At 38.8% G+C, this 72,089-nt stretch overlaps 1 pseudogene; it reads left to right on the forward strand.

Annotated features, from left to right (window-relative positions):
- Positions 1-604: 604 nt before the first annotated feature.
- LOC134483080 (zinc finger protein 729-like) lies at positions 605-44,518 on the forward strand (annotated as a pseudogene).
- Positions 44,519-72,089: the final 27,571 nt, after the last annotated feature.

The raw sequence follows: 72,089 nt of genomic DNA on the forward strand, positions 1-72,089 counted from the left end.
CAACAACATCTTGGCCTCTTAGAAGAGGACATAAACTCCAAAAGTACTATCTCTTTTCAGACTGGTGAGATAGGCACTGACTGACTTGCTTTTCTCAGCCTCAGGAAACTCTAATGCATACCCAGCATGAAAAATACCTTCAGCTGTGGACACCTCACAGATTCTGGCAATTATTGAAAAGAGATGCCTCCACTTGATTTTGAATAACCATCTGAGATAAATATGACGGAAAGAAAAGGTGACCATCAACTTCAGCTGACGGCTCTGCTCAGCCTGCATTTACAACTCTGATCTGGCCGAATTAGGTTTATAGCAGGTCACTGCAGCCGCATTTCCAAGTCAGTAGAGAATACACCATTTTCTAGAAAAACAGCACCTAAATTCAGATCAAGATAATCTTTTGTTTTATTTCTGCCTATAGAAATCATTTTTCCCATCTCTTCTCTGAGACGAGTCACAGTGTGTGGTTAGTTTTGATTCCTGCTTTCTGCTCTTCAGTTTTACAAGGAACAGGAGGACCTGCTCTCTCTAAGTACAGAGTGACTTTGTGGAATGTGAAATGTGAACTTCTGTGAGATATTCCCTTCTGAAGGAGAAAGGAAAGATGGCTTCTTGTCAGGTAAATGTATGCAGGATTATGGGAAAGGTTGAGTATTCTTACAGAATCTTCATTGCCAAAACTTCCAAACTTTCCTATGCTGACTCACATTTAGAGCACTATTTTTTCATATGACTCTCAGAATTAAGTTTTCAAAACTTATGTCAATAGTGTGCTAAAGACAGGTTTTTACTTATTGCAGACTACTTATTTTTCAATATATATATGGAAATGTATTCTGAAAATCTTGTGAAGCTTCTGCTAACAAAGCTGAATGTACATGATGGCAAAGGGGAATGTATAATTCTACAGAGTCGCTTGTGTCATTATTTACCTGAGATAAAGGCTCATGTTTCATGAATGTTGCATCTCAGTCCCAAGGCAGTAATTCTCTGCTTTCCTACTGCTGCAACCTTTTATTAGGGTTCCTCAAGTCATGGTGATCCCAACTATAATTTTATTTTTATTGCTACTTCATAATTGCAATTTTTCTAGTGTATGAGGCAGAACGTAAATACCTCTGTTTTCTGGTACCATAGGCAACTACCATTAGATATACTAGAGGGTCATGCAGTTTCATTTCCAAAGGGGTCACCACCCACAGGTTGAGAACTGATAGCATATTGAATCTTTGCAAAGATTCTTTGCACAGCATTCTTTCATTCAGAGCACAATTTATCAAAAATGTATACTAGTTATTTATACCAGACCAAGTTCCATAATTAATGAATCTTTCCTTGGGTGAAATATAGAACTTGGGTAATGGATACAATGGGATACTGTTAATTTTAATTTCAGGGTCTATTGACTTTTATGGATGTGGCTAAAGAGTTCTCTAGGGAGGAGTGGGAATGTCTGGATTCTGCTCAGCGGACTTTGTACAGAGATGTCATGTTGGAGAATTATAACAACCTGGTTTCTGCAGGTGAGAAATATTTTTTTCGTAATTTCTACTTAAGGGATTTGTAAAACTCTACTTAGTGTTTTGGTCTGACTTACATTAATCATTAGGTGTCTTAAATTGTTACAGATTGATTAGTATCTTCTTTACAGTTAACATGTTAAGTACCTTTATCTTGGTTTTACATTTTATATAAGGATTCTTCATTCTTATATGTCCTTAGAATAAGCATTTAGTAACATTTATATTTGAATGCACTGTGACTCACACATTCACTTTTTTTTCTTTGATTGGATAGGTCTTTATTTACATTTCAAATGTTATACCATTCTTGGTATCCCCTATCCCAACTCCCGTCCTCCTGATTCTATGTGGGTGTACCTCTACCCAACCAAGCTATTCCTCCTCCCTGCCATGGCATTCCCCTACACTGGGTCATTGAGACTTCACAGGACCAAAGGCCTCTCTTCTCATTGATGCCTGACAAGTCCATCCTCTGTTACATATGTGCTGGAGACATAGATCTATCCCTTTATACTCTTGAGATGGTGGTCTAGTCCCTGGGAACTCTGGGGTATCTGGTTGGTTGATATTGTTGTTCTTCCTATGGGATTTTAAACTCCTTCAGCTCCTTCAGTCCTTTATCCACCCACACCATTGGGGACCCCATTCTTAGTGCAATGGTTAGATATGACTAATCATCTCTGTATTTGTAAGGCTTGGGCAGAGCCTCTCAGGTGACAGTTATATCAGGCTCCTGTCAGCATGTAGTTCTTGGCATCAGCAATAGTGTCTGGTTTTGGTGACTGTATATGGGATACATCCCCAGGTGGGGCAGTCTCTAGATGGCCTTTCCTTCAGTCTCTAATCCACATTTTGTTTCCATATTTCTTCCTATGGGTATTTTGTTCCCCATTCTTGACAGGCTTGAAGCATCCACACTTAGGTCTTCCTTCATCTTGAGCTTCATGTGGTCTGTAATTTGTATTTTGGGTATTCCCAGCCTGTCGGCTAATATCCACGAATCAGTGAGTATATACCATGTGACTTTTTTTGTGATTGTGTTACTTCAATCATGATCATATTTTCTAGTTCCATTCATTGCTTATGAATTACACGAAGTCATTGTTTTTAATAGTTGAGTAGTACTCCATTGTGTAAATGTACCACATTTTATGTATCCAGTCGTCTGTCAAAGGACATCCGCATTGTTTCCAATTTCTGGGTATAATACATAAGGCCACTATGAACATAGTCGTGTATGTGTTCTTGTTATATGTTGGAGCATAGTTTGGGTATATGGCAAGGTGCCTCATAACTGGGTACTCATTAGTACTATGCATCTTAGTAAAGCTACAATCTGTTGGTTGCAGCTTTGTCCTATTGACAGTGTCCTTTGCCTTTCAGAAGCTATGCACTTTTATTTGGTCACATTTGTCAATTCTTGATCTTAGAGCATAGGCCATTGGTATTCTGTTCAGAAAACTTTCCCCTGTTCCCCTGTGATTAAGGCTTCTTACCACTTTGTTTTCTGTTAGTTGCAGTGTATCTGGTTTTATGAGAGGTCCTTAAGTCACTTGGATTTGAGCCTTGTACAAGGCAGTAAGAATGGAATGATTTGCATTCTGTTCCATGCTGACCTCCTGTTGAACCAGCACCATTTGTTGAGAACAGTGTATTTTTTCCATTTGCTGGTTTTTGCTCCTGTGATCAAGTGACAATAGGTATGTGGGTTCATTTCTGGGTCTACTGATCTATTCTGTTCCTCAACTAGTCTGTCTCTCTACCAATACCATGTTGGTTTGTTCATTGTTTGTTTGTTTGTTTGATCACAATTGCCCTGGAATATAGCTGGAGGTCAGGTATGGTGGTTTTTCTCAGAAGTTTGTTGTTGTTGTTGTTGTTGTTGTTGTTAAAATATTTTTTGCTATCCTGGCTTTTTGTTTATTCCAAATGAATTTGCAAATTGCTCTTTATAAGTCTATGAAGAATTGAGTTGGGATTTTGAGGCGATTGCATTTATTCTTTATATTGCTTTTGACAAAATGGCCATTTTAATATATCCATCTTGGCAATCCATGAGCAAAGGAGATCTTTCTATCTTCTGAGATCTTCTTCCATTTCTTTCCTCAGAGAAGTGAAATTCTTGTCATACAGATCATTCACTTGCTTGGTTAAAGTCACACCAAGTTATTTCATATTATTTGTAACTATTGTAAAGGGTGTTGTTTCACTAATTTCGTTCTCAGCCTTTTTATCTTTTGAGTAGAGACAGCCTATTGTTTTCTTTCCATTATTTTGTTAATCCAACCCCTTTGATGTCTTTGTTCATCAGGTTTAACTGTTCTCTGGTGGAACCCTTGGGCCACTTAATTTTACTAAAATATCATCTGCAAATAGTGATATTTTGATTTCTTCCTTTCCAATTTGTATCCCTTTGACCTATTTTTGTTCTTTAGGGCTTCAAGTACTATCCTGAATAGATCGGGAGAGAGTGGGCAGTCTTGTCTATTCCCTGAATTTAGTGGGATTGCTTCAAATTTCTGTACTTTTATTTTGATGGGCGCTAAGGGTTTGTTGTATATTGCTTTTACTATGTTTAGTTGTGGGCGTTGAATTCCTGATCTTCCAAGACTTTTATCATGAAGGGATGTTGAGACCTTTAAATGCTTTCTCAGCATCTATAGATGATTATATTTTTTCTTTGAGATTGTTTCTACAGTAGATTAGGTTCATGGATATTTGTGTATTGAACCATCCTTGTATCCCTGTGATGAGTCCTACTTGATATTTTTAATAAGGGTTATCTGCCTCTGTGGTCTACCTTCTTGATTTCTTTGTATATATTAGATATTAGCCCTCTCTCTTATGTGGGATCGGTAAAGAACTTTTTTCTTTTTTCTTTTTTGTTTTTCCATCTTTATTATATTGGATATTTCTTATTTACATTTTTTTTATTCACTTGAGTATTTCTTATTTACATTTGAGTGTTATTCCCTTTCCCGGTTTCTGGGCCAACATCCTCCAACCCCTCCCACTCCCCTTCTTTATGGGCGTTCCCCTCCCCATCCTCCCCCATTGCCGCCCTCCCCAAACCAATCACTTTCACTGCGGGTTCAGTCTTAGCAGGACCCAGGGCTTCCCCTTACACTGGTGATCTTACTAGCATATTCAATGCTACCTATGAGGTCAGAGTCCAGGGTCAGTCCATGAATAGTCTTTAGGTAGTGGCTTAGTCCCTGGGAGCTCTGGTTGCTTGGCATTGTTGTTCATATGGGGTCTCAAGCCCCTTAAAGCTCTTCCAGTTCTTTCTCTGATTCCTTCAATGGGGGTCCCGTTCTCAGTTCAGTTGTTTGCTGCTGGCATTCGCCTCTGTATTTGCTCTCTCAGGAGAGATCTACATCCAGTTCCTGTAAGCCATCACTTCTTTGCTTCATCCATCTTATCTAGTTTGGTGGCTGTATATGTATTGGCCACATGTGGTGCACACTCTGAATGGGTGTTACTTCGGTCTCTGTTTTAATGTTTGCTCTCTATTCCCTTCCAAGGGTATTCTTGTTCCCCTTTTAAAGAAGGAGTGAAGCATTCACATTTTGATCATTTGTCTTGAGTTTCATGTGTTCTAGGCATATAGAGTAATTCAAGGATTTGGGCTAATAGCCACTTATCAATGAGTACATACCATTGTGTTTTTCTGTGATTGGGTTACCTCACTCAGGATGATATTTTCCAGTTCCAACCATTTGCCTACAAATTTCATAAAGTCATTGTTTTTGATAGCTGAGTAATATTCCATTGTGTAGATGTACCACATTTTCTGTATCCATTCCTCTGCTGAAGGGCATCTGGGTTCTTTCCAGCTTCTGGCTATTATAAATAAGGCTGCGATGAACATAGTGGAGCACATGTCTTTTTTATATGTTGGGGCATCTTTTGGGTATATGCCCAAGAGAGGTATAGCTGGATCCTCAGGCAGTTCAATGTACAATTTTCTGAGGAACCTCCAGACTGATTTCCAGAATGGTTGTACCAGTCTGCAATCCCACCAACAATGGAGGAGTGTTCCTCTTTCTCCACATCCTGGCCAGCATTTGCTGTCACCTGAGTTTTTGATCTTAGCCATTCTCACTGGTGTGAGGTGAAATCTCAGTGGTTTTTTTTTTTTTGATTTGCATTTCCCTTATGACTAAAGATGTTGAACATTTCTTTAGGTGTTTCTCAGCCATTTGGCATTCCTCAGGTGTGAATTCTTTTTTTTAGCTCTGAAACCCATTTTTTAATAGGGTTATTTGTCTCCCTGCATTCTAACTTCTTGAGTTCTTTGTATATTTTGGATATAGGGCCTCTATCTGTTGTAGGATTGGTAAAGATCTTTTCCCAATCTGTTGGTTGTCGTTTTGTCCTAACCACAGTGTCCTTTCCTTACAGAAGCTTTGCCGTTTTATGAGATCCCATTTGTCGATTCTTGATTTTAGAACAGAAGCCATTGGTGTTTTGTGTAGGAAATTTTTTGCAGTGCCCATGTGTTTGAGGTGCTGCCCTAGTTTTTCTTCTATTAGTTTGAGTGTATCTGGTTTGATGTGGAGGTCCTTGATCCACTTGGACTTAAGCTTTGTACAGGGTGATAAGCATGGATCGATCTGCATTCTCCTACATGTCAACCTCCAGTTGAACCAGCACCATTTACTGAATATGCTATCTTTTTTCCATTGGATTGTTTAGGCTCCTTGGTCAAAAATCAAGTACCCATAGGTGTGTGGGTTCATTTCTGGGTTTTCAATTCTCCTCCATTTGTCTATGTGGGTAAAGACCTTTTTTCAATCTGTTGATTACTGATTTGTCCTAAAGGGAGTGTCCTTTGCCTTATACAAGCTTTGCAGTTTTATGAGGTCCCATTTGTTGATTTTTGATCTTAGAGCATAAGCCATTGGTGCTCTGTTCAGGAAATCTTCCCCAGTGCCCATGCAATCCAGGCTTTTCTTCATTTTTTTCTACGAGTTTTAGCATATCTGGTTTCAAGTTGAAGTCCTTGATTGACTTACACTTAAGTTTTATGCACGGCCATTAAGAATGCATCGATTTGTATTCCGCTGCATGCTGACCTCCATTTGAACTAGGACCATTTGTTGAAAATGCTATCCTTTTGCGCTGGATAATTTAGCTCCTTTGACGAAGATCAAGTGACCATAGGAGTGTGGGTTAAAATCTTGGTCTTCAATTCTGTCCCAGTGATCTATCTGCCTGTCTCTGTTTGAATACCATACAGTTTTTATCACCATTTCTCTGTAATATTGCTTGAGGTAAGGGATGGTGAGTCCCCCAGAAGTTCTTTTATTGTTGAGGATAGTTTTTGCTCTCCTGGGTTTTTTGTTATTTTAGATGAATTTACAAATTGCTCTTTCTAACTCTCTGAAGAATTGAATTGGGATTTTGATGGCGATTGCATTGAATCTGTAGGTTGCTTTTGGCAAAATGGCCATTTTTACTACATCTATCTGGCCAATCCACGAGTATGGGAGCTCTTTCCATCTGCTGGTATCTTCAATTTCTTTCTTCAGAGATTTCAAGTACTTGTCATACAGATCTTTAACTTGCTTGGTTAGAGTCACACTGAGGTATTTTATGTTATTTGTAACTTTTGTGAAGGGAATCATTCCCCAAATTTCTTTTTCAGGCTGTTTATCTTTTCAGGAAAGGAAGGCTACTGATTTGTTTTTAGGTAATTTTATACCCAGTCATTTTGCTGAAGTCATTTTATTAGGCTTAGTAGTTCTCTGGTGGATCTTTTGGGATCACTTAAGTGCACTATCATGTCATCTGCAAACCGTGACATTTTGATTTTTTTCCCTCCCAACTTGTATCCCTTTAACCTCATTTTGCTGTCTGATTGCTCTGTCTAGGATTCAAGTACTATATTCAACAGGTAGGGAGAGAGTGGGCAGCCCAGTCTAGTCCCTGATTTCAGTGTGATTGCTTCAAGTTTCTTGCCACTTAGTTTGATGTTAGCTACTTGTTTCCATATATTGCTTTTAATACGTTTAGATATGGACCTTGAATTCTTGATCTTTCCAGGGATTTTATCATGAAGGGGTGTTAAATTTCTGTCAAATGCATTCTCAGCATCTAATGAAATGATCATGTGATTCTTATCTTTGAGTTTGTTTATATAGTGGATTACACTGATGGATTTTTGTATATTAAACATTCCTGCATCCCTGGGATGAATCCTACTTGATCATGATGGATGATCATATTGATGTGTTCTTGGATTCGGTTTGCAAAAATTTTAATGAGTATTTTTGCATCAATATTAATAAATGAAATTGGTCTGAAGTTCTCTTTTTTGTTGGGGCTTTGGTTTTAGAGTAACAGTAATTCTAGCTTCATGGAAGGAATTTGGTAGTGTTCTGTCTGTTTTTATTTTGTGGAATAGTTTGGACAGTATTCATATGTGGTCTTCTATGAAGGTCTGATAGAATTCTGCACTGAACCCGTCTGGACCTGGACTCTTTTTGGTTGAGAGACCTTTAATGACTGCTTCTATTTCTGTAGGAGTTATGGGGTTGTTTAAATGGTTTATCTGTTCCTGATTTAACTTTGGTACCTGGTATCTGTCTAGGAAATTGTCCATTTCCTCCATATTTTCAAGTTTTATTGAATATAGGCTTTTGTAATAGGATCTGATGATTTTTTAAAAATTTCTTCAGATTCTGTTGTTATTTCTGATTTTGTTAATTTGGATACATTCTCTGTAACCTCTGGTTAATCTGGCTAAGGGTTTATCTATCTTGTTTATTTTATCAAAGAACCAGCTCTTGCTTTTTTTGATTCTTTGTATAGTCCTTTTTGTTTCTACTTGGTTGATTTCATCCCTCAGTTTGATTTTTTTCCTGCCTTCTACTCCTCTTGGGTTTATTTATTTCTTTTTGTTCTAGATCTTGTAGGTGTGCTGCCAAGCTGCTGATATATATTCTCTCCTGTTTCTTTTTGTAGGCACTCAGAGCTATGAATTTTCCTCTTAGTACTGCTTTCATTGTGTCCTATAAGTTTGGGAATGTTGTATCTTCATTTTCATTAAGTTCTAAGAAGTTTTTAATTTCTTCATTTGTTTCTTCCTTGACCAAGTTGTCATTGAGTAGAGCATTGTTAAACTTCCATGTATATGTGGGCTTTCTGTCATTATTGTTGTTATTAAAGACCAGTCTTAGTTCGTGGTGATCTGATAGGATGCACAGGATTATTTCTATGTTCCTGTATCTGTTGAGGCCTGTTTTTTGACCAATTATATCGTCAATTTTGGAGAAGGTTCCATGAGGTACTGAGAAGAAGGTATATCCTTTTGATTTAGGATGGAATGTTCTATAAATATCTGTTAAAACCATTTGTTTCATAACTATTGTTAGTTTCTCTATGTCTCTGAATTTTTTTTCTGTTTTTATGATTTGTCCATTATGAGAATGGGGTGTTGAAATCTCCTAATATTATCGTCTGAGAGGCAATGTGTTTTTTGAGCTTTACTAAGGTTTCTTTTATAAATGTAGGTACTCTTGCAATCAGAGCATAGATATTTAGGAATGAGAGTTCATCTTGGTGGATTTTTCCTTTAATGGATATGAAGTGTCCTTCCTTATCTTTTTTATGACTTTTGGTTGAACGTCAATTGTATTTGATATTAGAATGGCAACTACAGCTTGTTTCTCTGGGCCTTTTGCTTGGAAAATTATTTTCCAGCCATTTACTCTGAGAATAGTGTCTGTCTTTCTCTCTGAGGTGTATTTCTTGCATGCAGAAAAATGATGGGTCTCCATGTCCTCATCAGCATTTGTTTTCACTTGTGTTTTTGATCTTAGCCATTCTGACTGGTGTGAGGTGGAATCTCAGGGTTGTTTTGATTTGCATTTTCCTGATGAGTAAGTATGTTGACCATTTCTTTAGTTACTTCTCAGCCATTCTATATTCCTCAGGTAAGAATTCATTGTTTAGCTCTGTACTCCAGTTTTCTATAGAGTTATTTGTCTCTCTAGAGTCTAAGTTCTTGCATCTCTAACAGATGGAGGATTGGGAAAGATCTTTTCCCAATCTGTTCCTTGCCATTTTCATCTAATGATAGTGTTTGTTACCTTATGAAAGCTTTGCAGTTTTCTTAGGTTCTATTTGTCAATTCTTTTTTTTTTTCAGCTGTGTTTTTTCTTCATTTTTTCTTGGATATTTTTTTATTTACATTTCAAATGTCATTCCTTTTCCTGGTTTCCAGGACGTAAGCCCCCTACCCCATCCCTCTCCCCATCTTCTATAAGATTGTTCCCCTTCCAATCCACCACCTCTTATTGACCCGTTGACATTTCCATAAGTTGGGGATATAACCTTGAAAAGACCAAGGGATTATTCTTCCATTGTTGCCCAACAAGGCCTTTCTCTGCTACATATTTAGTTGGAGCCATTGGTCATTCCATGTATATAGTCCTTAGGTAGTAATTTACTCCCTGGTTGGCATTCCTTTCTTGTGGTGTGGCAGTCCCCTTTAGCTCTTTCAATCCCTTCTCTAATTCCTCCTACATGTGTCCTGTTCACAGTTCAGTGGTTTGCTGCTACCTTTCATGTCTGTATTTGACATGATCTAGCTGTGTCTCTCAGGAGACATTCATATTTGGTTCCTGTCAGCATGCTTTTCTTAGCTTCATCAATTTTTCCTAGTCTTGGTGACTGTACATATATGGGGCATATGTGTGGCAGACTTTGAATGGCTATTCCTTCACTCGTTGTTCCAAACTTTGCCCCCACTTCCCCTTTATGAATATTTTTGTTCCCCCTTTTAAGAAGGAGTGAAGCATCTGCACTTTGGACATCCTTCTTCATGAGCTTAATGTGGTCTGGGTATTGTACCTTGGGTGATTAGAGCATTTGGGCTAATACCCACTTATAAGTGAGTGCATACCTTGTGTGTTTTTCTGGAATTTGGTTACTTCACTCAGGATGATATTTTCTAGTTCATTCCATTTGCCTATGAATTTCATGAAGTCATTGTTTTTGATAGGTGATTAGTACTCCAATGTGTAGATATATGACATTTTCTGTGTCCATTCCTCTGTTGAAGGGCATCTGTTTTATTTCCAGCTTCTGGCTCTTATAAATAAGGCTACTATGAACATAGTGGAGCATGTGTCTTTGTTATATGTTGGTGCATCTTATGGGTTTATGCCCACAGAGGTATAGCTGGGTCTTCAGGTATTGCAATATGAAATTTTCTGAGGAACCTCCAGACTGATTTCCAGAGTCGTTGTACCAGTTTGCAATCCCACCAACAATGGAGGAGTGTTCCTATTTCTCCACATCCTCACCAACATCTGTTGTCATCTGAGTTTTTAATCTTAGCCATTTTCACTGGTGTGAGTTGGAATTTCACATTTTTGGTTTGTTTGTTTTTATTTGTTTGTTTGTTTGCATTTCTTTAGGTATTTCTCAGCCATTGGATATTCCTTAGCTGAGAATTCTTTTGTTAGATCCTTACCCCATTTCTTAATACTGTTATTTGCCTCTCTAGAGTCTATTTTTTGATATTAGCACTCCCTCTGATGTAGGTTTTCTTTTCCCAATTTGTTGGTTGCTCTTTTGTACTAATGACAATGTCCTTTGCCTTTCAGAAGCTTTGCAGTTTTATTAGGTCTCATTTGTCAATTATTGATCTTAGAGCATAAGTCATTTGTGTTTTTTTCATGAAATTTTCCAAAGTGTCCACGTGATCGTGAATCTTCCCTACTTTTTCTTCTATTAGTTTAAGTGTATCTGGTTTGATTTGGAGGTACTTGTCTACTTGGACATAAGTTCTGTACAGAGTGATAAGAATGGTCAAATTGTGTTTTTCTTCATGCTGACCTCCAGCTGAACCAGAACCATTTTTTGAAAATGCTATCTTTTTCCATTGGAGTGTTTTACCTCCTTTGTCCAAGATCAAATGACCATAGGTGTGTGGATTCATTTCTGGGTCTTAATTCTATTCCACTGATCTACTTGCCTGTCTTTGTACCAATACCATATAATTTTTTAATACTATTGCTCTATAATACTGCTTGAGGTCAGAGATGGTGATTCCCCCAGAAGTTCTTTTATTGTTGAGTATATTTTTCGCTACCCTGGGTTTTTGTTTTCCAAAGTAATTTGCAAATAGCTATTTCTAACTGTATGAGGAAATCACGTGGAATTTTGACAGGGATTGCATTGAATCTGTAGATTGCTTTTGTCAAATTGCCATTTTTATGGAATTTTTGTGTTTCCTCCTTAAGGGTTTCTATTTTTGTACTTCTGTTATATTTCTTTAAGGGAATTATTTATGTCCTTATTAAAGTCCTCCATCATCACCATAAATTTGGTTTTAAATCCAAATCTTGATTTACCAGCATATTTGTATATCCAGTATTTGCTTTTTTGGGAGAACTGGGCTCTGATGATGCCAAGTATTCTTGGTTTCTAATGCTTATGTTCCCGTGCTTGCCTCTCACCAACAGGTTGTTTTTGGGTTGGCTTGTCTTCCTGACTGTAAAAGTGGCTTGTCCTTCCAGTAGGCCTCTGTGACAGCACTCCTGTTGACCTGTTTTCTTTCAGCTGGATCTCATAGGGTCCTGCCCCTGACTCTTGCTATATCCCTGTGCCTAGGCGATGTCCCCTAGGGTCAGGAATGAGGGCAGAATGTTTTTGTCGACTATGGATTCTCAGGAGTGTCTGTACTTCTGAGGGTCCAGCTCTCTCCTCCACAGGATTTCTACCCCTGTTTTTGAATTAAGGAAATACTTAAAGAAAATGAGGAGCAGGACAACCCTATAGGAAGTGTGAAAGTCTCAACTAACCTGGACCCATGAGATCTGTCTGATACTGAGCCACCAACCGGCCAACATTCACCAGTGGATATGAGGCTCCCAACACTTTATAGTAGAGCACTGCAGGGCCTGACTTCAGCCATAGAAGATATATCTAATCCTCAAGAAACTTGAGGCCTCAAGGAATGGGGTGATCTGGTAGAGTGGTTGTTGTGTGGATTGGGATATCTTCTTGGTGTTGGGAGTGTCTCAACTGGTATTTGATGTGCAACAGTTATAGGGTGGAACTTGATGTGGTATATTTTGTTCTGTAAAAAAATAAAGAATAAATAAAAAGTCATATAAAGAAAAATACCTTGTTGATGTATTTGCCATTGAGTTATTATTGATGAAGTTCACTTATATAAAATATATCATAGATTTCATGAAATATCTCCTAATGTACATTATATCTATGATATTTGTTTCTTTGGACAAAATTTGTGCAGTTTGGTGTTGCATGTTTCTGCCATGATGATATATATATATATATATATATATATATATATGATTTTCAACCATTTGCAAAGTGTCTTATAATGACATATTCTCGTTAATTTCAGGTCTGTGTTGTGAGTCTACAAAGAAGCTATTCTCAAAGGTATTTACACAGGATTATTTTCTCAAGAAAATAATACAAAGATTTGCATCTAATGACGTTTCAGATCTACATAGAGAGAAATTCTGGGAATGTAGATATGACAATGAAGAACATGAAATAGGTGATTATGGAAATGATTTCTTTGCAAAAGTCATCTGTTTCATTCCTCAAGCAGCTCAGGAATCTCCAGATTCTCTTCCTGAGAGAAGTCAGTCCTCAAATCTTAAGGGTCACTATAGAATTTCTACTCAAGAGACAACTTTCAAGTGTAATGAATGTGGAAAAATCTTTAAATCTTTACACAATTCCTAAGACTTAAAGCTCATCACAGAATCCATACCAGAGACAAACCTTACAAATATAACGAATGGGAGGAATCCTTAACAGGTCTCTCAAATCTTCATATTCATCACAGATTTCACACTGGAGACAAACCTTACAAATGTAATAAGTGTGGGAAATCTTTTACATGCTCCTCAAGTCTTAAAATTCACCACAGAATCCATATAGGAGAAAAACCTTACAGATGTAATGAATGTGGGAAATCTTTTACACAGTCTTCAGGGCTTAAAATTCACCACAGAATACATACTGGAGACAAACCTTACAAATGTAATAAATGTGGGAAATCTTTTACAGAGTCTTCAAGTCTTAAAATTCACCACAGAATCCATACGGGAGAAAAACCTTACAAATGTAATGAATGTGGGAAATCTTTTACACAGTCTTCAGCTCTTAAAGTTCACCATAGAATCCATACTGGAAACAAACCTTACAAATGTAATGGATGTGGAAAATCTTTTACAAACTCCTTAAGTCTTCAAAATCACCACAGAATCCATACAGGAGAAAAACCTTACAAATGTAATGAATGTGGGAAATCTTTTACATGGTCTTCAGGTCTTAAAATTCACCACAGAATACATACTGGAGACAAACCTTACAAATGTAATGAATGTGGGAAATCTTTTACAGAGTCTTCAAGCCTTAAAATTCACCACAGAATCCATACAGGAGAAAAACCTTACAAATGTAATGAATGTGGCAAATCTTTTATCAAGTACTCAAAACTCAGAACTCACCACAGAACCCATACTGGAGACAAACCATACAAATGTAATGAATGTGGGAAATCTTTTACACAGTCTTCAAATCTTAAAACTCACCACAGAATCCATGCTGGAGAAAAACCTTACAAATGTAATGAATGTGGCAAATCTTTTATCAAATACTCAAAACTCAGATCTCACCACAGAACCCATACTGGAGACAAACCTTACAAATGTAATGAATGTGGGAAATCTTTTACACAGTCTTCAAGTCTTAAAATTCACCACAGAATCCGTACAGGAGAAAAACCTTACAAATGTAATGAATGTGGCAAATCTTTTACACAGTCTTCAAATCTTAAAACTCACCACAGAATCCATGCTGGAGACAAACCATACAAATGTAATGAATGTGGCAAATCTTTTACAAACTCTTCAGGTCTTAAAGTTCACCACAGAATCCATACTGGAAACAAACCTTACAAATGAAATGGATGTGGGAAATCCTTTCCACATCCTTCAAATCTTAAAACTCACCACAAAATCCATGGGGGAGACAAACCTTATAAATGTAATGAATGTGGGAAATCTTTTACACGTTCTTCAGCTCTTAAAGTTCACCATATAATCCATACTCGAAACAAATCTTACAAATGTAATGGATGTGGAAAATCTTTTACAAACTCCTTAAGTCTTCAAATTCACTACTCAATCCATACAGGAGAAAAACCTTGCAAGTGTAATGAATGTGGGGAATATTTTACAGACTACTGAAGTCATAAAAGTCACAACAGGTTACATACTGGAGAAAAAACATTTAAATGAAATCACTGTAGAATATCATTTGCCAAATCCTCAAATCTTTTAAGTTCAGTATAGAATCTAGAGAAGAGATAATCTTCACTAATGAAAAAAGTTGGCAAGTCTTTTCCTGGTTCTCAACTCTTCAAATTCATCAAAGAATCCATCCTGGAAAGCAGCCTTATAAGTATAATGAATGTGAGAAATACTTTTCCTGTTCCTCACCTCTTCAAGGTTCCCACAGAATCCGTTAAGTAGAAAAACCATTACTAATGTAATGGATGTAAATATTTGTTCAAAGGAATCATATCTTCAAATACCATGCATACTGGTGAGAAACCTTACAAATGTAAACAGTATGGCTAATCATTTAGAACAAGTTCAAACCTTGAATCAACTTTCTCCATGCATAAGACTAACTTAATAGGTAATTACTTTATGCATATTTATATAGAAATATTTATTTAAAAATATTATTGAAACCTAAAGCATTATAAATAATTCCCATAGGGTAGGCATATACTTGATAGTAGTTGGAAATATTTTATTCAGAAATGACCCTTTCAACATTTTAAGTTGTTTTATTAGCTATAAACTATGAAAAACTTCACCCAGCATTAATCTGACACCATTGATTAGTGATAGTATAGATTTCATTTTCAAACTCATTAAATAACAGTATTTTAAAATTTAAGCATTTAAGCCAAAATAATATTAATAACTATTCTTATACAAACTTGTTGTTTAAAGTTCTATATAGTTTAGTTTGGTAGAATATTTGGATTTGTGATATATATTCTCTGTAGGTTTTATTGTGGTGTTTGTCTTTAAGCTTTTATAGAGTAATTTTTAATCTGAAACTAATCCCTTCTTTGTCACAATTATTAATAAATATATTACAAGTTTTTCATTACTACTACCTTAGTGTGATTAGTATCTATTTTGTGCAAGGATGAAGTCATTCATATATTCCATTTCCTGATTGATGATGCCAAGAGAAACCTGTCCCAAAAGCATAAATTTGATTGCTTTAGACAAATTCCAGATAGTAATTATGAAGCATATATATGGTGATCCAAGGACACCATAAGGCTATCTGAGTTTGTGTGCCTGTGTGTGTATGTGTTTGTGTGTGTATGTGTGTGAGTATGCATGTATGTATAAGTTTTAGGCATAAATTCACTGACATTTCAAAGAACCTAGTCTCTGTTCTAGTGAAAAATCCTATGTGGACCCATTTGTGGAGGAGAGGGTTGAAGCTTTAACATAACAACTTCTCCATTGGCCAAAATATTCATATTCATGCAGTGTGCTTTATATTGTATATCATACAACTCTTGCTCATAGAAGTTTTGTCCTAAGAATTACTCCCATAAAGAAACTTTATCTACAAAGATGAAGAAAGTACTTAGTCACACACACACACACACACACACACACACACACACACACACACACACTCACTCACACTAACCTTGAGTCTCTTCTGGTTTGTTGATATAAACTGGCTTCCTTGTTAATCTGCTAATCTGTGTGTAATGATCCTGCTGAGCTTCCTGGGTGCAGTGTGTCAACACTGCAGATCAATCACTAGAACACTAGTAGGTCCTATCTTTGAAACAGGTCTTTGTTTGTTTTTTTCTGTTTTAAATATTGCCTCGACACAGCATCAGTTCCATTGGTAGAGATATTCTGCCATTGACACGTTTAGGACAACAATTTTTTGTTTAAAGAAGTATTTTCAGTCTTTCAAATGAAATTCATTCATACTTTCTTATTAAGGTGGAAAATTATAGTTCATTAAACAAAAATTATTACATCAGCAAGTCTTTACAGATAACATCTTATGGACATAAATTCACAGAAAGAACCTTTTCTAAATAAACCCAATTCTTAGAATTGTTTTCTTTAATATATTCATAAACTAAGCTATGACATTGGTACAAGTCTTAAAATTCAGAAATGATTATTTTCCTGGAAGCCCAGAAAATATTGTTTCTTCAGTTCTTTTTTTTTCTCCGTCTTTATTAACTTGGGTATTTCTTATTTACATTTCGATTGTTATTCCCTTTCCCGGGTTTCCAGGCCAACATCCCCCTAACCCCTCCTCCTCCCCTTCTATATGGGTGTTCCCCTCCACATCCTTCCCACATTACCGCCATCTCCCCAACAATCAGGTTCACTGGGAGTTCAGTCTTGGCAGGACCAAGGGCTTCCCCTTCCACTGGTGCTCTTACTAGGCTATTCATTGCTACCTATGAGGTTGGAGCCCAGGGTCAGTCCATGTATAGTCTTTTGGTAGTGGCTTAGTCCCTGGAAGCTCTGGTTGGTTGGCATTGTTGTTCATATGAGTTCCCAAGTTCCTTCAAGCTCTTTCAGTCCTTTCTCTGATTCCTTCAACGGGGGTCCCATTCTCAGTTCAGTGGGTTACTGCTGGCATTCGCCTATGTATTTGCTGTATTCTGGCTGTGTCTCTCAGGAGAGATCTACATCCAGTTCCTGTCAGCCTGCACTTCTTTCCTTCATCCATCTTATCTCGTTTGGTGGCTGTATATGTATAGGCCACATGTGGGCAGGCTCTGAGTGGGTGTTCCTTCTGCCTCTGTTCTGCACTTTGCCTCCCAAGGGTATTCTTGTTCCCCTTTTAAAGAAGGAGGGAAGCATTTGAATTTTGGTCATCCTTCTTGAGTTTCATGTGTTCTGTGCATCTAGGGTAATTCGAGCCTTTGGGCTAATATCCACTTATCAGTGAGTGCATACCATGTATGTTTTTCGGTGATTGAGTTACTTCACTCAGGATGATATTTTCCAGTTCCAACCATTTGCCTATGAACTTCATAAAGTCATTGTTTTTGAAACCTGAGTAGTACTCCATTGTGTAGATGTACCACAATTTCTGTATCCATTCCTCTGTTGAAGGGCATCTGGGTTCTTTCCATCTTCTGGCTATTATAAATAAGGCTGCTAAGAACATAGAGGAGCATGTGGGTTTGTTATATGTTGGGGCATCTTTTGGCTATATGTCCAAGGTGTAGCTGGGTCCTCAGTTACTTCATGTCCAATTTCTGAGGAGCCTCCAGACTGATTTCCAGAATGGTTGTACCAGTCTGCAATCCCACCAACAATGGAAGAGTGTTCCTCTCTTTCCACATCCTCACCAGCATTTGCGGTCAACAGAGTTTTTGATCTTAGCCATTCTCCCTAGTGTGAGGTGAAATCTCAGGGTTTTTTTTTGATTTGCATTTCCCTTATGACTAAAGATATTGAACATTTCTTTAGGTGTTTCTCAGCCATTTGGCATTCCTCAGCTGTGAATTCTTTGTTTAGCTCCATACCCCATTTTTGATAGGGTTATTTGTCTCCCTGCAGTCTAACTTCTTGAGTTCTTTATATTTTGGATATAAGCCCCCTATCAGTTGGAGGATTGGTAAAGATCTTTTCCCAATCTGTTGGTTGCCGTTTTGTTCTAACAACGATGTCCTTTGCCTTACAGAAGCTTTGCAGTTTTTTGAGATCCCATTTGTCAATTCTTGATCTTAGAGCATAAGCCATTGGTGTTTTGTTCAGGAAATTATCTCCAGTGCCCATGTGTTTGAGATGCTGCCCTAGTTTTCCTTCTATTAATTTGAGTGTATCTGGTTTGATGTGGAGGTCCTTGATCCACTTGGACTTAACCTTTTACAGGGTGATAAGCATGGATCGATTTGCATTCTTCTACATGTTGACCTCCAGTTGAACCAGCACCATTTGCTGAAAATGCTATCTTTTTTCCATTGGATGGTTTTGACTCCTTTGTCAAAAATCAAGTGACCATAGGTGTGTTTATCAGTTGTTTAACATAAGTTGTTTATCAGCTTTAGTAGTTGTCTGGTGGAACTTTTGGGATCACTTAAATTTACTATCATATCATGAGCAAATACTGATATTTTGACTTCTTCTTTTCCAATCTGTATCCCCTTGATCTCCTTTTGTTGTCTGATTGCTCTTTGTAGAACTTCAAGAACTATATTGAATAAGTAGGGAGAGAGTGGGCAGACTTGTTTAGTCAATGATTTTAGTGAGATAGCTTCAAGTTTCTCTCCATTTAGTTTAATGTTAGCAACTGGTTTCATGTATATGGCTTTTACCATGTTTAGGTATGGGCCTTGAATTCCTATTCTTTCCAGGACTTTTATCATGAAGGGATGTTGAATTTTGTCAAATGCTTTGTCATCATCTAATGAAATGATCATGTGGTTTTGTTCTTTCAGTTTGTTTATATAATGGATCACGTTGATGTTTTTCTGTATATTAAACCATCCCTGCATGCCTGGGATGAAGCCTACTTCATCATGGTGGATGATTGTTTTGATGTGCTCTTGGATTCGGTTTGCCAGAATTTTATTGAGTATTTTTCTGTCGATATTAAAGGGAAATTGGTCTGAAGTTCTCTTTCTTTGTTGGGTCTTTGTGTGGTTTAGGTATAAGAGTAATTGTGGCTTCATAGAAGGAATTCGGTAGTGTCCATCTGTTTGTGGAATAGTTTGGATAGTATTGATATGAGGTCTTCTATGAAGGTCTGATAGAATTCTGCATTAAACCGATCTGGACCTGGGCTCTTTTTGGTTGGGAGACCTTTAATGACTGCTTCTAGTTCCTTAGGAGTTATGGGGTTGTTTAACTGGTTTATCTGTTCCTGATTTAACTTCGGTACGTGGTATCTGTCTAGGAAATTGGCCATTCCCTGCAGATTTTCAAGTTTTGTTGAATATAGGCTTTTGTAGTAAGATCTGATGTTTTTTTGAATTTCCTCTGATTCTGTAGTTATGTTTCACTTTTCATTTCTGATTTTGTTAATTTGGACGCACTCTCTGTGTCCTCTCGTTAGTCTGGCTAAGGGTTTATCTATCTTGTTGATTTTCTCAAAGAACCAACTTTTGGTTGTATTGATTCTTTCTATGGTCCTTTCTGTTTCTACTTGGCTGATTTCAGCTCTGAGTTTGATTATTTCCTGTCTTCTACTCCTCCTGGGTGTATTTGCTTCTTTTTGTTCTAGAGCTTTAGGTGTGCTGTCAAGCTGCTGACATATGCTTTCTCCTGTTTCTTTCTGCAGGCACTCAGAGCTATGAGTTTTCCTCTTAGCACAGCTTTCTTGTGTCCCATAAGTTTGGGTATGTTGTACCTTCATTTTCATTAAATTCTAAGTCTTTCATTTCTTTCTTTATTTCTTTCTTGACCAGGTTATCATTTAGTAGAGCATTGTTCAACTTCCACATATATGTGGGCGTTCTTCCCTTATTGTTATTGAAGACCAGCTTTAACCCGTGGTGGTCTGATTGGACATATGGGATTATTTCTATCTTTCTGTACCTGTTGTGGCCCATTTTTTGACCAATTATATGGTCAATTTTGGAGAAAGTACCATGAGGAGCTGAGAAGAATATATATCCTTTTGGTTTAGGATAGAATGTTCTATAAATATCTGTTAAGACCATTTGGTTCATGACTTCTCTTAGTCTGTCTACGTCTCTGTTTAATTTCTGTTTCCATGATCTGTCCATTGATGAGAGTGGGGTGTTGAAATCTACTATTATTGTGTGAGGTTCAATGTGTGTTTTGAGATTTAGCAAGGTTTCTTTTACGTATGTAGGTGCCTTTGTATTTGGGGCAAAGATATTTAGGATTGAGAGTTCATCTTGGTGGATTCTTCCTTTGATGAATATGAAGTGTCCTTCCTTATCTTTTTAAATGACTTTTAGTTGAAAATTGATTTTATTTGAGATTAGAATGGCTACTGCAGCTTGATTCTCCCGACAAATTGCTTGGAAAGTTATTTTCCAGCCTTTCACTCTGAGGTAGTGTCTGTCTTTGTCTCTGAGATGTGTTTCCTGTAGGGAGCAGAATGCAGGCTCCTCATTGCGTATCCAGTTTGTTAATCTATGTCCCTTTATTGGGAAGTTGAGACCATTGATGTTGAGAGATATTAAGGAATATTGATTGTTGCTTCCTGTTATACTCATATTTGGATGTAAGGTTATGTTTGTGTGCTTTTCTTCTCTTTGTTTTGTTGCCAAGATGATTAGTTTCTTCGTTTTCTAGGGTGTAGCTTGCCTCCTTATGTTGGGCTTTACCATTTATTATCCTTTGTATTGCTCGATTCGTAGAAAGATATTGTGTAAATTTGGTTTTGTCATGGAATATCTTGGTTTCTCCATGTATGTTAATTGAGAGGTTTGCTGGATTCAGTAACCTGGGCTGGCATTTGTGTTCTCTTAAGGTCTGTATGACATCTGTCCATGATCTTCTGGATTTCATAGTCTCTGGCGAAAAGTCTGGTGTGATTCTGTTAGGTCTGCCTTTATATGTTACTTGACCTTTTTCCCTTACTGCTTTTAATATTCTTTCTTTATTTTGTGCGTTTGGTGTTTTGACTATTATGTGACGGGAGGTGTTTCTTTTCTGGTCCAATCTGCTTGGAGTTCTGTAGGCTTCTTGTATGCCTATGGGTATCTCTTTCTTTAGGTTAGGGAAGTTTTCTTCTATGATTTTGTTGAAGATATTTACTGGTCCTTTGAGCTGGGAGTCTTCACTCTCTTCTATACCTATTATCCTTAGGTTTGATCTTCTCATTGAGTCCTGGATTTCCTGAATGTTTTGGACCAGTAGCTTTTTCTGCTTTACATTATCTTTGACAGTTGAGACGATGATTTCTATGGAATCTTCTGCTCCTCAGATTCTCTCTTCTATCTCTTGTATTCTGTTGGTCTCCTTGTCTCTTTTTTTGGTTTTCTATATCCAGGGTTGTTTCCATGTGTTCTTTCTTGATTGCTTCTATTTCCATTTTTAATTCCTTCAACTGTTTGATTGTGTTTTCCTGGAATTCTTTCAGGGATTTTTGTGATTCCTCTCTTTAGGCTTCTACTTGTTTATTTATGTTTTCCTGTGTTTCTCTAAGGGAGTTCTTCATGTCTTTCTTGAAGTCCTCCAGCATCATGATCAAATATGATTTTGAAACTAGATCTTTTTTTTTTGGTGTGTTTGGACATTCCATGTTTGCTTTAATGGGAGAATTGGGCTCCGATGATGCTATGTAGTCTTGGTTTCTGTTGCTTGGGTTCCTGAGCTTGCCTCTCACCATCAGGTTGTCTCTGATGTTACCTTGTTCTGCTATTTCTGACAGTGGCTAGACTGTCCTACAGACCTGTGTGTCAGGAGTGCTGTAGACCTGTTTTCCTGTTTTCTTTCAGCCAGTTATGGGAACAGAGTGTTCTGCTTTCATGCATGTAGTTTTTCCTATCTACAGGTCTTCAGCTGTTCCTGTGGTCCTGTGTCTTGAGTTCACCAGGCAGGTCACTTGGAGCAGGAAAGTTTCTCTTACCTGTGGTCCCGAGGCTCAAGTTTGCTTGTGGGGTATTGCTCATGAGCTCTCCCCTGGGGCAGCAACCAGTGGGAGGATTGGCGCCACCCTTTCCGGGAGCTTCGGTGCACCAGGGTTCCAGATGGCGTTTGGTGTTTTCCTCTAGAGTCAGAGATGTGGGCAGAGTGTAGTCTCTTCTGGTTTCCCAGGCGTGTCTGCCTCTCTGAAGGTTTAGCTCTCCCTCCCATGGGATTTGGGTGCAGAGAAATGTTTATCTGGTCAGTCCCTTCAGGTTCCAGTGGTATTTCAGACGCAGCAGACTTGCTGCTCCTGTGCCCTTATCCAAGCCAGAAGCAGACTCTTACACCCAATCGTTGTAATGAAGTTGAAGTCCCTTATGGTTGAATTAGAGAAAGAATGAAAGAACTGAAGGACAGAGCAACCTTATACGAAGTCCAGCAGTCTCAACTAACAGTTGCTGGGGATCTCTCAAGGCCTGATCCAACAGGAACACACACCAGTTGTTCCAAGGTCTTTGTCACATGTATAGCAGAGGTCTGCTTGTTTGGGCCTTAATGGGAGAAGATATTCTTAATCCTTGAGATCATTGAGGTCCCAGTGAAGGGGGAGGACTGCTGGGTGTATGTCCTCTGGTATGGAAAGGGGATAAAGTATAGAGAAGTATGGGGGGCACCAAGTGCATGGGCAATGACTGGAATGTAAATAAATAAAATATAAATAAAATAATTAAAAAAAAGCACTAGCCAAAAACAAAATAGAAAAAAAAACCATAAAAATTTTTCAAATCAGTTATACTAACTTGATTATATGGTGAAATAGAATCAGTCGGAATAATTATTACTGAATTGCTAAAATAACTTATATATCAATAATTATGGGAAATGTTTTATATTTAATGTTTTATATTTAATATAGGTAAATGAATTAATATAAATTTTGTGAACTAAATTAACTACTGAAAATTCATTTCCTTTGGGTATGTTTATGGAAGCATAGTTTATTATTCTTTATCAATTGAGTTAATAATTAACATTAATTCATAAAAGATTAATAAATTGTACTTAATCTTGAATGGTGTCATGACTCAGTGGGTAAAAGCACCAGGCAAAGCACGAGGACAAAAAGTTTTGAATCTCAAGTTCCTATATAAATACCAGCTACATACATATAACCCTTAAATTGTGCAGGCAAAAGACAAAATCATATGCCTTCTGGATACTAATATGCTCTAGTATTTCTAGTTTTTCTGGAACAAGGTCTCTCATAATATCTGGAGCTCACAATTTTGGTGACAGCAGCTGACCATGGAATTTTAGGAATTAGTCTCTATTCACTACTCCATGTTCCTAGTGCTGTGGTTACAGAAAAACACCTACCATTCCTGATTTTATGGGCTACTGAAAATCTGAATTCAGACCCTCTCTCAAAGATGAAGTGCTTTAAGCACTTCATCTACTGAGCCACCTCTTCAGCCAGTCTTTGAAATTTAATTTACCATTTTTCTAATTATTAAAGCTAAATATCTTTACTTTCTTTTAAATTCAAAACATCTATAATACCAGTTTTCCTGCGACAACCACAGAGGTCCCCTTTCTGATTCCTATCCATGCCTAAATTCCTCTACAAAATATTCTTTGTACTAGAAGCTCAAATTCCACCTATCACTAGGTCTAACCTCAACGTAAAGGCAATGAGGCATTAATTTTTAATGTTTTGTTAGCATATATTAATTTTAATGAATAGGGGACTCAAATACTATGGACAGATTACAAGGGTTTTTTTATTTTTTCTGTTGTGTTTATTTGTTTTTTATTTTCAAGAGAATGTTAATTTAAGTAATAAAAGAATGTTCTCTTATGTCATTCACTATGAATCAGTCAAGTAGTGAGAATTCTGATCTTTCAGATCAGAAGCGGAAATGTGGGCAGAGCAGAGAGTATGTTTCTGGTGCATTCCTTGGTTTACCCATGGGGTCTTCTGTTCTATGGACCCTTCCTTTATTACTGATGAACAGTAAGAGGTCATTGAAAGAGTTGTCAAGTACTCTGGGAATAACAAAGTAATCTTCAGAGATAACATTCTAAACCTGAGGGGTCTTTGGTTTTACCACCATCATGGTGAGTACTTGTCATGTGTGATGTATAGTCACATGTCTGCACCTTCACATCTTGAAGCCTCTTTCCACACTGTAGTTCCCACTGCATGCATGCATAATTATTTGTGATATTTGACAGTTAAATATTTAAAAATTCTCACATCTCAAAGGCCTGATTGGCTTCAGAATGAATTAAAATCTTATGGCTTTTGAGTTGCAGAGACAGGGTTTCTCTGTGTAGCACTGGACGACCTGGACCTCACTCTGTAGACTAGACTGGCCTTGAAATCAGAGATTTATCTCATGCTACCTCCCAGTTTCTGTGACTAAAAATATGCACCACCACCGTTAGCTCTTCTCTCCTAAGTTTTTTAATTGAATATGTTATGTATGTATAATTCAAATGTTATCCCTTTTCCCAGTTCCCCCTCTCTAATACTCCCCCACCCCGTCTCTTTGAGAATACTCCCTCTCCTACCTCCCCACTCTTACCTCTAAACACTGGTTTTCCACTCACTCGGGAAACAAGTCTTGCCAGGACCAAGGGTTTGTCCTCCTATTGATGCCAGACAATGCTATCCTTTGCTACATATACGTCTGAAGCCATGAGCCCTCCCATGTGCAATCATCACAGTCAGTAGTGCAAAACAGCAATCAACAGATTGAGAAAAGATCTTTACCAATTCTACATCCAAGAGAAAGCCAATAACTAATATATAAAAAGAAGTCTGGGTGTTAGACCCCAGAGAAGCCAATAATCCTACTTTTAAAAAAAGGGTACAGATCTATCAAAGAATTTTATACTAAGGAGTACTGAATGGCTGAGAAAAACCTAAAGAAAAGTTTAACATCTTTACTCTTCAGGGAAATGCAAATCAAAACAAACCGGGAGTTTCCACCTCACACCAGTCAGAATGGCTAAGATAAAATCTCAGGTGACAGTAGATGAAGGCGAGGATGTGGAGAAAGAGGCACACTCCTCCATTGTTGGTGGGAATGCAAGTTGGAAAAACCACGGTGGGAATCTATCTGGTGGTTCCTCAGAAAATTGGCCAAAGTGTTTCCTGAGGACTCAGCTATACTACTCCTGGGCATACACCCATAATTAGCTCCAAAAACATAACAAGGACACATGCTCCACTATGTTCATAGCAGCCTTATTTCTAATAGCCAAAAGATGAAAAGACCCCAGATGCCTTCAACAGAGGAAAGGATATAGAAAATATGGTGCACTTATACAATGCAGTACTACTCAGCTACTAAAAACAAAGACTTCATAAAAATCTTAGGGTAATGGATGGAACTACAAAATATCATCCTGAGTGAGATAACCACATGGTATATACACTTACTGATACCATGAGTGGATCAACTGATACTGTTGATATTAGCCATAAAGCTCAATCAGGCTACAACTTTAGTGAGAGCCTCGGTAACACTTTTTTCTGGACTCGAAAGAAAATTAAGCTGCACACCCACAGCATATGTACCAGGGGACATGTTTCAGTCCTTGTATGTTTCTTGGTTGGTGGTTCAGGCTCTGATAGGTCCCTGGATTCCAGGTCAGTAGAATCTCTTGGTCATGCCTCTGCGTTCCATTCCATTCATGATCTCCCATCCTTCCCTCACACTTCCATAAGGGTCACTACTCACCATCACAAGTTTGGCTGTGTGTATCTGTACCTATTTCAGTCAGAGCCTCTTAGAGGACAGTTATGCTAGGTTCCTGTCTGCAAGCATAACAGAGTATCACTACTAATGTCAGGGATTGGTTGCTTGCATATATGATGGCTTTCTAATTTAAGACAAGCAAGATAGTCAATAAAACACACTGTATAAATAATGATGTGATACGACTGCTGAAAATGGATGTGTGGTAGAACCATAAAAGTAAAAAAATGTAGAACAAAATATACTGAGAAAATTACTATGCCTCAAATAAAAAACACTCTTTTCATAACAGAAAAAGAAAGATGAACAGCAGTAGGAGGCTGAGTATATAAACAAGAAGAGCATGAACAAATAAAAATGCACGACAAGTTTTCAAGATCCTTTGTAGTTAGAGTAATAGAATATTCAGGGGTGCTTCTACATACATGTGTGAGACTTGTCCTATCAAATCACAGATATCCACTTGTCTCTGACTCCTAAGAGCCAGAGTTAAAAGAATGTGTTAAAACATGCAGAATCAGAGCTAAGTATTTATTGGAGGCAAGAGCATACAAAGATAGTGTTCAATTATTAAACCAATGTGTTTCTATTTTAGAATGTTTACAATACAATACAATACATTTTAAGAGATAGCAACTTCCATCTTCCTAGAACTGAAAGCTTCTTGGGCAGTGTATTTTCATCTGGCGATATTGTGCCATGCCTCTAGATATTCTTAGGTACAGCATTTTTCTTTATATTTTTAAAATCAGATATTTGACGAATTTAAATTTCAAATATTATCCCCCTTCTCTCATCCCTCCTCCACCCTCTCCCTGCTTCTATGAAGAAGATCCCACTTCAACCCACCCATTACCAACTCAACTGCCATTCCCCTATACTGAGGAAGGGAGTCTTCTCAGGAAGATGTGCTTCTCCTCCTAATTATGCCAGACAATGATATCATCTGGTACATATGTGTCTGGATCCAGGGGTCTCTGCATGTGCACTCTTTGGTTGGTGGTTTAGTCCCCATGAGCTCTGGGGTGTCTGGTTAGTTGATCTTGTTTTTCTTCCTATGGTTTTAGAAACCCCTTCAGCTCCATCAGTCCTTTCTCTATCTCCTCCAGAGGGGTCTGTGTGCTCAGTCTGATGTTTCGCTGCAAGCATCCTTATCTTGAGCTTCATTTAGCCTGTGAATTGTATTTTAGGCATTCTGAGATTTGGGGCTAATATCCAGTTATCAGTGATTCCATACCGTGTGTGTTGTATTGTGACTGGGGTACCTCACTCAGGATGATACGTTCTTGGTCCATCCATTTGCCTAAGAATTTCTAGTATAGTTCTAACTACTAGATTGTACTAATTTAAAGGTACACAATAAAACTGGAAATCTTCTCTTAGACTAGTTCTACATCTTGCATTCCTGAAACATCTGAATCTTCAATTACATGGTATATAGGTGTAAAGTATTAAAAATAATATGAGAATAATAGAGGAAAAAGAAATAAAGAAATATATAGAAAATTTCACAGAACCTTGAGGCACAATTTGTGTTTCTATTAGCATTTCCTCTAGTGTCTGTTGTTAATCCATTAGGGTGAGTTTTCCAGCAGAGAAAAACATGTCTCCTTGTGTTGTCTAGTATATTTTTTTTGTAGAAATCAAATGCCCTTGGTTGGTAAAGCCATCTTTAATATAACTGTATTTTCAGCCACTTATCAGCCAAAAGTGCCACCAGGGAAGATATTGTAGGAGCATGAAGTTCAGCTGCCTTCTGTGACAGCTGAAGGTATTAAACAAGATGCAGATATTGAGGTATGAATATATGAGTATTTAATTATTAATCCAAAACAAGAGATGTCACTGCTAAAAGGAAATTGGTGCGAAAATACAAGCATGTGTCTACCTTTAAAACAACAACATCATGGCCTCTTAGAACAGGACATAAACTCCAAAACTACTATCTCTTTTTAGACTGGTGAGACAGGCACTGACTGACTTGCTTTTCTCAGCCTCAGGAAACTCTAATGCATACCCAGCATGAAAAATGCCTTCAGCTGTGAACACCTCACAGATTCTGGCAATTATTGAAAAGAGATGCCTCCACTTGATTTTGAATAACCATCTGAGATAAATATAAGGAAAGAAAAGGTGACCATCATCTTCAGCTGACGGCTCTGCTCAGCCTGCATTTACAACTCTGATCTGCCTGAATTAGGTTTATAGCAGGTCACTGTAGCCGCATTTCCAGGTCAGTAGAGAATACTCCATTTTCTAGAAAAACAGCACCTAAGTTCAGAACAAGAAAATCTTTTGTTTTATTTCTGCCTATAGAAATCATTTTTCCCCATCTCTTCTCTGAGACGAGTCACAGTGAGTGGTTAGTTTTGATTCCTGCTTTCTGCTCTTCAGTTTTACAAGGAACAGGAGGACCTGCTCTCTCTAAGTACAGAGTGACTTTGTGGAATGTGAAATGTGAACTTCTGTGAGATATTCCCTTCTGAAGGAGAAAGGAAAGATGGCTTCTTGTCAGGTAAATGTATGCATGATGATGGGAAAGGTTGAGTATTCTTACAGAATCTTCATTGCCAAAACTTCCAAACTTTCCTATGCTGACTCACATTTACAGCACTATTTTTTCATATGACTCTCAGAATTAAGTTTTCAAAACTTATGTCAATGGTGTGCTAAAGACAGGTTTTTACTTATTGCAGGCTACTTATTTTTCAATATATATATGGAAATGTATTCTGAAAATCTTGTAAAGCTTCTGCTAACAAAGCTGAATCTACATGATGGCAAAGGGGAATGTATAATTCTACAGAGTCGCTTGTGTCATTATTTACCTGAGATAAAGGCTCATGTTTCATGAATGTTGCATCTCAGTCCCAAGGCAATAATTCTCTGCTTTCCTACTCCTGCAACCTTTTATTAGGGTTCCTCAAGTCATGGTGATCCCAACCATAATTTTATTTTTATTGCTACTTCATAATTGCAATTTTTCTATTGTATGGGGTAGAAAGTAAATACCTCTGTTTTCTGGTACCATAGGCAACTAACATTTTATATACTAGAGGGTCATGCAGTTTCATTTCCAAAGGGGTTACCACCCACAGGTTGAGAACTGATAGCATATTGAATCTTTGCAAAGATTCTTTGCACAGCATTCTTTCATTCAGATCACAATTTATCAAAAATGTATACTAGTTATTTATACCAGACCAAGTTCTATAATTAATGAATCTTTCCTTGGGTGAAATATAGAACTTGGATAATGGATACAAAGGGATACTGTTAATTTTAATTTCAGGGTCTATTGACTTTCATGGATGTGGCTATAGAGTTCTCTAGGGAGGAGTGGGAATGTCTGGATTCTGCTCAGCGGACTTTGTACAGAGATGTCATGTTGGAGAATTATAACAACCTGGTTTCTGCAGGTGAGAAATATTTTTTTCGTAATTTCTACTTAAGGGATTTGTAAAACTCTACTTAGTGTTTTGGTCTGACTTACATTAATCATTAGGTGTCTTAAATTGTTACAGATTGATTAGTATCTTCTTAATAGTTAACATGTTAAGTACCTTTATCTTGGTTTTACATTTTATATAAGGATTCTTCATTCTTATATGTCCTTAGAATAAGCATTTAGTAACATTTATATTTGAATGCACTGTGACTCACACATTCACTTTTTTTCTTTGATTGGATAGTTCTTTATTTACATTTCAAATGTTATACCCTTCTTGGTATCCCCTATCCCAACTCCCCTCCCCCTGATTCTATGTGGGTGTACCTCTACCCAATCAAGCTATTCCTCCTCCCTGCCATGGCATTCCCCTACACTGGGTCATTGAGACTTCACAGGACCAAAGGCCTCTCCTCTCATTGATGCCTGACAAGTCCATCCTCTTCTACATATGTGCTGGAGACATAGATCTATCCCTTTATACTCTTGAGATGGTGGTCTAGTCCCTGGGAACTCTGGGGTATCTGGCTGGTTGATATTGTTGTTCTTCCTATGGGATTGCAAACTCCTTCAGTTCCTTCAGTCCTTTATCCACCTTCACCATTGGGGACCCCATTCTTAGTGCAATGGTTAGATATGACTAATCATCTCTGTATTTGTAAGGCTTGGGCAAGCCTCTCAGGTGACAGTTATATCAGGCTCCTGTCAGCATGTAGTTCTTGGCATCAGCAATAGTGTCTGGTTTTGGTGACTGTACATAGGATACATCCCCAGGTGGGGCAGTCTCTAGATGGCCTTTCCTTCAGTCTCTAATCCACAGTTTGTTTCCATATTTCTTCCTATGGGTATTTTGTTCCCCATTCTTGACAGGCTTGAAGCATCCACACTTAGGTCTTCCTTCATCTTGAGCTTCATGTGGTCTGTAATTTGTATTTTGGGTATTCCCAGCCTTTCGGCTAATATCCACGAATCAGTGAGTATATACCATGTGTCTTTTTTTGTGATTGGGTTACTTCAGTCATGATCATATTTTCTAGTTCCATTCATTGCTTATGAATTACACGAAGTCATTGTTTTTAATAGTTGAGTAGTACTCCATTGTGTAAATGTACCACATATTATGTATCCAGTCCTCTGTCAAAGGACATCTGCATTGTTTCCAAATTCTGGGTATTATACACAAGGCCACTATGAACATAGTCGAGTATGTGTTCTTGTTATATGTTGGAGCATAGTTTGGGTATATTGCAAGGTGTCTTATAACTGGGTACTCATTAGTACTATGTATCTTAGTAAAGCTGCAATCTGTTGGTTGCAGTTTTGTCCTATTGACAGTGTCCTTTGCCTTTCAGAAGCTATGCACTTTTATTTGGTCACATTTGTCAATTCTTGATCTTAGAGCATAGACCATTGGTATTCTGTTCAGAAAACTTTCCCCTGTTCCCCTGTGATTAATGCGTCTTACCACTTTCTTTTCTGTTAGTTGCAGTGTATCTGGTTTTATGAGAGGTCCTTAAGTCACTTGGATTTGAGCCTTGTACAAGGCAATAAGAATGGAATGATTTGCATTCTGTTCCATGCTGACCTCCTGTTGAACCAGCACCATTTGTTGAGAACAGTGTATTTTTTCCATTTGCTGGTTTTTGCTCCTGTGATCAAGTGACAATAGGTATGTGGGTTCATTTCTAGGTCTACTGATCTATTCTGTTCATCAACTTGCTTGTCTCTCTACCAATACCATGTTGGTTTGTTCATTGTTTGTTTGTTTGTTTGATCACAATTGCCCTGGAATATAGCTGGAGGTCAGGTATGGTGGTTTTTCTCAGAAGTTCGTTGTTGTTGTAAAAATATTTTTTGCTATCCTGGCTTTTTGGTTATTCCAAATGAATTTGCAAATTGCTCTTTATAAGTTATGAAGAATTGAGTGGGGATTTTGATGCGATTGCATTTAATCTTTATATTGCTTTTGTCAAAATGGCCATTTTAATATATCCATCTTTCCAATCCATGAGCAAAGGAGAGCTTTCTATCTTCTGAGATCTTCTTCCATTTCTTTCCTCAGAGAAGTGAAGTTCTTGTCATACAAATCATTCACTTGCTTGGTTAAAGTCACACCAAGTTATTTCATATTATTTGTAACTATTGTAAAGGGTGTTGTTTCACTAATTTCGTTCTCAGCCTTTTTATCTTTTGAGTAAAGACAGCCTATTGTTTTCTTTCCATTATTTTGTTAATCCAACCCCTTTGACGTCTTTGTTCATCAGGTTTAAATGTTCTCTGGTGGAACTTTTGGGTCACTTAAGTTTACTATCATATCATCTGCAAATAGTGATATTTTGATTTCTTCCTTTCCAATTTGTATCCCTTTGACCTATTTTTGTTCTTTAGGGCTTCAAGTACTATCCTGAATAGATCGGGAGAGAGTGGGCAGTCTTGTCTATTCCCTGAATTTAGTGGGATTGCTTCAAATTTCTGTACTTTTATATTGATGTTCGCTAAGGGTTTGTTGTATATTGCTTTTACTATGTTTAGTTGTGGGCATTGAATTCCTGATCTTCCAAGACTTTTATCATGAAGGGATGTTGAGATCTTTCAAATGCTTCCTCAGCATCTAATTAGATGATTATATATTTTCTTTGAGATTGTTTCTACAGTAGATTAGGTTCATGGATATTTGTGTATTGAACCATCCCTGTATCCCTGTGAGTCCTACTTGATATTTTTTTTTAATTTAGAGAATACTTTATTAGTTTTTGTAATCAAACCCACGTATATAAGACCTTACATATTTAATACAGTGTGTTACCCCTGTACAAATGGAAAAAACTTAAGTTCAACATTTCTAGACCAATATGGCTGTTAATTTCTGTACAGTGCCAACTCAACACAGTAAACGGGGATACTTTTTTCGAAAGTTGACAGCACAGGTAAAGTTTCAAAAAATTCAAATTATATATCTGTATATATATATATATTTATATTTATATAAAAAGACCAATAATAGCAGTGTGTTATGCATCAACAGCAGCAACAGCTTTTCCACGTTCTGCAGTCATCTGAACAAAACTGTAGAGACATTCAGCACACTCCATTAAAAAAAAAAGTAAAAAAACAAAACCCGAGAAAACAGCACAGTTCTGTTACTCTTGTGGTACCTGGCACCATTTTTTTTTAAATTAGCTTCTCAATCATCATCTGGAAAGAAAACATTCTGAGCAACATCATTAAAAACAGCTCTGATAAAGCACGGTCACTACTACGTATCATAAAGTAGGTACAAGCTATTTTACATCCACAGAGGTATGATACAGTACTGTCCTACATCTATAATACTAGAGGATACAATTTAAAAGGCATTATTTGAGACTTGATTCTACTTTTCCAGCAGAGGGCCCAAAGGATGGTGTGACACAGCTTTGTAAAGAAACATACTCTAGACAGGATTTCCTTTCACTAGTGGCACAGTTCTAAGGATTCATTCTCTCCATGAATGTCAGCTAAAACCGTTATTAAAAAAATGAAATATCCCTAGAACAAAACCGTATAACCACCGGATTCACATGAAGATGACCTAGTGGAGACAAGCTGGACCTCACCTTACCAACAAGCTATCAAATCTGTTATGTTTAAACAGTGAGACCTCCAAGGAAGGAGATGCCAAGTAGTGCTTCAAAGCTTCGGACCACAATCAAACACAGCATCCTTTTCAACAGAAGCAGAAGCTCATCTGAATATGCTCATGGATGCTGACATCAACATTTAATCATCTCCTCACTCATCCAGGAAGAGGGGGAGATCAGTTACTACTGTACTTTATTGTGTTCAACCAAATCACCATGTTACAAAAATAGCAAGCTGCCATAATAAAAAATAAGGCTCCTCTATCCAGCACCAGATAGCATCATTTTACTTTCAAGCCTAGAAATTGCACACTTGTATATAAACCAATCGAAGATGAGGATTGAGAGTTCATCTTGGTGGATTTTTCCTTTGATGAATATGAAGTGTCCTTCCTTATCTTTTTTGATGACTTTTAGTTGAAAATTGATTTTATTTGATATTAGAATGGCTACTCCAGCTTGCTTCTTCTGACCGTTTGCTTGGAAAGTTGTTTTCCAGCCTTTCACTCTGAGGTAGTGTCTGTCTTTGTCTCTGAGGTGTGTTTCCTGTAGGCAGCAGAATGCAGGGTCCTCATTGCGTATCCAGTTTGTTAATCTATGTCTTTTTATTGGGGAGTTGAGGCCATTGATGTTGAGAGATATTAAGGAATAGTGATTATTGCTTCCTGTTATATTCATATTTGGATGTGAGGTTATGTTTGTGTGCTTTCATTCTCTTTTGTTTTGTTGCCAAGACGATTAGTTTCTTGCTTCTTCTAGGGTATAGCTTGCCTCCTTATGTTGGGCTTTACCCTTTATTATCCTTTGTAGTGCTGGATTTGTAGAAAGATATTGTGTAAATTTGTTTTTGTCATGGAATATCTTGGTTTCTCCATCTATGTTAATTGAGAGTTTTGCAGGATACAGTAACCTGGGCTGGCATTTGTGTTCCCTTAGGGTCTGTATGACATCTGTCCAGGATCTTCTGGCCTTCATAGTTTCTGGCGAAAAGTCTGGTGTGATTCTGATAGGTCTGCCTTTATATGTTACTTGACCTTTTTCCCTTACTGCTTTTAATATTCTTTCTTTATTTTGTGCGTTTGGTGTTTTGACTATTATGTGACGGGAGGTGTTTCTTTTCTGGTCCAATCTATTTGGAGGTCTGTAGGCTTCTTGTATGCCTATGGGTATCTCTTTTTTTAGGTTAGGGAAGTTTTCTTCTATGATTTTGTTGAAGATATTTACTGGTCCTTTGAGCTGGGAGTCTTCACTCTCTTCTATACCTATTATCCTTAGTTTTGATCTTCTCATTGAGTCCTGGATTTCCTGTATGTTTTGGACCAGTAGCTTTTTCCACTTTACATTATCTTTGACAGTTGAGTCAATGATTTCTATGGAATCTTCTGCTCCCGAGATTCTCTCTTCCATCTCTTGTATTCTGTTGGTGAAGCTTGTATCTACAGCTCCTTGTCTTTTCTTTTGATTTTCTATATCCAGGGTTGTTTCCATGTGTTCTTTCTTGATTGCTTCTATTTCCATTTTTAATTCCTTCAACTGTTTGATTGTGTTTTCCTGGAATTCTTTCAGGGATTTTTGCGATTCCTCTCTGTAGGCTTCTACTTGTTCTCTAAGGGAGTTCTTTATGTCTTTCTTGAAGTCCTCCAGCATCATGATCAAATATGATTTTGAAACTAGATCTTGGTTTTCTGGTGTGTTTGGATATTCTGTGTTTGCTTTGGTGGGAGAATTGGGCTCCGATAATGCCATGTAGTCTTGGTTTCTGTTGCTTGGGTTCCTGCGATTGCCTCTCGCCATCAGATTATCTCTAGTGTTACTTTGTTCTGCTATTTCTGACAGTGGCTAGACTGTCCTATAAGCCTGTGTATCAGGAGTGCTGTAGACCTGTTTTCCTGTTTTCTTTCAGCCAGTTATGGGGACAGAGTGTTCTGCTTTCGGGCGTGTAGTTTTTCCTCTCTACAGGTCTTCAGCTGTTCCTGTGGGCCTGCGTCTTGAGTTCACCAGGCAGGTTTCTTGCAGGGGAAAAGTTGGTCCTACCTGTGGTTCCAAGGCTCAAGTTTGCTCGTGGGGTACTGCCTAAGTCCTCTCCGCGGCGGCAGCAACTGGAAAGATCTGCGCCGCTCTTTCCGGGAGCCTCTGTGCACCAGGGTTCCAGATGACGTTTGGTGTTTTCCTCTGGCGTCTGGATGTGCACAGAGTGCAGTCTCTTTTGGCTTCCCAGGCGTGTCTGCCTCTCTGAAGGTTTAGCTCTCCCTCCCACGGGATTAGGGTGCAGAGAACTGTTTATCCGGTCTGTTTCCTTCAGGTTCCGGCAGTGTCTCAGGCGCAGGGATCCTGCCGCTCCTGGGCCCTCCCCTACGGGAACCCAGAGGCCCTATACAGTTGCCTCTTGGGCCAGGGATGTGGGCAGGGGTGGGCAGTGTTGGTGGTCACCTCCGCCCCGCAGCCTCAGGAGTGCCCACCCAATCAGGCAGTGAGGTCTCTCTCCCACGGGGTTTGGGAGCAGAGAGCTGCTGCGGGCCGGGATCCGCAGGTCCTGCTTGATATTTTTAATACGGGTTATTTGTCTCTCTGTGGTCTACCGTCTTGATTTCTTTGTATATATTTCTTTGTATATATTTCTATCTTATGTGGGATTGGTAAAGACCTTTTTTCAATCTGTTGGTTACTGATTTGTCCTAAAGGGAGTGTCCTTTGCCTTACAGAAGCTTTGCAGTTTTATGAGGTCCCATTTGTTGATTTTTGATCTTAGAGCATAAGCCTTTGGTGTTCTGTTCAGGAAATCTTCCTCAGTACCCATACAATCCAGGCTTTTCTCCATTTTTTTCTATTAGTTTTAGCGTGTCTGGTTTCAAGTTGAAGTCCTTGATTGACTTACACTTAAGTTTTATGCACGGCCATTAAGAATGCATCGAATTGTATACCTCTGCATGCTGACCTCCATTTGAACTAGGACCATTTGTTGAAAATGCTATCCTTTTTCCACTGGATAATTTTAGCTCCTTTGACAAAGATCAAGTGACCATAGGAGTGTGGGTTAAAATCTTGGTCTTCAATTCTATTCCAATGATCTATCTGCCTGTCTCTGTATGAATACCATACAGTTTTTAATCACCATTTCTCTGTAATATTGCTTGAGGTAAGGGATGGTGATTCCCCCAGAAGTTCTTTTATTGTTGAGGATAGTTTTTGCTCTCCTGGGTTTTTTTGTTATTTTAGATGAATTTACAAATTGCTCTTTCTAACTCTCTGAAGAATTGAATTGGGATTTTGATGGGGATTGCATTGAATCTGTAGGTTGCTTTTGGCAAAATGGCCATTTTTACTACATCTATCTGGCCAATCCACGAGTATGGGAAGTCTTTCTATCTGTTGGTATCTTCAATTTCTTTCTTCAGAGATTTCAAGTACTTGTCATACAGATCTTTAACTTGCTTGGTTAGAGTCACACTGAGGTATTTTATGTTATTTGTAACTATTGTGAAGGGAGTCATTCCCCAAATTTCTTTTTCAGGCTGTTTATCTTTTCAGGAAAGGAAGGCTACTGATTTGTTTTTAGGTAATTTTATACCCAGTCATTTTGCTGGAGTTGTTTATTAGGCTTAGTAGTTCTCTGGTGGAACTTTTGGGGTCACTTAAGTGCACTATCATGTCATCTGCAAACAGTGACATTTTGATTTTTTCCCTTCCAACTTGTATCCCTTTAACCTCATTTTGCTGTCTGATTGCTCTGTCTAGGACTTCAGGTACTATATTCAATAGGTAGGGAGAGAGTGGGCAGCCCTGTCTAGTCCCTGATTTCAGTGGGATTGCTTCAAGTTTCTAGCCACTTCGTTTGATGTTAGCTACTGGTTTTTCATATATTGCTTTTAATATGTTTAGATATGGACCTTGAATTCTTGATCTTTCCAGGGCTTTTATCATGAAGGGGTGTTAAATTTTGTCAAATTCATTCTCGGCATCTAATGAAATGATCATGTGGTTCTTATCTTTGAATTTGTTTATATAGTGGATTACACTGATGAATTTTTGTATATTAAACATTCCTGCATCCCTGGGATGAATCCTACTTAATCATGATGCATGATCATTTTGATATGTTCTTGGATTCAGTTTGCAACAATTTTAATGAGTATTTTTCATCAATATTAATAAATGGTCTGAAGTTCTCTTTCTTTGTTGGGTCTTTGGTTTTGGAATAACAGTAATTCTAGCTTCATGAAGAAATTTGGTAGTGTTCTGTCTGTTTTTATTTTGTGGAATAGTTTGGACAGTATTCATATGTGGTCTTCTATGAAGGTCTGATAGAATTCTGCACTGAACCCGTCTGGACCTGGGCTCTTTTTGGTTGAGAGACCTTTAATGACTGCTTCTATTTCTGTAGGAGTTATGGGGTTGTTTAAATGGTTTATCTCTTCCTGATTTAACTTTGGTACCTGGTATCTGTCTAGGACATTGTCCATTTCCTCCAGATTTTTAAGTTTTGTTGAATATAGGCTATTGTAATAGAATCTGATGATTTTTTAAAAATTTCTTCAGATTCTGTTGTTATTTCTGATTTTGTTAATTTGGATACATTCTCTGTAACCTCTGGATAATCTGGCTAAGGATTTATCTAATCTTGTTTATTTTCTCAAAGAACCAGCTCTTGCTTTTGTTGATTCTTTGTATAGTCCTTTTTGTTTCTACTTGGTTGATTTCATCCCTCAGTTTGATTTTTTTCCTGCCTTCTACTCCTCTTGGGTTTATTTATTTCTTTTTGTTCTAGATCTTGTAGGTGTGCTGCCAAGCTGCCGATATATATTCTCTCCTGTTTCTTTTTGTAGGCACTCAGAGCGATGAATTTTCCTCTTAGTACTGCTTTCATTGTGTCCTATAAGTTTGGGAATGTTGTATCTTCATTTTCATTAAGTTCTTAGAAGTTTTTAATGTATTCATTTATTTCTTCCTTGACCAAGTTGTCATTCAGTAGAGCATTGTTAAACTTCCATGTTATGTGGGCTTTCTGTCATTACTGTTGTTATTAAAGACCAGTCTTAGTTCGTGGTGATCTGATAGGATGCACAGGTTATTTCTATCTTCATGAATATGTTGAGGCCTCTTTTTTGATCAAATATATCATCAATTTTGAAGAAGGTTCCTTGAGGTACTGAGAATAAGGTATATCCTTGTGATTTAGGATGGAATGTTCTATAAATATCTCTTAAAACCATTTGTTTCATAACTTCTGTTAGTTTCTCTATGTCTCTGGTTTTTTTTCTGTTTTTATGATTTGTCCATTGATGAGAGTGGGGTGTTGAAATCTCCTAGTATTATCGTCTGAGGGGCAATGTGTTCTTTGAGCTTTAGTAAGGTTTCTTTTATAAATGTAGGTGCTCTTGCAATCAGAGCATAGATATTTAGGAATGAGAGTTCATCTTGGTGGATTTTTCCTTTAATGGATATGAAGTGTCCTTCCTTATCTTTTTTAATGACTTTTGGTTAAACGTCAATTTTATTTGATATTAGAATGGCAACTCCAGCTTGTTTCTTCGGGCCTTTTGCTTGGAAAATGGTTTTTCAGCCATTTACTCTGAGTAGAGTGTCTGTCTTTCTCTCTGAGGTGTATTTCTTGCATGCAGCAAAATGCCGGGTGTCCATGTCCTCATCAGCATCTGTTTTCACTTGTATTTTTGATCTTAGCCATTCTGACTGGTGTGAGGTGGAATCTCACAGTTGTTTTGATTTGCATTAAACTGATGACTAAGGATGTTGACCATTTCTTTAGTTACTTCTCAGCCATTCTATATTCCTCAGGTAAGAATTCATTGTTTAGCTCTGTACTCCAGTTTTCTTTCCTTCTTTTTTTTTTTTGTTCTTTTTTTCGGGCTGGGGACCTAACCCAGGGCCTTGCGCTTTCTGTACTCCAGTTTTCTATAGAGTTATTTGTCTCTCTAGAATCTAAGTTCTTGCATTCTTTGTATATATTGGATATAATCTCTCTAACAGATGGAGGATTGGGAAAGATCTTTTCCCAATCTGTTCCTTGCCATTTTCATCTAATGATAGTGCTTGTTGCCTTATGAAAGCTTTGCAGTTTTCTCAGGTTCCATTTGTCAATTCTTTTTTTTTTCAGCTGTGTTTTTTCTTCATTTTTTCTAGGATATATTTTATTTACATTTCAAATGTCGTTCCTTTCCTGGTTGCCAGGACATAATCCCCCTGCCTCATCCCTCTCCCCTTCTTCTATAAGAGTGTTCCCCTTCCCATCCACCTACTCTTACTGACTCCTTGTCATTTCCATAAATTGGGGATACAACCTTGATAAGACCAAGGGATTATTCTTCCATTGTTGCCAAACAAGGCCTTTCTCTGCTCCATATTTAGTGGGAGCCATGTGTCATTCCATGTATATAGTCCTTAGGTAGTAATTTACTCCCTGGTTGGCATTCCTGTTCTTGTGGTGTGGCAGTCCTCTTCAGCTCTTTCAATCCCTTCTCTAATTCCTCCTACATGTGTCCTGTTCACAGTTCAGTGGTTTGCTGCTACCCTTCTTGTCTGTATTTGACATGATCTAGCTGTGTCTCTCAGGAGACATTCATATTTAGTTCCTGTCAGCATACCTTTCTTAGCTTCATCAATTTTGCCTAGTCTTAGTGACTGTACATATATGGGGCATATGTGGGGCACACTTTGAATGGCTATTCCTTCACTCGTTGTTCCAAACTTTGCCCCCACTTCCCCTTTACGAATATTTTTGTTCCCCCTTTTAAGAAGGAGTGAAGCATCTGCACTTTGGACATCCTTCTTGATGAGCTTAATGTGGTCTGGGTATTGTACCTTGGGTGATTAGAGCTTTTGGGCTAATACCCACTTATAAGTGAGAGCATACCTTGTGTGTTTTTCTGGAATTTGGTTACTTAACTGAGGATGATATTTTTTAGTTCATTCCATTTGCCTATGAATTTCATGAAGTCATTGTTTTTGATAGCTGATTAGTACTCCACTGTGTAGATATATGACATTTTCTGTGTCTATTCCTCTGTTGAAGGGCATCTGTTTTATTTCCAGCTTCTGGCTCTTATAAATAAGGCTACTATGAACATAGTGGAGCATGTGACTTATTGTATGTTGGAGCATCTTATGGGTTTATGTCCAGCAGAGGTATAGCTGGGTCCTCAGGTATTGCAATATGAAATTTTCTAAGGAACCTCCAGACTGATTTCCAGAGTGGTTGTACCAGTTTGCAATCCCACCAACAATGGAGGAGTGTTCCTCTTTCTCCACATTCTCACCAACATCTTTTGTCATCTGAGTTTTTAATCTTAGCCATTTTCACTGGTGTGAGTTGGAATTTCACATTTTTTGTTTGTTTGTTTTTATTTGTTTGTTTGTTTGCATTTCTTTAGGTATTTCTCCGCCGTTGGATATTCCTTAGCTGAGAATTCTTTTGTTATATCTTTACCCATTTCTTAATACTGTTGTTTGCCTCTGTAGAGTCTATTTTTTGATATTAGCACTCCCTCTGATGTAGGTTTTCTTTTCCCAATTTGTTGGTTGTTCTTTTGTACTAATGACAATGTCATTTGCCTTTCAGAAGCTTTGCAGCTTTATGAGGTCTCATTTGTCAATTATTGATCTTAGAGCATAAGTCATTTGTGTTTCTTTCATGAAATTTTCCAAAGTGTCCACGTGATCAAGACTCTTCCCTACTTTTTCTTCAATTAGTTTGAGTGTATCTGGTTTGATTTGGAGGTACTTGTCTACTTGGACATAAGGTCTGTACAGGGTGATATGAGTGGGTCAAACTGTGTTTTTCTTCATGCTCACCTCCAGCTGAACCAGAACCATTTTTTGAAAATGCTATCCTTTTTCCATTGGATTGTTTTACCTCCTTTGTCCAAGATCAAATGACCATAGATGTGTGGATTCATTTCTGGGTCTTAATTCTATTCCACTGATCTACTTGCCTGTCTTTGTACCAATACCATATAATTTTTTAACACTATTGCTCTATAATACTGCTTGAGGTCAGAGATGGTGATTCCCCCAGAAGTTCTTTTATTGTTGAGTATATTTTTCGCTATTCTGGGTTTTTGTTATTCCAACGTAATTTGCAAATAGCTCTTTCTAACTCTATGAGGAAATCAGGTGATATTTTGATAGGGATTGCATTGAATCTGTAGATTGCTTTTTGCAAAATTGCCATTTTTATGGAATTTTTGTGTTTCCTCCTTAAGGGCTTCTATTTTTGTACTTGTGTTGTATTTCTTTAAGGGAATTATTTATGTCCTTATTAAAGTCCTCCATCATCACCATAAATTTGGTTTTAAATCAAAATCTTGCTTTACCAGCATGTTTGTATATCCAGTATTTGCTTTTTTGGGAGAACTGGGCTCTGATGATGCCAAGTATTCTTGGTTTCTAATGCTTATGTTCCCATGCTTGCCTCTCACCAACAGGTTGTCTTTGGCGTTGGCTTGTCTTGCTGACTGTAAAAGTGGCTTGTCCTTCCATTAGGCCTCTGTGACAGAACTCCTGTTGACCTGTTTTCTTTCAGCTGGATCTCATAGGGTCCTGCCCCTGACTCTTGTTATATCCCTGTGCCTAGGCGATGTCCCCTAGGGTCAGGAATGAGGGCAGAATGCTTTTGTCGACTATGGATTCTCAGGAGTGTTTGTACTTCTGAGGGTCCAGCTCTCTCCTCCACAGGATTTCTACCCCTGTTTTTGAATTAAGGAAATACTTAAAGAAAATGAGGAGCAGGACAACCCTATAGGAAGTGTGTAAGTCTCAACTAACCTAGACCCATGAGATCTGTCCGATACTGAGCCACCAACCGGCCAACATTCACCAGTGGATATGAGGCTCCCAACACTTTATAGTAGAGTACTGCAGGGTCTGACTTCAGCCATAGAAGATATATCTAATCCTCAAGAAACTTGAGGCCTCAAGGATTGGGGTTATCTGGTAGAGTGGTTTTTGTGTGGGTTGGGATATCTTCTTGGTGTTGGGAGTGTCTCAACTGGTATTTGATGTGCAACAGTTATAGGGTGGAACTTGATGTGGTACATTTTGTTCTGTAAAAAAAATAAAGAATAAATAAAAAGACATATAAAGAAAAATACCTTGTTGATGTATTTGCCATTGAGTTATTATTGATGAAGTTCACTTATATAAAATATATCATAGATTTCATGAAATATCTCCTAATGTACATTATATCTATGATATTTGTTTCTTTGGACAAAATTTGTGCAGTTTGGTGTTGCATATTTCTGTCATGATTATATATATATATATATATATATATATATACACATTTATATATATTTATGATTTTCAACCAATTGCAATGTGTCATATAATGACATATTCTCATTAATTTCAGGTCTGTGTTGTGATTCTACAAAGAAGCTATTCTCAAAGGCATTTACACAGGATTATTTTCTCAAGAAAATAATACAAAGATTTGCATGTAATGACGTTTCAGATCTACATAGAGAGAAATTCTGGGAATGTAGATATGACAATGAAGAACATGAAATAGATGAGTATGGAAGTGATTTCTTTGCAAAAGTCATCTGTTTCATTCCTGAAGAAGCTCAGGAATCTCCAGATTCTCCTCCTGAGAGAATTCAGTCCTCAACTCTTAAGGGTCACTACAGAATTTCTACTCAAGAGACAACTTTCAAGTGTAATGAATGTGGAAAAATCTTTACACAGTTCCTAAGACTTAAAGGTCATCACAGAATCCATGCCAGAGACAAACCTTACAAATATAACGAATGGGAGGAATCCTTAACAGGTCTCTCAAATCTTCATATTCATCACAGATTTCATACTGGAGACAAACCTTACAAATGTAATAAGTTTGGGAAATCTTTTACATGCTCCTCGAGTCTTAAAATTCACCACAGAATCCATACAGGAGAAAAACCTTACAAATGTAATGAATGTGGGAAATCTTTTACACGGTCTTCAGGTCTTAAAATTCACCACAGAATACATACTGGAGACAAACCTTACAAATGTAATGAATGTGGGAAATCTTTTACAGAGTCTTCAAGTCTTAAAATTCACCACAGAATCCATACAGGAGAAAAACCTTACAAATGTAATGAATGTGGCCAATCTTTTATCAAATACTCAAAACTCAGATTTCACCACAGAACCCATACTGGATACAAACCTTACAAATGTAATGAATGTGGGAAATCTTTTACACAGTCTTCAAGTCTTAAAATTCACCACAGAATCCATACAGGAGAAAAACCTTACAAATGTAATGAATGTGGCAAATCTTTTACACAGACTTCAAATCTTAAAACTCACCACAGAATCCATACAGGAGAAAAACCTTACAAATGTAATGAATGTGGCAAACCTTTTATCAAATACTCAAAACTCAGATCTCACCACAGAACCCATACTGGAGACAAACCTTACAAATGTAATGAATGTGGGAAATCTTTTACACAGTCTTCAAGTCTTAAAACTCACCACAGAATCCATACAGGAGAAAAACCTTACAAATGTAATGAATGTGGCAAATCTTTTACACAGTCTTCAAATCTTAAAACTCACCACAGAATCCATGCTGGAGAAAAACCTTACAAATGTAATGAATGTGGCAAATCTTTTACAAAGTCTTCAGGTCTTAAAGTTCACCATAGAATCCATACTGGAAACAAATCTTACAAATGTAATGGATGTGGAAAATCTTTTACAAACTCCTTAAGTCTTCAAAATCACCACAGAATCCATACAGGAGAAAAACCTTACAAATGTAATGAATGTGGGAAATCTTTTACACGGTCTTCAGGTCTTAAAATTCACCACAGAATACATACTGGAGACAAACCTTACAAATGTAATGAATGTGGCAAATCTTTTACAGAGTCTTCAAGCCTTAAAATTCACCACAGAATCCATACAGGAGAAAAACCTTACAAATGTAATGAATGTGGCAAATCTTTTATCAAGTACTCAAAACTCAGAACTCACCACAGAACCCATACTGGAGACAAACCATACAAATGTAATGAATGTGGGAAGTCCTTTACACAGTCTTCACATCTTAAAACTCACCACAAAATCCATGGGGGAGACAAGCCTTATAAATGTAATGAATGTGGGAAATCTTTTACACAGTCTTCAGCTCTTAAAGTTCACCATATAATCCATACTGGAAACAAATCTTACAAATGTAATGGATGTGGAAAATCTTTTACAAACTCCTTAACTCTTCAAATTCACCACAGAATCCATACAGGAGAAAAACCTTGCAAGTGTAATGAATGTGGGGCATCTTTTACAGACTACTGAAGTCATAAATGTCACAACAGGTTACATACTGGAGAAAAAACATTTAAATGAAATCACTGTAGAATATCATTTACCCAGTCCTCAAATCTTTAAGTTCAGTATAGAATCTAGAGAAGAGATAATCTTCACTAATGAAAAAATTTAGCAAGTCTTTTCCAGGTTCTCAATTCTTCAAATTCATCAAAGAATCCATCCTGGAAAGCAGCCTTATAAGTATAATTAATGTGAGAAATACTTTTCCTGTTCCTCACCTCTTCAAGGTCCCCACAGAATCTGTTAAGTAGAAAAAACATTACTAATGTAATGATGTAAATAATTGTTCAAAGGAATCATATCTTCAAATACAGCACACCATGCATACTGGTGAGAAACCTTACAAATGTAAACAGTATGGCTAATCATTTAGAACAAGTTCAAACCTTGAATCAACGTTCTCCATGCATAAGACTAACTTAATATGTAATTACTTTATGCATATTTATATAGAAATACTTATTTAAAAATATTGTTGAAACCTAAAGCATTATAAATAATTCCCATAGGGTAGGCATATACTTGATAGTAGTTGGAAATATTTTATTCAGAAATGACCCTTTCTACATTTTAAGTTGTTTTATTAGTTATAAACTATGAAAAAATTCACCTAGCATTAATCTGACATCATTGATTAGTGATAGTATAGATTTCAATTTCAAACTCATTAAATAACAGTATTTTAAAATTTAAGCATTTAAGCCAAAATAATATTAATAACTATTCTTATACAAACCTGATGTTTAAAGTTCTATATAGTTTAGTTTGGTAGAATATTTTTTTGTGATATATATTTTCTGTAGATTTTATTGTGGTGTTTGTCTTTAAGCTTTTATAGAGTAATTTTTAATCTGAAACTAATCCCTTCTTTGTCACAGTTATTAATAAATATATTACAAATTTTTCATTACTACCACCTTAGTGTGATTAGTATCTATTTAGTGCAAGGATGAAGTCATTCATACATTCCATTTCCTGATTGATGATGCCAAGAGAAACCTGTCCCAAAAGCATAAATTTGATTGCTTTAGACAAATTCCAGACAGTAATTATGAAGCATATATATGGTGATCCAAGGACACCATAAGGCTATCTGAGTTTGTGTGCCTGTGTGTGTATGTGTTTGTGTGTGTATGTGTGTGAGTGTGCATGCATGTGTAAGTTTTAGGCATAAATTCACTGACATTTCAAAGAACCTAGTCTCTGTTCTAGTGAAAAATCCTATGTGGACCCATTTGTGGAGGAGAGGGTTGAAGCTTTAACATAACAACTTCTCCATTGGCCAAAATATTCATATTCATGCAGTGTGCTTTATATTGTATATCATACAACTGTTGCTCATAGAAGTTTTGTCCTTAGTATTGCTCCCATAAGGAAACCTTATCTACAAAGATGAAGAAAGTACTTAGTCACACACACACACACACACACACACACACACACACACACACTATCCTTGAGTCTCTTCTGGTTTGTTGGTATAAACTGGCTTCCTTGTTAATCTGTTAATCTGTGTGTAATGATCCTGCTGAGCTTCCTGGGTGCAGTGTGTCAACACTGCAGATCAATCACTAGAACTCTAGTAGGTCCTATCTTTGAAACAGGTCCCTTTGTTTGTTTTTTTCTGTTTTAAATATTGCCTCGACACAGCATCAGTTCCATTGCTGGAGATATTCTGCCATTGACACGTTTAGGACAACAATTTTTTGTTTAAAGAAATATTTTCAGTCTTTCAAATGAAATTTATTCATACTTTCTTATTAAGGTGGAAAGTTATAATTCATTAAACAAAAATTATTACATCAGCAAGTCTTTACAGATAACATCTTATGGACATAAATTCACAGAAAGAACCTTTTCTAAATAAAACCACTTCTTAGAATTGTTTCCTTTAATATATTCATAAACTAAGCTATGACATTGGTACAAGTCTTAAAATTCAGAAATGATTACTTTCCTGGAAGCCCAGAAAAAATTGTTTCTTCAGTTCTTTTTTTTTTCTCCGTCTTTATTAACTTGTGTATTTCTTATTTACATTTCGATTGTTATTCCCTTTCTGGGTTTCCAGGCCAACATCCCCCTAACCCCTCCCCCTCCCCTTTTATATGTGTGTTCCCTTCCACATCCTTCCCACATTACCGCCATCCCCCCCAAAAATCACGTTTACTGGGGGTTCAGTCTTGGCAGGACCAAGGGTTTCCCCTTCCACTGGTGCTCTTACTAGGCTATTCATTGCTACCTATGAGGTTGGAGCCCAGGGTCAGTCCATGTAGTCTTTTGGTAGTGTCTTAGTCCCTGGAAGCTCTGGTTGCTTGGCATTGTTGTTCATATGAGGTCCCAAGTTCCTTCAAGCTCTTTCAGTCCTTTCTCTGATTCCTTCAACTGGGGTCCCATTCTCAGTGCAGTGGTTTACTGCTGGCATTCGCCTATGTATTTGCTGTATTCTGGCTGTGTCTCTCAGGAGAGGTCTACATCCAGTTCCTGTCAGCCTGCACTGCTTTCTTCATCCATCTTATCTCGTTTGGTGGCTGTATATATATGGGCCACAAGGGGCAGACTCTGAATGGGTGTTCCTTCTGCCTCTGTTCTGCACTTTGCCTCCCAAGGGTATTCTTGTTCCCCTTTTAAAAAAGGAGTGAAGCATTTGAACTTTGGTCATCCTTCTTGAGTTTCATGTGTTCTGTGCATCTAGGGTAATTCGAGCCTTTGGGCTAATATCCACTTATCAATGAGTGCATACCATGTATGTTTTTCGGGTATTGAGTTACCTCACTCAGGATAATATTTTCCAGTTCCAACCATTTGCCTATGAATTTCATAAAGTCATTGTTTTTGAAAGCTGAGTAGTACTCCATTGTGTAGATGTACCACATTTTCTATAGCCATTCCTCTGTTGAAGGGCATCTGGGTTCTTTCCAGCTCTGGTTATTATAAATAAGGCTGCTATTGAAAGACCCCCAAACTTGGGGAGACTCTTGCTCCAGTCACAGGTTGAGGTGCCCCCAAGAAACGCGAGTAGCTGGTCTTGATGTAACAGCAAGAGGTAGCGTTTATTAACGAGATCCCAGACCGACACGTATCTCACACAGGAGAGAGAGGAATCGGCCCCGAGCCTCTTCAGGTAGGGGTTTATATAGGAGAAGCCAGGGGGTTTTGCGTGGTTATCACCAAGCGAAATGGGTACAAGGTCTCATCTGCAAGCAGTACGTGCGGGCTGGGGTGTTCTCAATATAGGAGAACGTCTTATCTTTATGTGTAGAGCAGGGAGTCATCCGTCCAGATGGCTCCCTTCCTGGAACAATTCCTTGACCTTGTTTTGAGGCTTGGCTGGGCACATCTCAGGCCAGCTCTGTCCTGCCCCCTTATCTGCTGTTCTTTTGCAGTTTTTATGAAGTTTTTATTTTAACTCTTCAGCTCCAAATGGTCCGGCAAGCCCTATAGTCTCCCTTAGGTAGACCGGACCTTGTTTATGACTAACTTTTTGAAATTTAACTCTTCATTCCTCTGTACTTGTTGTGAGTAGTTCTAATCTTAGAACTACATGATGAGTTCAGCATCTAGAGGCTCTTCACCCGTACAGCCTGATACTGTTGTCTTAACATGAAGACATGTATAGCACTAATCTGTTCCCTGACAAATGTTAAAAGGCGATTAATGATGTAGGGCCCAAAAGTGAGCAAAAGGAGGAGGATAATCAAGGGACCGGCTAAGGCTCACAACAGGGTGGTAAGCCATGGGGACCTATTGAACCAGCTTTGAAACCAGCTATCAGTGGCTTCTCGTTCTCGTCGTCTCTTGTCTAGCCTCTCTCTAAGTTTAGCCATAGAATCTTTAATGGTCCCTGAGTGATTGAGGTAAAAACATTTTTTTTCAAAGCAGCACATAGCCCTCCTTCTTTAAGGAATATCAGGTCTAATCTTCTCCTATTTTGAAGGACTACCTCTGAGAGGAAGGTTAGGTATTCTTCGAGGTCAGAGTCAATGACAGTTCTGAATTCTCTATAAGCCTTGTATTGTAGGGCTACAGCAGATGTCCTTGTGCTGTCCTTGTAGCACCTAGATAGCCTTAAATAATTTTTAACTCTCTTTTGTGTCTTATTAAGTTTTTAGCATCAGGATTCTAATCTGGACACTATCTAAACCTATACACCAAGGTCATGACCAGCTTTCAGAACTTTTAAACTTATACAGATTGTGATTCCTGAGGCACAGTCTCAAGAAGTGTTAGGAGTACTAACATATGTAATGTTAAATCAAGCCTATCTCCTCACCTATCCTGATATAACCCAGGGCAAACATGAAATTCTTGTTGCATTTTAGCAACCTCCCAGTCACTTAAGCCTAGGGAGCTTTTTGAAGATCTGAGTGTCCCTCTAGGTCCCAGCTCTCAGCCCCAACAGCTAGTACGCTGTTGGTGAGGGCTGGGACTTGATGGCTGTCAGGGTGGTCAGTAGCACCAGGTACAGTCCTTTCTAGTGAGGCTCGAGTGTCTGGGCTCAGTGTAGCTGCAGTCTCTGACCTGGAACTGTTGAAATGTCTCAGGGGTCCCCGGGGCATAGGCTGCTGTCAGCTGTGAGCAGATTTCTTTCCGTATCACCTGTAGGTCTTTTAGCCTGGCATACAAATCATTATTACTATGACATGTTGGTTCAGTAACATCATCTGATACAGTCAGAGGAGCTGAGGCCCCATATAAGATCTCAAAGGGGGTAAAGCTGAGTCTGGAAGGGGTATTTCTTGCTCTGAAGAGAGCAAGAGGGAAGGAGTGTCACCCAGTCTGTGCCAGTCTCCATGGTCAATTTGAATAGGGTCTCTTTTAGAGTCTTATTTTTTTTATTCTACCTGTCCTGAACTTTGAGGTCTGTAAATATAATGTAATTTCTAATCGACCTCTAAATACTTGGCCACACCCTGCCTTACCTTGGCGACGAAAGTAGGGCCGTTGTCTGACCAGATTACCTTGGGCATTCCAGACCTGGGGAAGATTTCTTCCAGTATCTTCTTGATGATTGTAGAGGCCGTCTCTCGTTTGGTGAGGAAAGCTTCTATCTATTCCTGAAAAAGTGTCTACAAGCACTAGGAGATACTTGTGATCATATTTTCCGGTTTTTGTCTCAGTGAAGTTCACTTCAACTTTTCAGTAAACTCTTTAGGTCTCTTTGCCCTGTTTGCTTGTTAAGTATTCACTTATTGACATACCTTATATTTTTTACTGTCTCTCTGGCTAAAATCTTAAAGTCTATTACATATACTTAACTACTTGGACAAACTTTTTATCTCTTAAATGAGTCCATTTCAGTATTTGGCAAAGTGAGTTTTTTTCTTTGTTCTCTGAGGAGTATAGCTTTCTCAAGTGTGCTATTGTCTTTTTTGTTTGTTTGTTTGTTTAAGCAATTTGGGCCTTTTCTTCTGTTGTACATTCTAAGTGAGGCCATCCCTTAGTCCAATCCCAGTTCCCAGTGGTTGTCTCTTGTAGTCCTGTAACCAGGATAGGCTCCTGTATAGCCATTTCCTGAGCCACTTTATCTGCTTTGTTACTGCCCCATGCCACTGAATCTCTTCCTTCTGATATCCTGAGCAATGAATAGTACTCACAGTTGTTGGCTTCACCAGGGCATCCAAGAGATGGCAAAGGCATCTGCGGCACTGATGTGCTGGGGGGTTGAGGTTCAGCCATCCCAGATGACATTGTGTTGTCCACCATGGCAGCACCCACTTATCTCTGACCTTCATGAAGAGAACTGTTCCATCTGTAGACAAGGTAGCCTCGACTTTCAGCAGGGGTCAATCAACCAGTCGCAGAGGTCTTTTCTCCACCCATGGGCTTCTGCCAGTGCTTGACACTCATGTTGCAGTGGCTCCAGGTCAGGATTCGGCAGCAAGGTGACCAGATTGTCTCCATGGCAGCTGACCAGTGGTCCCATCTTCTGGGACATTTCATTTAAAGGCAAAACATCAGCCACTCTACCACAGTTTAAGTCCTGGTTTGGGTGATAATTGTTAGTGCCTGGCTGGCAGGAGTGATGTGTTCCAGGCAGAACAGGACTAAGCCACACATCTCTCAGCATCAGGTACTGGTGCACTGAGACAGGTCTTAAGCTCCACATACACAGTCTGTAGATATGCATATACATGGCCTCACCCAGCCATTTCAGTCCACGCAAGCCATTTTGGAGAGCAAATTTCTCAGGATAGGGGCAGTCAGGGATAACCATGAACAAGTGGGTTACCCAGCCCACGCCAACATCCACTGTTCTTCGGGCAGTCCATAAGTATTGTTTGTTGTCAGTAGCCCCTTGTACTCAAGGTCTTTGGATGTTGGCCCACTGGGGGGGGCATAGGAGCACAGAGCATTGGGTCCCTGTATCCACACTTCTCTTCTCTCTCTGTACATAGCCAGCACTCTAGGACCAAGAAGCTCTCCAGTGGCCCCTCTTGTTCTTTCATGGGCAGTCCCTGACCCAGTGTCCTTTTTCTTTGTATTACGCACATTGATCTTTAGTCAGGAATTCTCTTCTGTTGCCAGGTACTATCTTCCTAGGTTCCCTAACTACTGCGGCCAGTATATGTTTCTCTCTTGTCTTTTATCTCTCTTTAGCTCTTTAACCTCCTCTTTGTGTCTTTTTTCTTCCCTAGCTTCCTGTTCTTTTTACCTTTTTTTTCCTCTTTCTCTTCCATAGTCTCTCTCATATCTTCTGTATCTTCTTTTACAGCTATTAGATGCTGTCCACGTAACCACACTTTAACTTTACTTTTTCTGTAACTTACACTAACTCTCAACAACTTAGCTTAACCCTTCAAGTTTCTGTAACTTTTTCTTCATATCTTTTCCTTATCTTAGCCAGATTGGTGGGGCATTTTCCAGCCCCTCAGAGACCCACCCTTGGAGCCTGGCGGCAGACCTGGCACTCCCTACCTTTAGGTGTATTGAAGTCAACAGGCAGAAGTGCGGGCCTTCCATCTATGTCTGGAACATTCTTTCTGGCCTCCAGTAGGATTCTGTCTTTCCTCAGTGGTAAAGAAGGCCTGTAATAGTTACTAACAAGCATCTCAAATGGGATGGTGAGAAAACAAGAGAATCTTGAGAATAGAGGTCTACTGAAGAGGGCAAACAGCATTTAGTCACACAGCTAAACCAGGAGGCCTTCTTGGACAAAAAGTCCATTGTACAAATAAGCACAAGCTTTGTCTATGAACCAGAAAGGCGAGCAGAGAGGCAGCCGATCTGTTATTGACTATCTCTCTAGACTTAGATTTTCTCTCAAGGAATGTCTCTCTTCAGTGTCCGCTTGGTGGCTTTGCCTCTCAAGAGAACCGGCCTCCAAAAGACACTAGGCTTCCAGTAAGAACTAATAACAAAAGGATGGAGGGACGTTAGAACCTGGGTGTTAGATGCCAGGTGGCTGACAAAAGAATTGTAACCAGTTTACCTGGGGCTATCAGGACCTCAGTAGTAGCCCTTTACCAAACAGTCTCTCTGGGTTAAAGGCCCATGGAAAAGAAAACATTAATCCTGACCTTGGCCACTGTCAAAGCCTGAATTCTAAATCTTGACTGGCAAAATAAAGTTGGTTTTTTTTTCAGTTTGTTGTAGATTCTTTGAAATTATTTTAGGGGCTCTTTTCGTCCCCCAACCTGGGGCATTTTGACCACAGGGGCAGGAATTGGCTGCTGTGGGAATAGGATCAAAGACACTCTCCATGTTAATGATGACCAACGAAAAAAGTAATTGAATGCTGGAGACTGACTCCTCTCTTGGAATAGGGCCAGCAGATAAGGCAGGCTTCCTTAAAGAACTTCTCTTAATGAGCGCTCTCCTTCTGTGAGAAAATGTCATAAATTCCTTTCTTGTTCTTGTTTTCCTTAGAGTCCTCTCCCACCTCGCTCTCAGCCTTTTCAGATAGTTCCTCCTGTAGCATTTCTAATGTAGCCTGTAGGAATTCAAGGCCCATACCTAAACATAGTAAAAGCCATATACAGCAAACCAGTTGCTAACATTAAAGTAAATGGAGAGAAACTTGAAGCAATCCCACTAAAATCAGGGACTAGACAAGGCTGCCCACTCTCTCCCTACTTATTCAATATAGTTCTTGAAGTTCTAGCCAGAGCAATCAGACAACAAAAGGAGGTCAAGGGGATACAGATCGGAAAAGAAGAGGTCAAAATATCACTATTTGCAGATGATATGATAGTATATTTAAGTGATCCCAAAAGTTCCACCAGAGAACTACTAAAGCTGATAAACAACTTCAGCAAAGTGGCTGGGTATAAAATTAACTCAAATAAATCAGTTGCCTCCCTCTATACAAAAGAGAAACAAGCCGAGAAAGAAATTAGGGAAATGACACCCTTCATAATAGACCCAAATAATATAAAGTACCTCGGTGTGACTTTAACCAAGCAAGTAAAAGATCTGTACAATAAGAACTTCAAGACACTGAAGAAGGAAATTGAAGAAGACCTCAGAAGATGGAAAGATCTCCCATGCTCATGGATTGGCAGGATTAATATAGTAAAAATGGCCATTTACCAAAATCGATCTACAGATTCAATGCAATCCCCATCAAAATACCAATCCAATTCTTCAAAGAGGTAGACAGAACAATTTGCAAATTCATCTGGAATAACAAAAAACCCAGGATAGCTAAAGATATCCTCATCAATAAAAGGACTTCAGAGGGAATCACTATCCCTGAACTCAAACAGTATTACAGAGCAATAGTGATAACAACTGCATGGTATTGGTACAGAGACAGACAGATAGACCAATGGAATAGAATTGAAGACCCAAAAATGAACCCACACACCTGTGGTCACTTGATTTTTGACAAAGGAGCCAAAACCATCCAATGGAAAAAAGATAGCATTTTCAGCAAATGGTGCTGGTTCAACTGGAGGTCAACATGTAGAAGAATGCAGATCGATCCATGCTTATCACCCTGTACAAAGCTTAAGTCCAAGTGGATCAAGGACCTCCACATCAAACCAGACACACTCAAACTAATGGAAGAAAAACTAGGGAAGCATCTGGAACACATGGGCACTGGAAAAAATTTCCTGAACAAAACACCAATGGCTTACGCTCTAAGATCAAGAATCGACAAATGGGATCTCATAAAACTGCAAAGCTTCTGTAAGGCAAAGGACACGGTGGTCAGGACAAAACGGCAACCAACAGATTGGGAAAAGATCTTTACCAATCCTACAACAGATAGAGGCCTTATATCCAAAATATACAAAGAACTCAAGAATTAGACCGCAGGGAAACAAATAACCTTATTAAAAAATGGGGCTCAGAGCTAAACAAAGAATTCACAGCTGAGGAATGCCGAATGGCTGAGAAACACCTAAAGAAATGTTCAACATCTTTAGTCATAAGGGAAATGCAAATCAAAACAACCCTGAGATTTCACCTCACACCAGTGAGAATGGCCAAGATCAAAAACTCAGGGGACAGCAGATGCTGGCGAGGATGTGGATAAAGAGGAACACTCCTCCATTGTTGGTGGGATTGCAAACTGGTACAATCATTCTGGAAATCAGTCTGGAGGATTCTCAGAAAATTGGACATTGAACTGCCTGAGGATCCAGCTATACCTCTCTTGGGCATATACCCAAAAGATGCCCCAACATATAAAAAAGACACGTGCTCCACTATGTTCATTGCAGCCTTATTTATAATAGCCAGAAGCTGGAAAGAACCCAGATGCCCTTCAACAGAGGAATGGATACAGAAAATGTGGTACATCTACACAATGGAATATTACTCAGCTATCAAAAACAACGACTTTATGAAATTTGTAGGCAAATGGTTGGAACTGGAAAACATCATCCTGAGTGAGCTAACCCAATCACAGAAAGACATACATGGTATGCACTCATTGATAAGTGGCTATTAGCCCAAATGCTTGAATTACCCTAGATCCCTAGAACAAATGAAACTCAAGACCGATGATCAAAACGTGAATGCTTCACTCCTTGTTTAAAAGGGGAACAAGAATACCCATGGCAGGAAAGAGAGAGGCAAAGACTAAAACAGAGACTGAAGGAACACCCATTCAGAGCCTGCCCCACATGTGGCCCATACATATACAGCCACCCAATTAGACAAGATGGATGAAGCAAAGAAGTGCAGACCGACAGGAGCTGGATGTAGATCGCTCCTGAGAGACACAGCCAGAATACAGCAAATACAGAGGCGAATACCAGCAGCATACCACTGAACTGAGAATAGAACCCCCGTTGAAGGAATCAGAGAAAGAACTGGAAGAGCTTGAAGGGGCTCAAGACCCCATATGTACAACAATGCCAAGCAACCAGAGCTTCCAGGGACTAAGCCACTACCTAAAGACTATACATGGACTGACCCTGGACTCTGACCTCATAGGTAGCAATGAATATCCTAGTAAGAGCACCAGTGGAAGGGGAAGCCCTGGGTCCTGCTAAGACTGAACCCCCAGTGAACTAGACTGGTGGGGGGAGGGCGGCAATGGGGGGAGGGTTGGGAGGGGAACACCCATAAGGAAGGGGAGGGGGGAAGGGGATGTTTGCCCGGATACCGGGAAAGGGAATAACACTCGAAATGTATATAAGAAATACTCAAGTTAATAAAAAAAATATTTAAAAAAAGGTTCTTTGCTCCCAAGCAAAATTTAAGTATTTTCCGCTTATCACAGATGTCTACCGTGAGATTTCCAGAGATAGCGAACCAAGATGTAGCAATTCACTATAGTGTTTCTTTTTACCTTAAGCCTTTTTCTTTTAAACAGCTCTTGAAGAGCCAGAAAAATTGGGTGGGACTTGAGAAGTCCCCATGCTCGCTGCAGCAGCTCCGCAGCTAGTTTTCCTTTCCCCTATTGTGTGGGCTGCGAGCACAAGCACAGATTAAACACTATGTTTTTTTAAAAAATTAACGTTGGCTATCAACCAACACACCGCCACTAGAGCAGGATCCACAAAATTAAGTTTTTTTACTCACTATATTTGTTCTACACCGGCTTCTAGTACTAGCTGCGGGGCCCTCAGATTTGTTATGTTGATAAGGAGGTGGGGGAGGACTGGGCGCCCACGGTGTGGGTGCAGGTGTAGGTTCATCTTCATCTGGAAGACCTTCGATGTCAGGATAAATTCGAGGAGTCGTCTTCTTCTCCGTCTGCAGCTCCTGGGCTACCAATATGTGTGAGGACAGGGATGGGGATGCCCGGGACCAGGGCTTCAGCCATGGGGGAAGGTCGGAGGCGAGGTTCTCCCATATCACGATGTAGGGGACCTGATCCGGGTGAGATCCAGGTACGGACTTAAAAACAATCTTTTTAATTGACAAAATAATAGCTTTGTCTAGGGTGCCCTCTGTGGCCAGCCTGCTCCAAACCTTGGCCACTCAGATGTGCAGTAAGTCTGCCAGCGTCCCTTTCTCACTTCCACAGATAAATTTCGAGCTCTAGCTTTAACCTCTGACCAATGATTCAAAGTTTGACTCAATGGGGTGGACACAGACTGTCCCATGGTGAAGAAAAATAGGACCGCCTTGGTAGGAGGAGCTCTCCGTCCCCCTGGTTCCGGAAAGTCACAGTCAGATCTCCTTGACTATCCTCCTGACTATGTTCGGCTCTTGGAACGTCTTCCAGAGCCTGTAGCACCGGGGCATCCCCCTGTCCGCAGTCAAAAAAATTTAAGAAGCGTGGTTGTTTGGAGCAGGAATCCTGCATGTGCTCCCGGAGCAGGAATCCTGCATCTGCTCCCGGAGCAGGAATCCTGCATCTACTCTCCGAGCAGGAATCCTGCATCTGCTCTCAGAGTAGGAATCCTGCATCTACTCTCTCTCAGAGTAGGAATCCTGCATCTACTCTCAGGCGCCTATACGGGGTGGGAATCCTTCATCCACCCGAGTGCACTCAAACTTAAAACTGGTACCGAAAAAGACACAATTTACAGCACAAAAACCATGTACACACACACACACACACACACACACACACACACACACACACACACAGCGGCCACTTCTCAACACACATACCAACGTACCTACAAGGGGCATTTGAGTCTCCGGGGGGGTCACGCTCCCATCCCGGACGAGTCCCCAAATGAAAGACCCCCAAACTTGGGAAGACTCTCGCTCCAGTCACAGGTTGAGGTGCCCCCAAGAAACGCGAGTAGCTGGTCTTGATGTAACAGCAAGAGGTAGCGTTTATTAACGAGATCCCAGACCAACACGTATCTCACACAGGAGACAGAGGAATCGGCCCCGAGCCTCTTCAGGCAGGGGTTTATATAGGAGAAGCCAGAGGGTTTCGCGTGGTTATCACCAAGGGAAATGGGTACAAGGTCTCATCTGCAAGCAGTACGTGCGGGCTGGGGTGTGCTCGATATAGGAGAATGTCTTATCTTTATCTGTAGAGCAGGGAGTCATCCGTCCAGATGGCCCCCTTCCTGGAACAATCCCTTGACCTTGTTTTTGGGCTTGGCCGGGCACATCTCAGGCCAGCTCTGTCCTGCCCCCTTATCTGCTGTTCTTTTGTAGTTTTTATGAAGTTTTTATTTTAACTCTTCAGCTCCAAATGGTCCGGCGAGCCCTATAGTCTCCCTCAGGTAGTTCAGACCTTGTTTATGACTAACTTTTTGAAATTGAACTCTTCACTATTAACATAGTGGAGCATGTGGCTTTGTTATATGTTGGGGCATCTTTTGGCTATATGTCCAAGAGAGGTATAGCTGGGTCCTCAATTAGTTCATGTGCAATTTGCTGAGGAACCTCCAGACTGATTTCCAGAATGGTTGTACCAGTCTGCAACCCCACCAACAATGGAGGAGTGTTTCTCTTTCTCCACATCTTCGCCAGCATTTGCTGTCACCTGAGTTTTTGATCTTAGCCATTCTCACTGGTGTGAGGTGAAATCTCAGGGTTGTTTTGATTTACATTTCCCTTATGACTAAAGATATTGAACATTTCTTTAGGTGTTTCTCAGCCATTCGGCATTCCTCAGCTGTGAATTCTTTGTTTACCTCCAAACCCCATTTTTTAATAGGGTTATTTGTCTCCCTGCAGTCTAGCTTCTTGAGTACTTTGTATATTTTGGATATAAGCCCCCTATTGTAGGATTGGTAAAGATCTTTTCCCAATCTGTTGGTTGCCGTTTTGTTCTAACAACGATGTCCTTTGCATTACAGAAGCTTTGCAGTTTTATGAGATCCCATTTGTCAATTCTTGATGTTAGAGCATAAGCCATTGGTGTTTTGTTCAGGAAATTATCTCCCGTAGCCATGTGTTTGAGATTCTTCCCCACTTTTTCTTCTATTAGTTTGAGTGTATCTGGTTTGATGTGGAGGTCCTTGATCCACTTGCACTTAAGCTTTGTACAGGGTGATAAGCATGGATTGATTTGCATTCTTCTACATGTTGACCTCCAGTTGAACCAGCACCATTTGCTGAAAATGCTATCTTTTTCCATTGGATGGTTTTGGCTCCTTTGTCAAAAATCAAGTGACCATAGGTGTATGGGTTCATTTCTAGTTCTTCAATTCTGTTCCATTGGTCTATCTGTCTGTCTCTGTACCAATACCATGCAGTTTTTATCACTATTGCTCTGTAATACTTCTTGAGTTCAGGGATAGTGATTCCCCCGGAAGTCCTTTTATTATTGTTTTAGCTATCCTGGGTTTTTTGTTATTCCAGATGAATTTGCAAATTGTTCTGTCTAACTCTTTGAAGAATTGGGTTGGTATTTTGATGGGGATTATTTTTTCAGTTCTTAAAATGTTCTTTGTCCATGTTAATGAAAATTTACCATCCCTTTAAGTTAATACATTTTTAACTGTACTGAAATTAAATTTGCTTTAAGAAATGGATGTATACTATATTTAATTATATAAAATCTTAGTCTGTGAACTAGAAAATATCTTCTTGAGTGAGGGAAAGCAGACCACAAAAGACACATACAGTATATATTAACAGATAAGGGGATAGCCCTGGATTTGGGCATGAATGGTAGTTGAGTTGCTTTGCCCACCAGCTCTCCACAACCATTACTACTCGGGTTGAATGACCCCCTCCCAGAAAGGGAATTGTACAAGCCCAAGACCCTCAACTATAGAAGTAAAAAGTAAGTTTTTAGATACACAGACTCAGAACTAAAATAAGCCTGGGAAAGTTCAGATGTGTCCAAGCTTTGTGGGACAAGCTGACCCATCATTTAGACGAAACAGACCATAAAAGAAAACAAAATGCAGAAACCAGACTAAATTATGGGCATTGCTCCATGGGCCACCTGACAGGAAAAAGAAACAGTCCCTGAGCCCCCAGAAGCCCTGACCACCATGTACTTTTTGCCAACTCATTGTTATGGTTATAGCCAAAATAGGTAACATACACGTATGCCTCATTTACTCCACCAATCACATCCCTGTAACCATGCATCTGCTTCTGTAAGCCTGCTTCTGCTCCCTAATGCCCTATAAATCCTGTCCCTGGTTCTTCCGAATAGACTGGGACGCCCACAGATACCTGTGTATCCTGATCAATAAAAATCCTCTTGCAGATTGCAGCCTGTGGACTCGGACTGGTCATTGGGCTTGAGGATCTCCCACCTGAGGGAAGATTCTCTCTGAGAGTCTTACAGGGTCAGCCCTTGGCACTGCCTAGACTTGCTCACCCAATGCCTCAGCTAGCAAGTTCTACCTCTCTCATGCTGTAAAGGCTCGATTATACGTGAGTTCACTATCAGGAACAGATATAATTTACAGATCAGTTGAGGTTTGGATACCTCTCTCCTGCATGTTGCATGTAGCATCAGAGAGGGGCCAGCACTCCTGTTCTCACACCCTCAGTCTGCTCCATGGTGCCATTACAATCAAGGCCAGATCCACTTTGGTATCCAGTTGAAGTACAGCATTGTGTTTCCCAAATGCTGCAACCAGCAAAGTATATGCTTACCTCTCATCAATGTTACAGCCAGTGACTGGTGGGGTCCACACAGCCATTGGGTATTGAAAGGAAAATTATACAGATTTATGGTTTAAAAATATGAAATTAAAAGAATAAGTTTCAAAATTCACAGACTCAGGGCTAAACACTGTGAAAAGCAAGTCCAGGCAGCCCCGCCCGGACTAACAGACCATAAAGATAAAGAAAAGGAATGCAAAAACCAGCCTGAGTTATCAGGTCTGACTCATAAACCATTTGGCAGGAGGGCACCTCCCCCAGCTTACTCAGAGTCACACTTTAACCAGATGTCCTTCAAACACAGATAAGCCCCTAGCTTCTAAAACCCTGAATGCCCCAGTCAGCATGTACTCTTCTGCTGTGCTGTAATCTCACTGCTATGTTTAAATGAGCCAATCACTTACAGCCGTGCCAAAAATTAGCCGCCACTGTTTGAAACAGCCAATTATGTGAAAATGCGCCAAAACCCCTAGCCTTCCCTATATAAATCCCTGACTTTTGAGTTTTGGGGTCTACACCTCTGTCTCCTGCACTGGATACATGTCAGCCTGGAGATTTCCGTAATAGATCTCTGTAATAAACCTCGCCTTTGCTTATTACATGCAAAATGGTCTCTCTGTGTCTGGGGTCCGCAATTTCCCGAGACTTGAGTAAGGGTCTCTCTTCGGGGATCTTTCAATTTGGGGCTCATCCGAAATTGGTGTTTCCTGGGGTGCGCCATCCCGAGACTCGAGCTAGGTTCTTTCAGTATCACATATTATTCCAGATGGCAGTCCAGACCAAGGACAACCACATGGTCCTAAGTGGTAATATGAGCCATTGTCATTCACATAATCCCTTGCTGCTTCATGGGCATAGACACAGGCATGACCATCAGTTGTAGCATGGACTTGGAATTCACCATGGCCTGAGGGGTCAGGGCAGGCTATCCATACCAGTCTGTTCTTCTCGATCCTTGACTCTGTAGTTCTGTCTTTATTCACATTGCTGAAACTATTCCACTTTCATTTTTCTACCATCTGTCTATCACACACTTGCACATTCTAACAGTTCCCAATGTGAGGAGCAGTGGGCTGACCTCTGGCTATATTCCTCTTATCTGTGCCACATGGTGTGGCTGCAGACAGGACTCTGGTTGTCCCTACCTGTTCTGTGTGTTCTGGCTTTTCTTTTCTTTCTTTTTAAAGGAAAATATCTTTAATCGTTTTCTACATTCCAGTCATTATCTCCCTCTTGTTCTTCCCTCTAACAGTTTCTAACCCAATTACTGTTCCCAAACTCCAAAGGCATGTCTCACCCACCCCACCAGACCTCCCCACTCCCTGGTGCCTCAAGTCTATATAGCTATATAATAGATATATTTGTATATAGAGACCTTTTGTATAAAGGAATATATGAAAACGTATCTATTATATCTATTTAAATGCCAATTTACATATGTACATATGCAATATATACATATATTTTCTAAGTTGGACTCCATTTTCTCCAAGATTAAGATCAACAATTGACAATGGGAATTTATAGAGATGAATATACATACATATGTAATATATTTATCTCTATGTTTACCTATATTAACATGTATAATTGTCTATATGTGTATCTGAATCATATATACCTGTAACATCAATGTTAATTCATATAAACATGTATCTTTTATCTTTAGTTGTACTATAGTATAGGTATGCATAGATAAAAAGTTACAGATACACATATAAAGCATAATTTATGATTTATTCCTACTGTTTCTAGGTTTTTATTTCAGGTTTATGTGTTTAATCCATCTTTAGATAGTTTTGTTAAAAGGTGAAAATCAAAGTGATAAACCTGCCTGCCATTTGTAGAAGGTTTTTAGTTGATTTTTTTGATTTAGCTAATAAGATGTAATCTGCAGAGAAGGCTAGCTTTACTTGTTCTTTACTTATTTGCATCAGATTAATCTCCTTCTTTTGCCTTCTTGGTCCAGCTTGAGTATACAGTAAAATACTGAATTCTTTTATGTTGACGATAGTTTTCGCTATCCTGGGGTTTTTGTTATTCCAAATAAATTTATATATTACTCTTTTTGACTATGTGAAGAATTGACTTGAATCTATTTATTGCTTTCACCAAGAAGGTCATTTTTACTATCTTAATCCTGCCAATCATCCTACCTTCTAGGATCTTCTTAAATTTCTTTCTTCAGAGACTTAAAGTTCTTGTCATACAGATCTTTCACTTGCTTGGTTAGAGTCATACCGAAGTACTTTATTTGTGACAATTGTGAAGTATGTCATTTCCCTAATTTCTTCCTCAGCCTGTTTATCCTTTGAGTAGAGGAAGGCTACTGATTTATTTGAGTTGATTTTATATCCAATCACTTTGCTGAAGTTCATTCAGGTTTAGGAGTTCCCTGGCAGAGTTTTTTGGGACACATACATATACTACCATATCATCTGCAAATAGTGATATATTGACTTCTTTTCCTATTTGTATCCCTTTGACACTTTTTGTTGTCTAATTACACTGTCTAGGATTTGAATAGGAAGGGAGATAGTGCATTGTTTAGTAGGATTGCTTCAAATTTCTCTCCATTTAGTTTGATATTGGCTACTGGGTTGCTGTATATTGCTGTTATTATGTTTAGATATGGGCCTTGAATTCCAGAACTTTCCAAGTTTTGTTTTTTTCATGATTCAAAGTTTTTTGAATTTTGTCAAATGGTTTCTCAGCATGAAATGAAATGATGATTTGTTTTTTTCATTTGAGTTTGTTTATATAGTGGATTACATTACATTGACGCATTTTTTTATATATTGTATCATCCCTGCATCGCTGGGATAAAGTCAACTTGATCAGGATAGATAATCATTTTGGTGTGTTCTTGCCTTTAGTTTGAGATAATTTTATTGACTATTTTTTAACCACGGAAATTGTTGGGCCTTTGGTTTAGGTATAAGCACAATTGTGGCCTTAAAGAAAGAACATGGTAGTGTTCCTTCTGTTTCTATTTTGTGGAATAGTTTGGACAGTATTAGTATGAGGTCTTCTATGAAGGTCTGTTAGAATTCTGCACTAAACACATCTGTTCCGGGACTTTTTTTGGTTGCCAGACTTTTAATAACTGCTTTTATTTCTTTGGGGGTTTGGGATTATTTTGATGGTTTACCTGATCCTGATTTAACTTTGGCACCTGGTAGTTGTCCAGAAAATTGTTCATTTTATCCAGATTTCCTAGTGTTGCTGAGTACAAGTTTTTGTACTAATATGTGATAATTTTTAAAATTTCCTCCATTTCTGTTGCCATGTCTCTCTTTTTCATTTCTGATTTTGTTAATTTGGAATCTGTCTTTGTGCTTTCTGGTTAGTCTGGGTAAGGGTTTTTCTATCATTTTGATTTTCTCAAATAACCAGCACATGGTTTTGTTGATTTTTTTTTGTATAATTGTTTTTCTTTCTACTTAGTTCAATTCAGCCCGAGTTTGATTGTTTCCTGCTATCTACTCTTGGGTGTATTTGCTTCTTTTTTTGTTCTAGTGCTTTCAGGTGTGTTGTCAAGCTGTTAGTGTATGCTCTCTTCAACTGCATTTGGAGGCACTCAGAACTTTGACTTTTTCTCTTAGCACTCCATCTATGTCAATTGAGAGTTTGCTGGATATAGTAGCCTGGGCTGGCATTTGAGTTCTCTTAGGGTGTATATGGCATCTTCCCAGGATCTTCTGGTTAAATAGTCTCTGGTGAGAAGTCTGGTGTAATTCTAATAGGTATGCCTTGACCTTTTTTCCATACTGCTTTCAAAATTCTTTCTTTGTTTTGTGAATTTGGTGTTTTGACTATTATGGGATAGGAGGAATTTCTTTTCTGGTGCTATCTATTTGGAGTTCTGTAGGCTTCTTGCATGATTAAGAACATATGTTCTTTCGGTTAGGGAAGCTTTCTTCAAAATTTTATTGAAGATATTTTTTATTGGACTTTTTAATTTACATTTCAAATATTTTGCCCTTTCCTTATTGCCCATCCATAAGGCCCTTATGCTATCTCCCTCCACCTTTTCCTTTAAGGGTGTTTCCCCTTCCCATCCATCACCCATTCCCTCTCCCTACCCTGACATTCCCCTACACTAGGGGTTCTACCTTGGCAAGACCAAGGGCTATTTCTCCCATTGGTACCCAACAAGGCCCTCCTCTGCTTCACATGCAGGTGGAGCCTTGGGTCTGTCTATGTGTACTCTTTGAATACTGCTTTAGTCTCTAAGATCTATGTTTGGTTGATATTGTTGTTCTTTTGGGGTAGCAAGCTCCTTAAGCTCCCTCAATCCTTTCTCTAATTCCTCCCATTCTCAGTTTAATGGTTTGCTGCTAGCATTCGCCTCTGTATTTGTCATGCTCTGGCTGAGCTTCTCAGGAGAAAACTATATCAGGTTCCTGTTGGCTTTATCAATATTGTCCAGTTTTGGTTGGTGTACTTATGGGCTACATCCCCAGTGGGGCAGGCTCTGAATGGACATTCCTTCAGTCTCTGCTCCAAACATTGCCTTCATATCCCCTCCTATGAATATTTTTGTTCCCCCTTTTAAGAAGGAGTTAAGCTTCTGCACTTTGGTCATCCTCCTTCTTGTGCTTCATGTAGTCTATGTTTATATCTTGGGTAAACCGAGCTTTTGGGCTAATAACTTCTTATCAGTGAGTGCATACAATGTACGTTTTTTAAAATTGGGTTACCTTACTCAGGATATGTCCGGGCCACCTCACCTACTTATGCCTTTCTTTGTCTGGACTAGGTGTTTTCCCCTCCATGGGCCCTTGTTTTCAAGTAACATACATTTGAGTTACCACCTCTCAAGAATACTGGAGACGTCCTGGTGTGTTGCTTCTACACTAGAATGAGATTTCATTCTATTGTTAGTTAGAAGCTTCAGGAAACTGATATTTATTGTATGTTGGAAGTTTTAGGGAAATCAAAAATTCTGCCATTGGTTTCTGATATGATGTATGTTTATTGTTGACTTGATTATCAGTTTGTGTTGTGTGAGTTTTCTGCTTTTAAGCAAGTACTCTTTGCTTTATTAGATGAGACTTGAACATAATACTGTCTTGTCTCCATTTCTCATGTCTCTTGTTCGATCCATTCCCATTCCTCTCTCCAGCATCTCTGTTGACATTCCCGTGGGCTGTGACAAGGATGGTATTTTCTAGTTCCTTCCATTTGCCTATGAATTTCATGAGGTTACTGTTTTTGAAAACTGATCTGTACTCCATTGTGTAGATGTACCACATTTCCTGTATCCATCCCTCTGTTGAAAGGCATCTGGCTGTTTCCACCTTCTGGCTATTATAAATAAGACTGCTATGAACATAGTGAAGTATGTTTCCTTGTTGTATGTTGGACCATTTGGGTATATGCCCAGGAGAAGTATGGCCTTTTGCATTTTATATTACCCTTGATGGTTGTGTTGATGGTTTCTATGGCATCTTCTGTCCCTGTGATTCTCTCTTCTGTCTCTTGTATTCTATTGGTGATGCTTGCATCTATGACTCTTGATCTCTTTCCTAGGATTTGTATATTCAGGGTTATCTCCTTTTGTGCTTTCTTTAGTATTCCCATATCCATTTCTAAATCCTGGATGGTTATGTTCAATTTCTTCACATGTTTGGGTTTTCCTGTAATTCTTTAAGGCATTCTTGTCTTTTTTTAAGGGCTTCTACTTGTTTACCTTTGTTGTACTATATTTCTTTAGGAGAGTTATTTGTGTCCTTCTTAATGTCCTCCATCATCAACTTGAGATGTGATTTTAATTGCAAATCTTGCTTTTACAGTGTGTTGGGAGATTCAGTATTTGCTTTGGTGGGAGAACTGTGTTCTGATGATGCCAAGTAGTCTTGGTTTCTGTTGCTTAGGTTCCTGCACTTGTCTTTTGCCATTAGGTTGTCTCTGGAGTTAGCTTGTCTTACTGTCTCTTACAGTGGCTTTACCCATGCGTGTCTGCAGTCCTGCAGACCTGTTTTCTTACAGTTGTATCTGGGTACAGACAGCTGAGGGACCGCTTTAGCTCCAGGAGCAGGCAGAAGTCAAAATATTCATGTCACAGATTGCTCCTGGGTTTGTGTGTCCTGAGGCCTGCAGGCTGGTTGCTTGCAGCAGAAGAGTTGGCCTTTCCTCTGCTATGAGATGTGTCCCTGCTCCTGGTGACTGGCTTTCATCTCTGGGCACATGCAGAAATAGGAAGGCTATTGTCATAAGTATAAATCAGTGAGAATACTATTGCTCTTTCCCCTTCATCACTCTAAGACAAAAATTGGGAAAATTTAGTAATCATCTTGTAACCTAGTGAGTGTTATAGAAACTGATAAAAAAGAATTCGTTTATACCAACCTAATTTTATGTAAAGTTGGACAGTCTCATGATCCCATTTCATAGACTCTATAAATTTTACATGCTCTGTATTTATCACTTGTCCTATCTATGAGGTGCAAATCCCCTCCATCCACTATTTTACCCTTTTAAGGCTTTTTAGAGCCAGTATCTCACCATGTACCTCCTGCTATCTTGTAACCTACTATGTAGACCATCTTGATCTCAAACTCAGAGACACATCTGCCTCTGTGAGTGCCAGGATAAAAGTTGTACACAATTGTACCTGTCACTCTCCTGCTTTCTATAGAAAGAAGGAATCTGCCATCTCTTCTATAATCACAAATAGACATCTCTCTTAATTTTAGATACAAGAGCAATATTTGTTCTAACATAAAATTATAATTTATAACTTCAATGTGTTCTTAGAAAGCAGAAGCATCATTTTATTTTGGAGAGGAAAGGGTTTATTTGACTTATACTTCTGTATCACTGTTCTTCATTGGAAGAGTTCGGGGCAGGAGCTCATGGAAGGACCTGAAAGGAGGAACTGATGCAGAGCAGTGAATTGTACAGCTTACCAGATTGCTCAACCTGCTTTCTTATATATTCCAGGATCATCTGCTTAGAGGTAGCACTGACCATGGTGATCTAAGCCCTCCCACATGAAGAGAATACCCTAGAACCTTGCCTACAAGCCAATTATTGAGAGACATCTTATCAATCAAAATTCCTCTTTTCCAGATGCCCATGGCTATGTCAAGTCGATATAAAACCAGCAAGTACATCCGACTTCCAAAATTTAATTTTAAAAATCCCAAATTTTTGAGGGAGAAAAAAACAGAAAGAAATACTGGGAACCGTGGGAAAATATTTTAGTATATTTTTTCAGAACTTTTGCTCTTCAAATATATTTCTTCTTTAAGATGAGACAATATGCTTACTCATATTATGAAAATTGTCCTAACATATCTCTGTTTTCTTATTTTTTACTTTTTAAAAATTTTTATTTTTCTTTGATATTTTATGTATTTACCTTTCAAATGTTATCCCCTTCCTCCATTCTTGAGTATGCCTCCCTCCTCTCCCTTCTTCTATGAGGAAGCACTCCAAGTCCCCTTCAATGCCCTGGCATTGCTCTACACTGTAGAAGTAAGTCATCACAGAACCAAAGGCTTTTCTATCTATTGATTCAGCTCCTGCAGGCTTTCCTCTAACTCCTCCATTGGGGTCCCCTTGTTCAGTCAAATGTTTAGCTGCAAGCATCCTCATCTGTATCAGTAGTACTCTGGCAGATCCTCTCAGGAGACTTCCATGTCAGGCTTCTGTCAGCAAGCACTTCTTGGCATCAGCAATAGTGTCAGGGTTTGGTGGCTGAATATGGGATGGATCCCCAAGTTATGCAGTTTCTGAATGACCTTTTCTTTAGTCCTTGGTCTACTCTTTATCCCTGTATTTCCACCAGTGAATATTTTGTTCTCCCTTCTAAGATGTACTGAAGCACCCACACTTTCGACTTCTTCTTGAGCTTCACATGGTCTTTGAATTTTTTCCAAACCTTTGGGCTAATTTCCACTTATCAATAAGTGTTTACCATGTGTGTTCTTTTGTAAATGTGTTACCACACTTAAGATGATATCTTTTAGTTCCATCCATTTTACTAAGGATTTCATGTATTCATTGTTTTAGTTGAGTAGTATTCCATTGTATACATTTACTACATTTTGAATATACATTATTCTGATAAAGGATATTTGGGTTCTTTCCAGCTTCTGCCTATTATAAATAAGGCTGTTATGAATATATGGAAGCATGTATCCTTGTTATATGTTGAAGTATCTTCTTGTTGTATGCCCAGGGGTGGTATAGCTGGATCCCCAGGTAGTACTATGTCCAAGATTTTTAGGAACTGCCATACTGATTTCCATTGGTTTTCTGTTTAGGAAAATTTCACCTAGTATCTATGTGTTCTTTAATTTCTATCTTTATTTCTTTCTTGACCAAGTTGTCATTGAGTAGAACATTGTTCAGCTTCCATGCATTTGTGGGGTTCCTGTTGTTTTTGTTATTATTGAAGACCAGACTTAGCCCATGGTGATATTATAGGATGCATGGGATTATTTCAGTTCTTCCTTATAATTTTTCATATTTTTTGGTTGAAAATCAATTATGTTTGATATTGAGATGGCTATTCCAGCTTCTTTCTTGGGACCAAATGCTCAGAATTTTTTTTCCAGCCTTTTACCCCGAGGTAGTGTCTGTCTTTGTCACTGAGGTGCATTTCCTATATCCAACAAAATGCTGGTTCCTGTTATTTGTCCAATCTGTTAGTCCATGTCTTTTTATCGGGGAGTTGAGTCCATTGTTGTTAAGAGATATTAAGGAATAGAGGTTGTTGTTTCCTTTTATTTTTGTAGTTAGAGATGGAATTATGTTTGTGTGGCTACCTTCTTCTTTTTGTTGTAAGATATCTTTCTTGCTTTTTCTAGGGTGGAGTTTCCCTCCTTTGTTGGAGTTTTTCATCTATTAGGCTTTGTAGGACTGGACATGTTGAAAGATGTTGTGTAAATTTGGATTTGTCATGGAATATCATGGTTTCTCCATCTATATTAATTGAGAATTTCGCTGGAAATAGTAGTCTGGGCTAGCATTTATGTTCTCTCTGTATGACCTCTGCTTAGTACGTTCTGGATTTCACAGTCTCTGGTGGGAAGTCTGATATAATTTTCATAGATATGACTTTATAAATGATTTGACACTTTTCCTGTACTGCTTTTAATATTCTTAGTTTGGTGCATTTGAGGGTTTGACTATTATGGGATCAGAGGAATTTCTTTTCTAATCCAATCTATTTGTAGTTATGTAGGCTCCATGTATGATTATGGGTATCTTTCTTTAGGTAAGGAAAGTTTTCTTCTATAATTTTTTGAAGATATTTACTGGACCTTTAATTTGGGCATTGTCACTTTCTTCTATTCCTATTATCTTTAGGTTTGGTCTTTTCATTGTAGGTTGATGCCTTTATGCAGGTGAAGGCAGGTACAGGATGGGGCCTGTCACTGGACAAGAAGGAACAATGGGCAGGAGCAACATTTTAGAGGAAGAGGAGACTGGAAGGAGATGAGAGGGAAACAGCTGAGAGAGTACATGGCAGGGAATGTTAAGATTTGTCTTTGCACATCTACAGGTTATTATGATTATTTTTAAGTCATGCTTGTGTACAGGGCTAGATGATCAAATTATATCTTATCAATTGGAACAGAGGTTATTGTGTTGTGTGTTTTTCATATGACGGTTTAATTGAGTTTAAGCGAGTGTGTGGTGATTGGATACACTGGGATGCTACAGAATTGGGATGTATGTGTCTGACATGGTGGCAACTTTCCTTGGAAACTAGATGGGTAGAGAGATTGTTGCCATGTTCTGAGAGTAGTCTTCGGCAGTGTGATATGGGATGGAGCTTAGCAGGCGAAACAGTTTGTTGACTGAGATGAAAATATCCAATAGATTCCATGTGGCACTATGGTTCCAGAACTACTGGGGATAAAAAAATCCTCCTTTTTAATTTTACTGCAACATCTCTTGTGTCCAGGAGTTCCTAGATGTGTTGGCTTGGGAGCCTTTTCCATTTTGCATTTTCTTTGATGGTTGTATCTATGTTTTCTATGGTATTTTCTTTCCCTGAAATTCTCTCTTCTATCTCTTGTATTATGTTGGTGATGCTTGTCTGTGTCTCTTGATCTCTTTCCTAGGTTTTATATCTCCAATGTTGCCTCCCATTGTGATTACTTTCTTGTTTCTATTTTCACTTTTAGATCCTGGATTGTTTTGTTCAATTCCTTCACCTGTTTGTGTTTTCCTGTAATTTTTAAGGGATTTCTGTGTTTCTTCTTTAAGGACTTCTATTAGTTTTCCTGTGTTGTCATTTCTTACTTTCATTCATTCACTCTTTCTTTCTCTTTTTCTTTCTTTCTAAACTTTAAAAAGAATTTTATTTTTCATTGAGATATATCTACTCTGTATGTCACTTGCTGTTTTGGAACTCTCTTTGTACATGAGTGTGGCCTCAAACTTATAGAGACCTACCTGCTTTGGGGCAGGGAGATGGAGCTTGGATAAAAGGCATGTTCAGGAATCCCCCAGTTTTTTCATTTACTTTTCAAATGTTATCCACTTTCCCTGTTTCCCATCCCTAAACCCCCATCCCCTACCCTCTCACCCATCTTCTATAGTGTGTTCTGCTACCTGTCAACCCACACCTTCCTGCTTTCCCAACTTGACATTCCCCTATACTTGGGGGGGTCAGCCTTGGCAGGGCCAAGTGCTTCTCCTCCCATTGGTGCCCAAGATGGTTATCCACTGCTACATATGCTTCTGGAGCCATGGGTCTGTCAATGTGTACTATTAGGGTTGTGGTTTGGTCTATGGGAGCACTGGTTGTTTGGTATTTTTGTTCTTGTGGGGTTCCAAAGCACTTAATCTCCTTCAATCCTTTCTCTAACTCTTCCAATTCAGACCAAGTTCTCAGTTCAATGATTGACTGTGAGCTGTCACCTCTGTATTTGTCATGCTTTGACAGATATCTCAGGAGATAGCTATATCAGACTCCTGTCAGCATGAATTTCTTGGCATTAGTAACATTGTCTGGGTTTGGTGGCTGTGTGTTTATGGATTAGATCTCTATTTGGGGCAGTCTTTGAATGTCCATTCCTTCAGTCTCTGCTCCAAACTTTGTCTCCTTATCTCCTCCTATGAATAGTTTTGTTACCTCTTTTAAGAAGGAATGAAGCATCTACATTCTCATTGTCCTTTTCCTTTAGCTTCATGTGATCTGTGTATTGTATGTTGGGTAATCCAAACTTTTGTGTTAACACCCACTTACCAGTGAGTGCATACTATATGTGATTTTTGTGATTGGATTACCACACAAAGGAAGATATTTTCTAGTTCCATTCATTTGGCTATGAATTTCATGAAGTCATTTTTTACAGCTGTGAAGTCTCCCATTGTGTCAATGTGCTATATTTTCTGTATCCATCTGTCTGTTGAAGGACATCTGTGTTCTTTCCAGCTTCTGGCTGTTATAAAAGGCTGCTCTGAACATAGGAGAGCATGTGTCCTTGCTATATGTTGGAACATATTGTGGGTATATGCCTAGGAGTTATATAGCTTGGTTCTCAGGTAGTCCTATGTCCAATTTTCTGGGCAACCTCCACACTGATACCCAGAGTGGTTGTACCAGCTTGGAATACCACCAACAATGGACTAGTTTTCTTCTTTCTCCACATCTTCACTAGCACCTGTTGTCATCTGTGTTTTTTTATCTCAGCCCTGCTGACTGGTGTGAGTTGGAATCTCAGGATTGTTTTGATTTGCATTTCCCTGAAGACTAAGGATGTTGAACATTTTGTTAGACATGCAGCCATCAAATTATACACTCTTCTCTGCATGAGCCACCTTCAAGGAACAAAAGTACTGTCTCTATATGCTTGTGAGTTAAGTTCATGTTCCAGCATGGCATGGTAGCCAGCACTGAACAGGTTGAGACAGGGGTCCTGTCAGTTTGAATTCAGTCTAAATAACAAAGAGAATTCTACCAGAAACCCTGTTCCTGCATCTCACACCAGTTAGCAGGATGTCTAGAAGAGCTAGGTGACCCAAGCACACACCTACACTCTAGTTAGAGTGATGCTCCATATCAGCTCATATCTTTCCATTTCTTGTATATATTCTTTAGTCATATTAAGATTGTATCACCATTCTGGTGTTTCTATACATTAAAGTCATGTTCTCTCTGTAGAAAATTTGTTCCCCTCATATTTGCCCAGCAATATTCATTGATAGGGAAAATGAAAGTGGCCAAGGCCTTCTAACACTTTTCCGAGAAATATTGACAAGTGGTCTGAGTCACACAAGCAAGCTGTGAGCATTATTCTACCTCCAACAGTACAGTCATTGGGGTAAGGTCAAGGCCCACCCTGCCCACATCCCTGGCCCAAGAGGAAACTGTATAGGGCATCTGTGAACCGGAAGATAGGGGCACTCAAACGGCAGGTCTTCTGCAGTCCAGACACCGCCCGGATCTGAAGGGACCCGATCAAAAACCCCCTGCACCCAAATCCCGTGGGAGGGAGAGGTAAACCTTCAGAGGGGCAGAAATGCCTGGGAAGCCAGAAGAGACTACACTCTGCCCACATTTCTGACTCCAGAGAAAAACAGCTAGTGCCACATGGGACCCTGATGCACAGGGAACTCAGGAAAAGGCGGTGCCAGCCCTCCTGATTGCCGCCCAAAAGAGAGCTCAAAAGCAGCCCCCCAGGAACGACTTCTGCCACGGGACCACAGGTAAGACCAACTTTTCTGCTCCAAGCCACCTGCCTGGTGGACTCCAGACACAGCCCCACAAGAACATCTTAAGACCAGTAGACAGGAAAGACTACATGCCTGAAAGCAGAACACTCTGTTCCCATAACTGGCTGAAAGAAAAG

Source organism: Rattus norvegicus, chromosome 18 (genome assembly GCF_036323735.1).
Source record: "Rattus norvegicus strain BN/NHsdMcwi chromosome 18, GRCr8, whole genome shotgun sequence".
Taxonomy (NCBI): Eukaryota; Metazoa; Chordata; class Mammalia; order Rodentia; family Muridae; genus Rattus; species Rattus norvegicus.